General features: G+C 41.8%; 2 protein-coding genes across 8 annotated transcripts in view; both read left to right on the top strand.

Annotated features, from left to right (window-relative positions):
• The first annotated feature begins 33,390 nt into the window (after positions 1-33,390).
• On the top strand, positions 33,391-44,543 carry DPPA4 (developmental pluripotency associated 4). Of its 5 annotated transcripts, XM_044255039.1 has the most exons (9): positions 33,391-33,493; positions 35,395-35,548; positions 36,562-36,710; positions 36,797-36,847; positions 37,101-37,205; positions 37,333-37,413; positions 38,663-38,693; positions 39,302-39,497; positions 43,647-44,543. In XM_044255039.1, exons 1-9 carry the CDS (start codon positions 33,470-33,472, stop codon positions 43,675-43,677), a joined length of 822 nt encoding a protein of 273 aa, XP_044110974.1. In that variant the 5' UTR covers positions 33,391-33,469; the 3' UTR covers positions 43,678-44,543. The 5 variants fall into 5 exon arrangements, with proteins under 5 accessions (XP_044110974.1, XP_044110975.1, XP_044110972.1 ...); XM_044255040.1 differs by lacking the exon at positions 38,663-38,693; XM_044255037.1 differs by lacking the exon at positions 38,663-38,693 and having other exon boundaries at positions 37,101-37,413.
• A 24,301-nt stretch (positions 44,544-68,844) lies between these two features.
• DPPA2 (developmental pluripotency associated 2) overlaps positions 68,845-72,089 on the top strand; it is a 12,636-nt gene continuing 9,391 nt past the window's right edge. The window contains exons 1-2 of one of the 3 annotated variants that reach the window (XM_044251354.1): positions 68,845-68,954; positions 71,061-71,208. In XM_044251354.1, coding sequence (XP_044107289.1) covers positions 68,922-68,954; positions 71,061-71,208 — 181 coding nt within the window. In that variant the 5' untranslated portion in view covers positions 68,845-68,921. Of the gene's footprint in view, positions 68,955-70,285; positions 70,402-71,060; positions 71,209-72,089 lie in introns of those variants that run through there. The other 2 variants (XM_044251355.1, XM_044251353.1) reach the window with 2 other exon arrangements.

Here is a 72,089-nt window from a genome sequence, read left to right as displayed (position 1 = left end):
CCCAGGCTGTGGAGTCAGAGACAGGCGCAGTGCAACTGTGCCGTCAGTAAAACATCATCTATGCCACCCGTCAATAATCTGCATTGTTATGTGAAAAAGAGTGCAACAAATCTGTGTAAAAATAAAGAATAAATTATATATATATATATGCTATATATACACATATATGTACATACACACACACACATATATATATATGTTATATCTAGTAGTTTCCCTTTGGGAAGTGGAATTGTGAGGCTGAGAATAGGTGGAGGGAGAATTATTTTTGTTATATTCTCTTTCATATATTTCTCGTAACTACGTAATTCTTTTTCTTCAAGTTAATATTTTCATTTTGGATGTGATGTTGTATATAAACCACCAACATAAGGAGCTACAATTTTATGTTCATGTTCGTACTATTTTATGTTGCAATAAAATCATTTAAATCAATATTTACACTCAAGAAGTTATGTTTTTTCCTCCTTAAACAGATTCCTACATTACTCACTGGGCAAGGGGCGGGGGATGTGCAAGCATGTTGGGGGAGGGAAGCAGGCCTGCCAGAGCAGAGATGGCTCACAGGAGAAGGTCCCAGGAGGAAGAACACCAAGGCAGCCCTGAGCACAGCTGGTGCAGAACCAGCAGGCAGTAGGCAAGGCAGACCAGTTCCAGTTCCCGCCATGAGCCACAGTGACGAGTGCCGTCCTCTCTTTAAGAACAATGAAAAGCCTTCATTCTTTACACTGTATTAAGCATTTCAAGAATTTGTTTTTGCTGTAGACATTTACAGGCTAAAGGCTAAAACCACATTATTTTCGATATGGTATTTAACACAGTATTTGTCTCTCTCCAAATTCACCCAAAATATTAACATTTTATGATATTCAGGTAAACAAAAAAATGGTATTATTTGAAGAGAGTAAAAAATGTGACAAGTAGGAGCACCTGGGTGGCTCAGTCGTTAAGCGTCTGCTCAGTCGTTAAGCATCTGCCTTGGGGTGTGATCTCAGGGTCCTGGGATCAAGCCCCCCATCGGGCTCCCGGCTCATTGGGAGCCTGCTTCTCCCTCTCCCACTCCCCTTGCTTGTGTTTCCTCTCTCACTGTCAAATAAATAAAATCTAAAAAAAAAAAAAAAAGTGACAAGTTTATAGACTGATACGTAAACCTGCTCTGTCCACCACAGTAGCTAGGAGCCACATGGAGGGAGAGGGAACTTCAGTTGAGCTAGTCCCAGATGAGGTGTGTGGAAGCAGGATATGCACATCGAATTACAAAGAATAGCAAAATAGGTTATAAAATATCACATTAAAATGTTTACATAAAAAATACATGTTTACCTTGATTATACGTTGACATGATATTTCAGGGGATATACTGAAGTAAACAAAATTATTACTAAAACTTTTTAGGGGTGCCTGGGTGGCTCAGTGGGTTAAGCCTCTGCCTTCGGCTCACGTTACAATCTCAGTGTCCTGGGATCGAGCCCTGCATCAGGCTCTCTGCTCAGTGGGGAGCCTGCTTCCCTCTCTCTCTGCCTGCCTCTCTGCCTACTTGTGATCTCTCTGTCAAATAAATAAATAAAATCTTTAAAAAAAAAAAAAAGTTTTCTTCTGTTTCTTTTTACTTTTTTAATGTGGCTACTACAAAATTTAGTATAACATACATGGCTAGATAGCACTGATACACAATCTTAATGCTAAGAAAAAATGCATGATTGCTTTCAAAAATAGTAAAATTCATGGTATGTATCTGTCACTGTTCTAAGTGCTTTCACATGTGTTCATGCATTTAATCTTCATGAGACCCTGATGAGACAGATGCTAGTATTACCCCATTTTGCAGATGAGTAAAGTGAAGGTCAGATGATGCACTGAATATTTTTAGAAGGATACACAAGAAAGTGACAACAGTGGTGGTCCCCTGAGGAGGAACTGGAGATTGAAGTGTTGAAATAAATTTCTAGGCCCAAAATGGAGCCATTCCTGCCTGGGAGGTCATGTCAGCAAAATGACCCTTAGATAATGTGTGTGCAGGAGCAAATCCTCCTCTTGACCAGAAAATTGGTATAGCCAGAAAACCCATCTCCAAACACCAAGTCAGCGCTGGGCTCTCTTACTTACTTCCTTGTTCCTTATTCTTTATCCTATCAAAGCTTTCTCCCTTGGCCCATTTTGCAGTTCTCTGGACTCTTGGAAACAGAGAGTACCCAATTCATGAAGTGTTAAATAACATTTCTATCACCTAAACTGTCATCTCTTAATCATTTTAACAAAGGCCAGAAATAACAAGGAGTTTCGTTTTCATTGTTTATCTTTTTAATCTCAACACAGACTGAATCCCATTACAATCTATCATCTGTTGCTACTTCAATTTAAATATAAAAATACATAGTGACAATCCACAAAACCACAAACTCAAGTAAAATTAAGGATAATTGAATACTTAATTAATAATTGAGAGAAGATTGGCTAGAAATCAAGACAAAAACCACTGAAGAATTTGCACCTTCCAGTCTAATCACAGGTACGTCTTGGTGTTTATTACCCGTAATCTGCCTAAGGGACTTTCCAACTATTCCACTGGTCTAAGTGCTAAAGCTTTCACACCCAGAAGCCAGGCTCAGCGACCACTTCTAGGGATTACAGTTTCCAAGACAAACGGCCTGGTAAGAGCCAAAGCATCTTGCATCAGTTTATGAAGGCAGTCTTTCTTTTAACAAACTGGTTAATGTTCTTACTTAACATAAGTATGAATTCAGCTTCTCCAACGTATACTAATGCATTAAAATTTTCTGAAGAGCCCCTGGCTGGCTCCATCAGTAAAGCATGCAACGCTCTATTTCAAAGTTGTGAGCTCAAGCCCCACATGGGGTGGAAGCCCAGTTAAATGAAGCACAGGAGGGGCGCCTGGGTGGCTCAGTGGGTTAAGCCGCTGCCTTCGGCTCAGGTCATGATCTCAGGGTCCTGGGATCGAGTCCCGCACTGGGCTCTCTCCTCAGCGGGGAGCCTGCTTCCCTCTCTCTCTCTCTCTCTACCGGCCTCTCCATCTACTTGTGATTTCTCTCTGTCAAATAAATAAATAAAAATCTAAATTGAAAAAAAAAAAAAAATGAAGCACAGGAGTAAAAGAGGAAATCTTGATTGATAGGTAGATAGATCAATGCTTTTCCTCAAGACAAAGATGAGAAGCCACATGTGCGCCAAGGCCAAGCTCACATCCTGTTGGTTCAGCCACAGCGGTATACTCATCACCTCTACCAGAGAAACCCAGATCCCTTCAATCTCTTCAGTAACAAGTTGTATTTACTGAAAATTAATTTTTTCTTTTTCTATATATATATATATATATACCTGCCTGATCCTCCTCCCACTCATTTTCACTTTTTCTCTGTGTTTATCCCATTCTGTTAGGTTCTTTTCCAGGAGCTGGGGCTGTAGCAGTGGCCCGGAGAGACAGCGGCTTTTCTCTCATGGCCAATATTCTGGTGGAGGTAGACAGAAAAGTAGTAAGCCAACACAGCGGCAGACCCATCGCAAATGGCAATTGGAGCTTTGTGGAGGAGAGAGTTACACAGAAGGGAGGAGGCAAGGTGGCTTATTTAGACCGATAGATCTAGGAAGAGCTAAGGAACTGACAAGTGAGTTGAAAAGGGAAAAGGCCAGGAGGATATGGAAGAGGAAGTCTTCCAAGCGGAAGGCAGACCTATGGAAGCCATGAACGGAGGCTAGGTCTGGCATGTCTGAGGAGCAGTCCGAGTGACTGTTCCCTGGAGTAGGGTGAGCCAGTTCAGAGAGAGGTAAGCGAAATCCCCTGTCACATGGAAACATTTGAAAACCATTGTAATGAGTTCAGATTTTACTAGAAATTTAATAGGATTTCAAGATTTATATTTTAAAATGTTGGACACTCAAGTGTTGAGCACTGGTTTAACGGTAAGCATTGAAATCACTGTTCAGGGGCGCCTGGGTGGCTCAGTGGGTTAAAGCTTCTGCCCTCGGCTCAGGTCATGATCCCAGCGTCCTGGGATCAAGCCCCAAATCGGGCTCTCTGCTCAGCAGGGAGCCTCCTCCCTCCCCTCTCTGCCCACTTGTGATATCTCTCTCTCTCTCTCACTCTCTCTGTCAAATGAATAAATAAAATCTTTAAAAGAAAAGAAATCACTGTGCAGAAAATCAGCTGGTGTCCGAAATTAACATGAGAAGGCTGCTCAGGGTTCCCCTACTCCCACTCCCCTTCCACCCCCAGCAATGGTAACTTCTGGGAGCTGAGTTGAAAATGCAGGACCTCAGGCCCAGCTGGAGACTTACTCAACCAGAATCTGCATTTTAATAAGCTCCCCAGGTGACTGATGAGAACTTAAAAGTCTGAGAAGTGTTTCCTAAGGCAGGGAGTCTCAACCTTGACTATATTCTTTTTCTTCTTAAGATTTGTATGTATTTATTTGAGAGAGAGAGGGAATGAGTGATGGGGAGGGGCAGAGAAAGACAGAGAGCAAGAAGTCAACTCCCTGCTGAGCAAGGGGCCCAATGCAGGGCTTGATGCCAGGACCTCCGCTCAGATCTGGACATGACTTGATGTCAGCCACTTAACTGAATGAGCCACCTGGGCACCACAAACATAACTGTATTCTGCAGTCATCTGGGGATACCAATGCCTGGCGGCCCCGAGGTGGCTCCATTGGTTAAGCGTCTGCCTTCCATTCACATCATGATCCCAGCATCCTGGGATGTTTCCCTCTGCCTAGCTTTCTGCTTGACAGTGAGTCTATTTCTCCCTCTCCTCTGCCCCTCCCTTGCTTGTGATCACTCTCTTGCTCTCTCTCTGAAAAAAATAAATGAAATCATAAAAAAAAAAAAAAAATACTGATGCCTGCATCAGAGGCTGATGTATTTGGCCTGAGATGCAACCAGAGCAACAGGAATTTTGGAAGCTACTCCTCTTCCAAAGGTTGAAAACCACTACCCTAGAAGTCACAGTGGGTAACCAGCAGCTGTTTTTCATGCTCAGATTCCCCCTGTGCTGTTCTTATTTTTCCTGGCAGCAGTTCCCCAGGATGCCCCTTGTTTTCCTTTCTCTGATCACCAGCAAACGTTCTTCTCTCCCTGAGGATTTTCAGAACCGACCGCACTGAGAAAAGAAGCCTGGCTGTCCCTGAAAACAGACACGCTGGCTTTTAATGGTAAGGATTAACTGTTCTCTCTACTAGCCCACAGGCTGTCAAACAGAACAACACTGAACAAGTTACAAAACCCACAATGTTCTTACAAGTGATCCAGAGTCTAAAGTTCCCAATTCCTTTCAAAGGTAAGGCTTCCACCTGCCATCTCTTTCAGATCCTGGCACCTGAAATAAATGGCTCCCTTTGTCTTTTCCAAACCCTCAACCCTTGAGTTATATTGGCCTTCTCTTTTGAGAAATTTTGTCCATGTTTGTTGGGCAACGGTGTTGGCAAACCCAGCCAGAGTCTATGCTCTTCATTCATCCAGCCACCTCTGGATTCGTGGAATAGAGAAATTGGCTGGGAAAGCATTGGGGACTCACATGTTTGTTTTCTGAGTTAGTGACAGTGATAGATCAATCGGTAACAAAGATAGAGAAGTAACCCAAGCATTCACTGATAGATGATGGATAAAGAAGATACTACATTTATGTGTAATATATGTTATATAATAATTATATATAATATTATATATAACACATATATAATATATAACACATATACATATATAATAAATATATATAATGGAATGTATTGTATATGTTTATTATATATACACATGTAATGGAATAACATATAATGGAATATTACTAGTTTGAATCCCCAAATTAAACTCTTTATTTAAGAGAAAAGCTATGAAGACAGTGCTTATTCTCTTTAAGTTTTCTAAACTTTGAGCTTCAACAAGTAGTTACCACATTAAACCTAACAAGTGACAACTAGTCAGCAAAAGTATTGAATCCATCTGTTAAGGATCAGAGTAGAATACAAATAACTTCATGAAAATGTCAACTTTATTCAACACTAATCTAAAAATAGGAGATAGTCCAAGATGGTGGAGGAGTAGAAGACCTTAGTTTCATCTAGAATTAATTCTTTCTAGAATTCAGCTAGATAGCTATCAACTCGTTCTGAACACCTGTGAATTCAACCAGAGATCTAAGAAAATAGCTGCAACTCTACAAATAGAACAGCGACCACTTTCTGCAAAGTAGAAGGTGTAGAGAAATGAACCCCAGGTGATATATGGGAAGACAGACCTCAGGGGAAGGGAGCCTCTGTAAGCTGGCTACCAGCAAGTGATGGAGCAATGGAGCACAAAATCAGAACTTTTAGAAGTCTACTCCACTGCGACACCTAGGTGGCTCAGTCAGTTAAGCAGCTGCCTTCGGCTCAGGTCATGATCCCAGCATCCTGGATGTCCCACATCCGGCTCCTTGCTCTGCAGGGAGCCTGCTTCTCCCTCTGCCTCTCCCTGCCACTCTGCCTGCGTGTGCTCCCTCTCTCTCTGACAAATAAATAAAATCTTTTACAATTTAAAAAAAAAAAAAAAAGGGAAGAAGAAGTCTACTCTGCTGAGGGATGCCACTGCCTGAAAGGCACTCAGGTGATAAAATGATCTGTGGTTTCAGATCCCCGCGGTCACAGGAAGACCAGGGGTGCCTGAATGTGGCAGAGCTCCCAGGCATCAGAACAGGGAAGCCGGCTGCTATCAGGGAGCCCAGGAGAGGACTCTCAGCTTGCCATAAACCACAATCTGAGGAAAAGTCAGGTCACGACTCTTCAAGCAGGGACCCCACAAGTGACAGACCTGGGGAGACCCCTCTTTCCACTGGGAGGAGATGTAGGAGTGCACTGGGTTAAGAGACTCCAAATGGGGCCGTGCGCCTGAGACAGAAATGCTCGGTCACAGGCCAGGTGAGCACAGAGCCTGGTCAGAGACCAGGGAGACAGGAATGACTGACTGCTTTTCTCTGAGGGCTCACTGAAGGGGGGGGGGGCCCTGGAGCTCTTGGCTTCTGTGGGGCTGGAGACTGGGAGGCCACCATTTTCACTCTTTCTCTAAAGCTGCATGGAAAACCTTCAGGGAACAAAAGCTAGAGAAAGCAAATTCGAACAAATTACTTAGCCTGGCCCCAGGCAAGGGCAGTACAACAGTGCCCTGGCAAAAGACACCTGACCACCAGTGAAACAGGCCCCCTCCCCCAGAAGATCCAGCTAAGAACATCCAGCTAAGACCAAGTTTACGGATCACACAGAACTGCAAAACTCTAGTGCTAGGGAAAAATAAATATAGAATTCATGGCATTTATCCATGAGGCACTCCTAACGGTAGGAAACAAAGTGAGGGTTGCTGGAGGGGAGGTCAGTGGGGGAAGGGATAACTGGGTGATGGGCATTATGGAGGGCACGTGATGTGATGAGCACTGGATGTTATACATAACTAATAAATTATTGAACACTACATCTGAAACTAAGGATGTATTAAATGTTGGCTAATTGAATTTAAATTTAAAAAAATAATGTCTTTGAGAAGAGACTTTGGCATGTGTTCCTGTATAATTTGGAAAGCTCGTATCAAATACAAAGCACCATTTTTATTTAAAGACAAATTTATTTTTAAGGAGTTAGTCTTTTTTAAGTTATGTACTCAAAATAAAAAATGTATATTATCACTATGAATGCCTAAGGTATATCAGTAAAACATACAACTTTTTTAAAATTCATTTTTCCCACAATTCCTTATTCTCTCAATTTCTTCTTTCCCTTTTCAAATAATTTCTTATCAACTCTTTAAATCTTTTTTAATTTTTGTGTTTACACCTACATTCTACCCTTTCCTTGTATTTAACTTTATTTATATATATTTCTATTTTTCCCTCCTTACAATTTTGAGATGCAATTTATCCTAACAAACAGACCAAAATATACCTAGAATCTAGTGTATTGCTCTGTTCTCTTCACTTATCTGTGGTCATATTTTCTTCTTCTTCTTCTTTTTGTTAAAGACTTTTTTAAATTTACATCATTAGGGGTGCATGGGTGGCTCAGTCATCAAGTGTCTGCCTTTGGCTCAGGTCATGATCCTGGAGTCCTGAGATTGAGCCCCATGTCAGGCTCCCTGCTCAGCAGGAAGTCTGCTTCCCCCTCTCCCACCCTGCTTCAGTTCCCTCTCTTGCTATCTCTCTCCCTGTCAAATAAATAAATAAAATCTTAAAAAAAATTTTTTAATTAAAAAAAATAATTTTCATCTATACAATTACATTCTATTCTTTTGTAAGTTTTTCTTTCCTTACAATTGTGGGATATACTTTCCTCTAACAAACAGACCAAAATAAACTCAGGATATAATGTATTGCTCCGTTCCATTCACCTGTCAGTTTCTATTCCTTCTTTCTTGTTGTTATTGTTCTTTTTTTTTTTTTAAGATTTTATTTATTTATTTGTCAGCGAGAGAGAGAAGAGAGGGAGAGAGAGAGAGCATGAGCACAGGCAGACAGAGTGGCAGGCAGAGGCAGAGGGAGAGGCAGGTTCCCCGCTGAGCAAGGAGCTCCATGTGGGACTCGATCCCAGGACGCTGGGATCATGACCTGAATCGAAGGCAGGTGCGTAACGAACTGAGCCACCCAGGCATCCCTTGTTGTTATTGTTCTTTAATTTTCATTTTTACAATTACATCATATCTTTACAATGTATTTACTTTTGAACATATGTAACTTTTTCCTTCTTTACAATTTGGGGATCTAGTTTTCTAACAGACCAAAATACACACAGGATCTACTGTATTCCTCTATTCTGTTACCTCTCTAATTATATTCTCTCTTATGTTGTTGTTTAATTTTGTTTTGTTTTGTTTTTTGTTTCAGATCTCTTCTGATGTTTAATGTATATTTCTCCAGGGTCATTGCTGCCATTTTAGTATTTAGTTCTCTTGCTCATTTGTTCTTCTCTGGACAGAATGACAAAAATGGGAAAATTCACCTCAAAAAAAAAAAAAAAGAATAAGGGGCAGTACTGACTTCCAGGGACCTAATCAGTATGGACATAAATAAGATGTCAGAATAGAGTTCAGAATAATGATTATAAACTAGCTGAGCTAAAAAAAAAAAAAAAAAAAAAAAAAGCAAAGAAGACACTAGAGAATCCCTTTCTAGAGAAATGAAAGAACTAAAGTCTAATCAAATTAGAGTATTAATGAGTAAATAATAAATAATAAAAGAATACAGTAAATAACAAAAGAGTATTAATGAAATGCAATAAAAAATGGTTGGCTAGGAAAAATGGCTGTGAAGAGAGAAATTAGTGATATAGAAGAGAAACTGACAGAGAATAAAGAAGCTGAGGAAAAGGGAGATAACTACTGGATCATGAGGGAAGAATTCAAGAGATAAGTAATACCATAAAGTGAAACAATGTAAGAATAATTGGGATCCCAGAAGAAGAAGAAAGAGATGGGCAGAAGGTATATTGGAGCAAATTATAGCAGAGAACTTACCTATTCGAGGGAAGGAAGCAGGCATTTAAGTCTAGGAGGAACAGAGAATTCCCCTCAAAATCAACAGAAAGGGACACCTGGGTAGCTCAGTAGTTGAGCATCTGCTTCAGGCTCATGTCATGATCCCAGGGTTCTGGGATCAAGCCCCTCCCCGGGCTCCCTGCTCAGCAGGAGGCCTGCCTCTCCCTCTTCCACTCCTTCTGCTTGTGTTCCCTCTCTCACTGTGTCTCTCTCTGCCAAATAAATAAAATCTTCAAAAAAAAAATCAATAGAAATAGGTCAACACTTCAACATATAATAATGAAACTTGCAAATCACAGAGACAAAGAGAAACTCCTGAAACCTGCTCAGAAGAGTTCTGTAATCTATAAGCGTAGAAACATTAGATTGGCAGCAGACTATCTAGGGACACCTGGACAGCCAGATATATTCAGGGTGCTAAATGAGAGAAAAATATGCAACCAAAAATACTTTATCCAACAAGGATGTCATTCAAAATAGGAGAGATAAAAAGCTTCTAGAACAGGGGCACCTGGGTGGCTCAGTGGGTTAGGCCTCTGCCTTCGGCTCGGGTCATGATCTCAGGGCCCTGGGATCGAGCCCCATGTTGGGCTCCCCACTCGGTGGGGAGCCTGCTTCCCCCTCTCTCTTTCTCTGCCTGTCTCTCTGCCTACTTGTGATCTGTCTGTCAGATAAATAAATAAAATCTTTAAAAAATTTTTTATATTAAAAAAAAAATGCTTCCAGGACAAACAGAAACTAAAAGAACTTGTGATCCCTAAACCAGCCCTGCAAGAAATATTAAAGGGGACCCCTTAAGCAAAGAGAGATCCCAAAAGTAACATAGACCACAAAGGAACAGAGATAATATACAGAAACAGTTACCTTACAGGTAATAAAACAGCACTAAATTCGTATCTTTCAATACTTACTCTGAATGTAAATGAACTAAATGCCCACTCAAAGACAAAGGGTATCAGATTGGATAAGAAAGCAAGACCCATTGATATGCCATCTCAAGAGACTCATTTTAGACCCAAAGACACCTCCAGATTGAAAGTGAGGGGGTAGAAAACCACTTAATATGCTAATGGACATCAAAAAAAATGTTGGGGTGGCAATCTTTGTATTAGACAAATCAGATTTTCAACCAAAGACTATAATAAGAGATGAGAAAGGACACTATATCATAATTAAGGACTCCATCTAACAAGAAGACCTAACAGTTGTAAATATTTATGCTCCTAACATGGGAGCAGACAGTTATATAAGCCAAGTGATAAAAAAAATTAAAGAAACACATCAATAATAATAAAATAATAGCAAGGGACATTAATACCCCCCTCACTGAAATGGTAAGATCATTTAACCAGAAGATCAATAGGAAATAAGGGCTTTGAATTATACACTGGACCAGATGAATATATTCAGAACATTCCACCCTCAAGCAACAGATTACACATTCTTCTGGAATATACATGGAACATTCTCCAAAACAGGTTACATACTTGTTCCAAATCTTGTCTCAACCAGTACCAAGAGACTGGGATCATTCCCCCACATATTTTCGGGCCACAATGCTTTGAAACTGGAACTCAATTACAAGAGGAATTTTAGAAAGAGCTCAAATACATGTACACTAAAGAGCATCCTACTGAAGAATAAATGGGCCAACCAGGAAATTAAAGAAGAATTTAAAAAATTCAGGGAGACAAATGAAAATAAAAACCCAAATGTTCTAACCCTCTGGGATGCAACAAAAGTGGTCCTAAGAAGGAAGTATATAACACTACAAGCCTTTCTTGAGAAACAAGAAAATTTTCAAATACACAACCTAGGCTTATACCTAAAGGAGCTGGAGAAAGAACAGCAAAGAAAGCCTAAACCCAGGGGCGCCTGAGTTGCTCAGTGGTTCAAGCCTCTGCCTTCGGCTCAGGTCATGATCTCAGGGTCCTGGGATCAAGCCCCACATCGGGCTCTCTGCTCAGCAGGATGCCTGCTTCCCCCTCTCTCTCTGCCTGCCTCTCTCTCTTGTGATCTTTGTCTGTCAAATAAATAAATAAAACCTTAAAAAAAAAAAGACACCCTAAACCCAACAGTATTAGAGAAATAACAAGGATTAGATTAGAGCAGAAATCAATGAACTAGAAACCAAAAGAACAGTAGAACTGATCAACAAAACTAGAAGCTGGTTCTTTGAAAGAATTCGTAAGATCAATAAACCCCTGGCCAGACTTATCAAGAAGAAAAGAGAAAGGACCCAAATAAAATAAATAATGAATGAAAGAGGAGATCACAAGCAACACCAAAGAAATACAATAAACAATTATAAGAAAACATTATGACCAACTATATGCCAACAAATTAGGCAATCTGGTGGAAATGGATGTGTTCTCAGAAGAGTATAAACTACCAAAACTGAAACAGGAAAAAATAGAAAAACCTAAATAGACCCATAACCAGCAAGGAAATTGAAGCAGTACTCAAAAAACTCCCAACAAACAAGAGTCCAGGGCCACATGGCTTCTCAGGGGAATTCTACCAAACATTTAAAGAAGAATTAATACCTATTCTTCTGAAACAGTTTCAAAAAATAGCAATGGAAGGGAAATTTCCAAGTTCTTTCTATGGGGCCACCATTACCTTGATCCCCAAAACAGACAATGATCCCACCAAAAAGGAGAGTTACAGACCAATATTCCTGATGAACATGGATGCAAAAATTCACACCAACGTACTAGCCAATAGGATCCAATAGTACATTAAAAGGATTATTTACCACTATCAAATGGGATTTATTCCTGGGCTACAAGGGTGGTTCAACATCCACAAGTTAATCAACATGATACACTAAATTAATGAAAGAAAGGACAAGAACCGAATGATCCTCTCAATAGATGCAGAAAAAGCATTTGACAAAGTACAGCATCCTTTATTGATCAAACTCATCACAGTGTAAGGATAGAGGGAATATACCTCAATATCATAAATGCTATATATGAAAAACCCATAGCAAATATTATTCTCAGTGGGTAAAAACAGAGCTTTTCCCCTAAGGTCAGGAACACAGCAGGGATGTTCACTATCATCACTGCTGTCCAACAAAATACTAGAAGTCCAAGCCTCAGCAGACAACAAAAATTAGTAAAAGGCATCTGAATCCGCAAAGAAGTCAAACACTCACTCTTCGCAGAGGATATGCTATTCTATGTGGAAATCCCAAAAGATTCCACCCCAATATTGTTAGAACTCATGAAAGAATTCAGCAAAGTGGAAGGATATAAAATCAATGTTCAGGAATCAGTTGTATTTCTATACACTAACAATGAGACAGAAGACAGAGAAATTAAGGAGTCGATCCTATTTACAATTGCACCCAAATCATAAGATAACTAGAAATAAACCTAACCAAAGAGGCAAAGGACCTCTACTCAGAAAACTATAGAAAAATCATGAGAGAAATTGAGAAAGACCAAAAAAGAAAAAAAAAATGTAAAAACGTTCCATGTTCATGGAATAATAAATACTGTCAAAATGTCTATGCTACCTAGACCAATCTACACATTTAATGCAATCCCTATCAAAATACCATCAACTTCTTTCCTAGAACTGGAAGAAATAATCTTAAAATTTGTATGGAACCAGAAAAGACCCTGAATAGCCAAAGGATTTTGAAAAAGAAAACCCAAACTGGTAGCATCACAATCCCAGACTTCAGCTCAATATAAAGCTGTAATCATTAAGGCAGTACAGTACTGACACAAAAACAGACACACAGATCAAAGGAACAGAATGGAGAACCCAGAAATGGGTCCCCAATTCTATGGTCAACTAATTTTCAACAAAGCAGGAAAGAATGTCCAATGGAAAAAAGACAGTATCTTCAACAAACAGTGTGGGGAAAATTGGACAGCCACATGCAGAAGAATGAAACTAGACCATTTCCTTATACCACACACAAAAATAGACTCAAAATGTGTGAAAGACCTCAATGTAACATAGGAATCCATCATAATCCTAGAGGAGAAAACAGGCAGCAACCTCTGTGATCTCAGCCACAGCAATTTCTTGCTAGACACATCTCCAAAGGCAAAAATGAACTATTGGGACTTCATCAAGACAAAAAGCTTTTGCACAGCAAAGGAAACAGTAACAAAACCAAAAGACAACCAACAGAACAGAAGAGGATATTTGCAAATGACATATCAGACAAAGGGCTAGTATCCAATATCTATAAAGAACTCCTCAAACTCCATACCCAAAGAACAAATAATCCAATCAAGAAATGGGCAGAAGACATGAACAGACATTTCTCCAAAGAAGACATCCAAATGGCCAACAGACACATGAAAAAGTGCTCAATATCACTCAGCATCAGGAAAATACAAATCAGAAACACAGTGAGATAGCACCTCATACCAGTCAGAACTGCTAAAATAAACAAGTCAGGAAATAATAGATGTTGGCATGGAAGCAGAAAAAAGGGAACCCTCTCACACTGTTGGTGGGAATGCAAGCTGGTACAGCCACTCTGGAAAACAGTATGCAAGCTCCTTAAAAAGTTGAAAATAGAGCTACTACATGACCCAGCAATTGTACTACTAGGGATTTACCCCAATGATACTAATTTAGTGACCTGAAGGGGCATGTGCACCCCAATGTTTATAGCAGCAATGTCCACAATAGTCAAACTATGGAGAGAACCCAAATGTCCATCAACAGATGAATGTAAAAAGTAGATGTGTGTATATATACATAATGAAATACAACTCAGCCATCCAAAAAAGTGCCATTTGCAAGACATGGATGGAACTAGCCATTTGCAAGACATGGATGGAACTAGCAAAATAAATCAATCAGAGAAAGAGAAATATCATATGATCTCATTAATATATGGAATTTAAGAAACAAAACATAGGCTCATGGGGAAGAGAGGAAAGAAAATAAAAGAAGATGAAATCAGAGAAGGAGACAAACCATAAGAGACTTTTTAAAAAAGATTTTATTAATTTGTCAGAGAGAGCAAGCACAAGCAGGGGGTATGGCAGGCAGAGGGAGAAGTGGGCTCCCCGGTCAGCCAACACTGGACTTGACCCCAGGACCCTGAGATCATGACCTCAGCAGAAGGCAGATCCTTAACCTACTGAGCCACCCAGGCATCCCTCATAAGAGACTCTTAATTATAGGGAACAAACTCAGGACTGCTGGAAGGGAGAGGGTGGGGAGATGGGGTAACTGGGTGATGGACATTAAGGAGGGCAAGTATTGTAATGAGCCCTGGGTGTTATAAAATATCGAAGAATCACTGACCTCTACCTCTCAAACTAATACATTATGTTAATTAATTGAATTTAAAGTAAAAAGTAAAAAAAAAATCTAAAGATAATTATATTTAAGACTTATGTCCCTTATTTACCAATAAGTATTAGTATTTCTAACCAATACATCAAAGATATATATGAAATTATATATCAAAGATATATATGAGCTTATATATATATATATTTTAGAGAACTAAAAGATATATATGAAATATTTTAAATATTTTTGCAGTGCTGTCTTAGGAGGGGGCTTTAAAATGGGGAGAAGAGAATTGTTATAAGTTGTTTTACAATGCTGGCATTATATTCTGCCTACTTCCTAATGTTTAAACTATGGAAAAATATTACCCTCTTTGAGTCCATTTGGATAGTGTTCTTATGATGGCTTTGAGTCTAGGCCAAGAGTAATTGGAATTAATTCAGGAATGAAGCTCATTTATTCTGCAACATCTGGGCCTTGCTTGTTCTCCCAGTTACACGGCAATCACGGATACCACTCTAGGATACTTTGAATTTCATTCCCCTCCTAAGGACTAGTTTTTCTACTATTAGTACTGTCATCTTAAGCATATTTAATGCAATCAGTAACTTCGTTACAAATGCATTATATTTTCCATGCTTTGTCCCTGACCAAATTTATTCCTACCCTTGGGCCTTAGCACGAGCTCTATCCTCTGCCTACAATGATCTTGCCTCTTCTCTGGATGTAACCGGCTCCTTGTTTGATTCTTAGCTGATAAGCTCCCTCCTCAGCCCAAACTAATGCAGTTCCCTCAACATTCTCAATTACATGACCTATGTTCTTTTCCCCCAGCACAAGCGCTTGCCTGAAATGATTTGGTTTATTTCTTTGTCTCTCTTTCCCCTAAAATGAAGCTTCCTGTGCTTGGGGTCCCTGTCTGTCTACTTAATGGCTATATCCCTAGCACCTAGAACTGTAGATGGGATATCGTAAGTGCTCATTAACCACTGCTGACTGCCTTTCAGAAATATGTTGCTACCATCTCACCCAGCTTCAGGAACTGGAATAAAATATCATCTTGACCTTGGGGAGCCTGGGTGGCTCAGTGGGTTAAAGCCCCTGCCTTCGGTTCAGGTCATGATCCCAGGGTCCTGGGATCCAGCCCCACATCGGGCTCTCTGCTCAGCAGGAAGCCTGCTTCCTCCTCTCTCTCTGCCTGCCTCTCTTCCTACTTGTGATCTCTGCCTGTCAATAAATAAATCTTTAAAAAAATATTATCTTGACCCTTATTGATTTTTTAAAAAGATTTATATATTTATCTGAGAGAGAGGGAGAGAAAGAGACAGCTGAGTGGGAGGAGGGCCAGAGGGACAGAATCTTCAAGTAGACTCCCCACCGACTGCCAAGCCCTACACGGGGTTTGATCTCACCATTCATGAGATCACATGTGATCATGAGATCACAACCTGAGTCAATTAACCAACTGAGCCACCCAGGTACCCCCAAACATTACCTTTAATGCATCAGAAAGACAACAGAAATTTTAAAATATATTACTGCTTTTCTAAAGTCTAAAGCCTAAAGACTGGGAAATTACTATTCTTCAGTAATTAAAACAGCAAATCTTGGAGGTAGAACTGCAAACCTGAGGTTTTCTTCCCGTCTCCCCCCAAAGTCAGAGAATAACATAAAAAAAGATATTGGCTCTTTCATGCTATTTTAATTTCTGTCACTGTGACTAAAACTCAGATTGGATTCACTGTCTCAGAAAGATATCCCAGGCCATGGTGATACAAAACAGAGAGAAGAGGTCATGAAGATAAATCTTGGCATGAAAGGCAGCTTAATAATATTGATGACTCAAAGAACATTTTATAAGTAAGTTTATCTCAAAGAAAAGTTTTATTGTAGGCATGGATCTATAATCGGTTACCAATATAATTCTCTGCTTTGTTTCTGAAAAAAAAATTATATATGCTTTGCTTTGTAAGCACTGCTGATAATCTGATAAACCATAGCAATCTTGGGAGAAAGAAAATTTGCTGCTGTCTTCTATGTTCTAATCCACTGTCAGAGTTAATACCATATTAAGGTTTCTTATAAACTGCCTTCTTCCCACATTCTTGACTGCTTTAATTCCAGCTGTGGATTTCACATCTGTTTAAAGGAGGATTTTATTTTTAAACTCTATCTTTGTCTCTGGTTTTCCCTTATAACATGCCTTATTGGGGCACCTGGGTGGCTCAGTGGGTTAAAGCCTCTGCCTTCAGGTCGTGATCCCGGGGTTCTGGGATCGAGCCCTGCATCTGGCTCTCTGCTCTGCAGAGACCCTGCTTCCTTCTCTCTCTCTGCCTGCCTCTCTGCCTATTTGTGATCTCTGTCAGATAAATAAATAAAATCTTTTAAAAAAAATAACATGCCTTATTTTGGGAATGTTCTATTCCTGCAGAAAGATGAAGAGATCATTTGCTATTTGGACTTTGTTTCACTTGTTAGGTAATTAACTTCACTCTAGCATGCCAGATGTCATCCAGTTGGCAAAACACTGCTTTCTTATCCATCTGTGTGCTCATCTTTCCTTTTAATTCTCCAGCTATATTGTTCTCTTCCTCCTTGTATAACTAATATTATTGAAGTATTTCCCCCAAAATGTGCCACTTCTTAACTTTTACTGCCCTGTCATTAAAGAACTTGGAGTCATCTGGACTTGCCCCCCAGGACCCTCTGGATCTCCTCCCACAGCACTCGAAGCATCACAGTTACAATACTGACAATCCATCTGTAAGGATAAGACAGTTCTGGAGCTCACTAAGTCAATTTGGGATTATAGCTTACTTCTAAATTCAGCTAGGCTTTAACGGCTTTAGAAAAGATGTTTACCTTTTCCAAAGAATGCACATAGATTATTTATTGCAAACTAAGAATAAGTCACACTGCACTAGCATCAATGAATGAAGAAAAGATGTTTGTTTTAAAATCATTTTCTCAAGCCCCAAAACCCAATGGAAATATTTTCATGTCATTAACATGTGTCATATATTTAAAAAATCTTTTAAGCTTATACATTAACTATATAAGTAAAGCTCCTCACTTAAAAATGTAGACAACATCCTTAGTATTAGTTGATATCTCCTTTACAAATGGTCATCTGAGAGGAAAAGAAAGTAACTTCTGACTTATCAGAAGGATAGGAAAAAAAGATGGGCAGTGGGGGAGGGCACCAGGGTGGCTCAGTTAAGCAATCAACTATTGATTTCAGCTTAGGTCGTGAACTCGGGGTCACAGAATGGAGCCCTGAGTTGGATTCCATGCTCAGCAGGGAGGATGCTTGAGGATTCTCTCTCTTCCTTTCCCTCTGCTTCTACTCCCCACTCAGGTTCTCTTTCTCTCTCTCTCTCTCAAATAAATAAATCTTTAAAAATAAAAAGGATAGGGGGAAAGATCATTCATAAAATAATAACTAATGTTTATCAAGTGGTTACTACATATTAGGCCCTGTGTAAAGAGATTTACATTCATTATCTGTTTTAATCCTCATACAGACCCTAAAGTTGATACTATCATTACTGCCATTTAGCAGAAAACTAACCTATTAATTCCTTTGCCCAAGGTTACATGGTAAATAAGCAATGCAGGCAAGATTCTAAACAGAGAATCAGAGCAATGAAAATTTACTTCGGATTTTTAAAATTATCATATTTTAAGACTAAGAGAAGAAAGGCTAGATTCTCTTTCTACTAGGTTCTCTTTCTACTATTTTTTATGATCCTAATTTTTAATACATACCAAATAGCCAACACTGTAACACTATAACAACACTGTAACGCATTTTCATATACCCAGACACTATGTCAGATATGACAGAGGGAGAGAGATCACAAGCAGGCAGAGGCAGGCAGAGGGGAAGGGGGAAGCAGGCTCCTACTGAGCAGAGAACCGGAGGCCAGGCTCCATCCCAGGACCCTGAGATCATGACCTGAGCTTGTCATCAAGGAAGCCTGCTTCTCCCTCTGCTGGCCACTCCCCCCTGCTTGTGTGTTCTCTCTCTCTCTCTCTTTCTCTGACAAATTAATAAGTAAAATCTCTTTTTTTTTTAATAAATAAAATCTTTTAAAAAATAAAAGAAAAAAAAGAAACCTTTGGTGCTGGCTAATACTCAGACCATGCATTTCCTGGTCTTTGTATTTTTATCTTGGATTCAGGCTGTTCAAACCAGGATCTAAAGAAGGTCCACGAACACATCTGCTTATGTCTCTCTGAATCTAGAGGAGACTACTCCAACTTTTCCCCCTATCTTACTGGTTTCTCCCATAAAATATTCCATACTCTAGATGTGTCTGTTTTCTTCCTTGTGCCATCACTCAATTTGTTCCTTTCTCCCATAGTTTTGTAAATGGAAGGAAGCCCCAGAGCCTTGGTTAGATTCAGGTTTACTGTATTTGATAAGAATATTTAGAGTGTGGCATCATATCATGTTTCATGTTATATCATATCAAACACAATGCCTGTTTCTCTGTATTTGTGTTAAGATTAATCAGATTTGTGCAGTAACTATTGAATCCCTCCACTGTAAAGATCACCAAAGACTTTCACCTAATGGTTTCAACCACTGATGACTGTTGCCTGAATTATTACATCAGAAGTTGCAAATGGTAATTTCCTAATTCTATCATTCCTTCCATATTCATGATCTCTAACTCTGCCATAGACAACTTTCTGACACTTACTAGGGCAGCAACTTAATGTGACACGCTGTGCAAGAAAAGCTTGCTTCTTGCCATTAATTATGAAATTCAGAATACATGGGGCACCTGGGTGGCTCAGTGGGTTAAAGCTCAGCTCATGATCCCAGGGTCCTGGAATCGAGCCCCGCATCGGGCTCTCTGCTCAGCAGGGAGCCTGCTTCCTCCTGCCTCTCTGCCTACTTGTGATCTCTGTCTGTCAAATAAATAAACAAAATCTTAAAAATAAAATAAAATAAAATTCAGAATACAAAGTTGATGTCTTAGCAACTACCAATACTGTACAAAGAGTTGGAAGAGGTAAGGTTGGTGGAGACCAGAAGGGGGGTGTCTCTGTCTTTCCCTCTCATTAGTTCCAATATGAATTTACCATTCTCTGATAATAAATGTACATTCACATGATCAAGTTCAAGGGTTTCGGGTAGTCTACTGTTTGGCTAAATTAGTAGTTCTCAAAATGTGGTCCCTACACCAGCAGCATTAGTATTACCTGGAAATTGATTAAAAATACAAATATTCCAGCTCCACTCCAGACCTAGTAAATCAGACACTCTGTGGGTGAAATCCAGAAAGATGTGCTTCAACATGCCTCAAGGTGGTTCTGATACTAAGGTTTGAGAACCGCAGGGCTAAATCATATCTGAATTGACCATTCACTTATTATTTTTATTATAACCTTGGCTCACACCTCTCAACCTCACCTGCTTCACTTAGATGACAAACTTATTTTATATTTGTTTCCCAACGAGCCCATAGTTACATACTGGCTTTTATTTTATTTTGGCTTTGTTTGTTTTATTACTGTTCCCAATTTTAATAAGCACATCTCAGGATTTGGCAAACCTAATTTTAGTTCTTTTATTTTTCTTACATAATTTCTAAGTTAGTTAGGAACAGTGAAATATTCATAAGTATCATAAAAATAAGGATCCAATTTTCATGTAAGACATTGTAATGCATTTCTTTCTCAAACAAGAAGACAATAATAAGGGACAAGAAAGGTGGAAAGTGTTCATTTGGAACTGCTTGTTCAGCAGGGGCTTAAAAAATATTGTTTCCCAAAGCAAGGTCAATGCTTTAAAAAATAAATACATTTAAATCTGGTTTTTAACCAGTGTAGTATTTAAGATTATCATCAAATCCAAAGCAGATACTGAATTTGTATTAGAATCACAGAGAAAGATTTGTTTTAAATTACTAAATAGCACTGTTAGAACTTTGCTAAGTCTCATGAAAAATTATCAAAAACCCATTAAATTGATAACAAAAACAAATATAAACCTTACAGCAAGTCAAGTCCCAATGTTAATATTAAGACTGAAATATTCTCAGGGTGCCTGGGTGGCTCGGTTGTTAAGCGTCTGCCTTCGGCACAGGTCATGATTGCAGAGTCCTGGGATCTAGCCCCACATCAGGCTCCCTGCTCAGTGGAGAGCCTGCTTCTCCCTCTCCCTCTGCTGCTCCCTCCGCTGCTCCCCCTGCTTATGCTCAGGCGCTCTCTCTCTCTCTTGCTCTCTCTCTGTCTCTGTCAAATAAATAAATAAATAAAATCTTTAAAAAAAAAAAAACAAGACTGAAGTATTCTCCCCATGAAACAAGAGACTGTTTACAAAAAGAAGACTTTTAGGTAAGGCAGACTGTATTATGCATTCCTGTGAAATGAGGGGAAATCTTTCAAAGAGAATTAACACGATACAAGATGAACACAGGAACCACGTTGACTGAAAAGCAAGAAGGCTATCAGAGGCTCACTGGGCATGAGCCTCTGATACAACAGGAGCTGTCAGAAACAGCGCAGGCCTTGGAATGGGATCCTTTGTACTCTAGAACTTGTTCTTTGTATTCTATGTTCCATCATTTAGCCTAGTGCCTCATAAGTACTACCTCTTAGGTATAGATATCTGAGAATTAAGAAAAGGAAAAGGAAAACTTGATCAGGGTAATGTGGAGAAAGTAGAAAGGCACTAAAAATCAATGGACTTGCCTTTTCCACGGGAGACCTACACGTCCCCTGGGGCCACTGACACGTCTCTAGTGATCCCTGAGAAGTTCCAGCACACTTCACGAAGATATGCTCACGTGGTATGGAGGAAAGCAGACATCGATCTCACCAAGAGGGCAGGAGAACTGAGGATGAGGTGGGGCGTGTGATCACCGTTATGCACAATCCTCACCAGTGTAAGATCGTAGGCAAAAGGTTTTTAAATAGACAAAAGGACATGAAGGATGGAAAATACGGCCAAGTCCTGACCAATGGTCTGGATAACACACTTCATAAGATGGGAAGCAACTGAAGAAGATTCGGGCCCACAGAAGGCTGTGCCACTTCTGGAAATGTCATATCCAAGGCCATTAAACCAAAACCACAGGACACAGCGACTAAGAAGTGTCTAAGAAGAAATAAAATTTTATTCACAGATAGTTTAAACACGTAAAAATAAAGGAATAAATAAATGTGCTAACTTAGATGTCTGCTCTTCTAGACCCATCACCATGATACCCTCCCTCAACCTCACACTACACACCATCACCACCACCTGCCAATCAAAGACCTGATGTGTCCCATATACCCAACATCAATATGGCCCCCTTGGAGGAGCAATTTGAGACAATGTCAGGACTCCCTTGGCCAGGCTTAGCCTTGACAACAATGAGGTCTAAAATGGTCCGTAGAGCATTTGTTCATCCAAGTGTCACTCATTACTTAGACAATATTTTTGTTAGGTCCTTACCCTAATGGCTGACAAGATGAAGTTCAGTAAGAAATAGCCCATTTTTTTAATCTTTTTTTTTTTATTAATTAATCTCTACCCCCAATGTAGGACTTGAACTCACAACCATGAGATCAAGAGTTGCATGCTCTATCAACTTAGCCAGCCAGGTACCCCAGAAAGGGTCCCTTTAGTCAAGGAACTCTCAATATAGCAAATCATTATACTATAAAAAGAATTGTGCAAAATCTGCAAATATTAAGGACGGAGGAATTAACTGAGATAAAGCAATTTATCAAATAATTAACTAGGACATTTTATCAGGCTGATCGTATTTTGGATCTCTAAATGGACTCTAGGATTTGCAATTCCAGGTTCTTTAACAAAGAAAGATGTATTGTGGTTCGCTATCTAAGCTGTCTCCAAAATGCTGGCCAGTGCCTGACAGACACTTGATTATATACCCTTGGAGTCATTTTCTGCCTGGTTGGGTCATGGCAAGAAATAATATCTATCAAGTTGCTAGGGGCTGCAATCCCTTAAATCCGTGACACACTACCTCTATTCCACATGTTCTCTTTATTTCAAGTATAGTGTTAATACCACCATCTTTCAGTACCCAAATTTAAATCTCAGTTTTATAATGAACTTCAGCTCCCCATATCTATTAAGTTATCATGAGATTCTACCTATACAACGCTTCATATAGCCTTCCTTGCCTTCCCAGTCCCACCAAGAACCACCTCATTCTTGTCTTCATGGTCCCTAGGAGGCAGTCCCAAAAAAGCCCCTCGCCAGAGTAATTTTCCTAATGCATATCTCCCACCTTGCCTCTCTCAGGAACACAACTGTTCTCATCATTAAATTCTCATCAGTGCTGACCCTTAATTCAATGTTTGTTGGAACCGACCCTTGGCTCCTGCTAATGAACTTTCCAAGGTGAGCAGGATTTAGTATTCTTAGTATCTGCTTCACTGTACTACCAAGAATGTTTATGTCCACTAGCTGGAGTTTCCTTCTCCTTCGGGCAGTTTTTTTTTTTTTTTTTTTAATTTAACTTCATTTTGTTTTATATTTTATTTTAAGTAGGTGCCACACACAATGTGGGGCTTGAACTCATGACCCTGAGATTAAGAGTCTCCTGTTCAAATGACTAAGCCACCCAGGCACTCCTCCTTTGGACAGCTGTAAATAAATTCTAGCACTGACATAGTATTTTTCTCCACCCTACTGTTTGGTTTATAACAGGGCATGACTACACTGCCTGCCTCTCTTCATTTCCACCACTTATGAACCAAGTTATAATTTCGAAGACTTTATTGCAGTCTTTATTTGAAGACTATAATTTTGAAGACTCTCACATTTACTGCATTTCAGGTTGGTTACTTCCTAATGGTATAAAGGGCCACCATCTTGTCAGAAAATTGCCTGAGTCACATAAAATGAATTATCACACCCGTGTATTCTTACAGGCTTTAAAAAAAGATAAAAGGCCTATATTCCATAAGGCTTTCTTAAGACCTTTTAGCAAAGTCCTATTTAGGTCACTATTTGTGGAATTCATTTTGTCTAGTAGAACCGTTGTTCTGTATGGGATGATCAACCTGTGTAAACAACTTAATCATTACATTTGGTATTGCAGACTCATATATGGGCCAATTTCCTGGAGTCCTAATGTCACCTACACCTCCATAGGACAGAAAACCCTATATAACCAGTCACTCCTCACAATCACGATGCAGCTCTTTGTGCCTATGGGGCTTTAATGAAAACACCCTTTTGAGAGCACCTGGGTGGCTCAGTGGGTTAAGCCTCTGCCTTCCACTCAGGTCATGATCTCAGGGTCCTGGGATGGAGCCCTACTGCTCCCTGCTCAGCGGGGAGCCTGCTTCCCCCTCTCTCTCTGTCTGCCTCTCTACTAGTAATAGCTCTGTGTCAAATAAATAAATATAATCTTTTAAAAAAGAAACACCCTTTTGCACCCTAAACATCTCAAGCATTCTTTCTTGACTGTTGGGCTGTAAGATCTCACCCAGATCACCATGACTTCCTCCTTGGGTTCAAATGATGTGCGAGAGTGGCTCACAGAACTCAAAAACACATTTTACTTACTAGGTCACTGGTATTATAAAAGGATGTAATGCAATAGCCAGATGGAAAAGATGCAGAGCAGGGGATGTGGAAAGGGCGTGGGGCCTCCAGGGTTCCCAGTAGGCCACTCTCCATGCACTCACCAACCCAGCTCTGTGCATCCCCATCCTTTGGGTTTTTATGGAGGCCTCCCTACCTAGTCATGGTTGATTAAATCTTTAGCCACTGGTGATGGATTCAACCTCCATCTCCCCTCCTTCCCCAGAATTAAGGGGGTGGGACTGAAAGGTCCAACCCTCTAATCACTGGGTTGCCTATTTTGGCAACAACCCCCCTCCTTAGGCACTTTGCAAAAGCCACTCATTAACATAACAATACACCTTTACTGCCCTCATCACTCAGGAAATTCAAGGGTTTTTTAGGAGCCCTATACCATGAGCCAGGATGGGGATCAAATAAGTAGTTCTAATTAAGAGTCACAGTATCGTAATAAAGAAGGACTAAAATCCTTCGATTTTTGTGACTCCATTAAAAGAAAAGGACAACATGAGTTTACAGAAAACGTATAATCGAAGAAAATGTTTTCCTCTAGCAAAGTTGCATGACTGATATATTTTTCTTTTAATCATTATAATGCAGCCCTGGCTATATGGATAGAAGCATCTATATGTATCTGGATCACTTTAAGTGTCTAAATATGAGGCTATCTGAGAATGTGAAGCCTGGACCTCTTGGTTCCCTTTATGGTAAGACCTGGCCTTTCTTTTTTCTTTAGTAGTTTCAAGTTTTTTTTTTAAGTCCCAGTTAGTTAACATATAGTGTAAATCCGTTTCAGAGGAATTCAGTGATTCACCACTTACGTGTAGTGCCCAGTACTCATCACAAGTGACCTCCTTAGTCCCCATCCCCCATTTAACCCAATCTCTGGCGCACCAAGACCTGGTCTTTTTTTTTATCATGGAAATTTTAAATACCTTAGGAAAATTTTTACTGTTTAACTTTTACTTATATTTTTTTTGTGTGAATGACTCAAAAAATGTTCTTACGCGGTGTTTTGTTTTTTAAAGCTTTTATTTATTTGGGGGAGAGAGAAAGAACGAGAACATGAGAGGAGAGAGGTCAGGGGGAGAAGCGGACACCTTGCCGAGTAGAGAGCCTGATGTGGGTCTCAATCCCAGGACTCCAGGATCATGACCTGAGCTGAAGGCAGTCCCTTAACCAACTGAGCCACCCAGGCACCCTCTTCTCCTGTGTCTTTAGAGATGTAGAGGCTCATGGGGCACCTGGGTGTCTCTATCGGTTAAGGGGCTTCCTTCAGATCAGGTAGATCAGGTAGATGTATTGGGCTCCCTGCTCAGCAGTTAGTCTGTTTCTCCTTCTCCCTCTGGCCCTCTGTCAGCTTGTGCTTGAGAGCTCTCTCACTCTCACTCCCAAAATAAATAAAATAAAATATTAAAAAAAAAGTAGAGGTTCACTATTTGCCTTCCCTTATATGAGTAGTCAAAAATGCATGTGCCTAGGGGCACCTGGGTGGCTCAGTGGGTTAAAGCCTCTGCCTTTGGCTTGGATCATGATTCCAGAGTCCTGGGATTTAGCCCCACATCGGGCTCTCTGCTGGGCAGGGAGCTTGGTTCCTCCTCTCTCTCTCTCTCTCTCTGCCTCTCTGCCTACTTGTGATCTCTGTCAGATAAATAAATAAAATCTTAAAAAAAAAAATGCAGGTGCCTATAAATAGGTATTATGAGAACATTTTAAAGCCAATCCAAAAATATAATGTCAAAACCTTCCAAAAGAAAGCACTATAAAGAGGATCCGCAGCAACATATTTCTGTAATTTTCATCATTATATAGAATACAGTAATGTAATTCAGAGCTCTAGGTTTGAATAATTTCCATGAATACTACTGAGCGCCCCCTACACAACTTCTGCTTCAGTAGAGTGGAGCTCTCTGATGCATTCTTCAAGGGTTAGCACCATGACTGAATTCATTCGGGGGATGCAGAGTATGTTCTGTCTCCATCTTCATCTCTGTATTTTTTCATCAAAATTCAACTGGGGCCCCAGGATGCAGGAACTTCTGGCTCCAGGGTCCCAAATAGACCGGGTGTGACCACTCACTGCTGATAAAATCCAAAGGCAGAAAGCTGAGTGGTGACGAAACAAGAAAGGAATTTCAAAGGCCAACAACTGGGAAGACGGTGGACTTACATCGCAGGGACGGTCCCCACAGTGCTACAAATAGATCTAAGTTTATATAAGGAAAATGCAGGACAAAGGTTGGTGAGTCCATGCAGCTGGGCAGCAAATGTCAGGCCAACCACAGTCTTGGGGCTCGGGGCAGGCCTTACTGTTTGAGAGGGTAGTTTCACGTCCCATCATGGGAAGCTCCACCTGCCAGGTCTTTGCCTGAGTTAAGAGAGAAGCTGGAAAGAACTTAATTAAGAAGTAAAGACTGAGGCCAAAAGGGATGTAGCTGAACTCCTTGTTCAAAAACTTTAGACCAGCTCAGAAAGATGTCCATCCATCCCTTATTATGTTTTTCTCCAACGATAGCAAATGCTTCAAAGCCACAAAGGCAGGTGGTCCACTGATGTTTTTGCAACTCAGGGTTCATGTCTGAGGGGTAGAAAGAGAGAGACCTGTGTTCAAAATCAATACACATTGAATTCTAGAGCTGTTTTAACTCAGTATCATGTTTAAGAAGGGAAACACTCAGGAATAAGAAAATTGCACAGTTGTAATTTTCAACCATAACACAGCATCAGCTACATTCTGCCTTCCTTTGATACTCAGTTGAAAGGCAGGTCTGTATGAATATAAAGTGCTATTATCTATCTTCTCTTTGAGGCTGCATTTAGTAATCATTCTCATTTAAGTTACTCTTACTGTCCTATGCATGGTTATGCTTCTAGCTCAGGAGGAAAGCGATTCTTATCATAAAAGCCACCCTATTTCTGAGTCGGGTAAAATTTAAAGCCACAAGAAACTGCATTATATTTGACAAGAGTTAAGCCTTCTGAGCAAAAATGCATACAAGCTGCAAAATTAAATTAAGCTTGCTTTTATAAACTCTCACTCCTAAGTTCCTTGGGATGGTTAACTACGTAAAAAAGCCTCCTGTACTTCGGCTTTCGATTCCCAGTTATCGGGACATGAGAGCCAAAAGGACTCCCGGAGGCATCACTCACTTCATGCCCATGTGCCCTGGAGGTAGACCACACACCTTACACAGAGGCCTTGTGTGCAGGCTGGCTTGAAGTCTGATAAACATGTCCTGTTCGGTATTTTTTAAGTAGGCTCCACATCCAGTGTGAGGCTTGACTCACCACCCCAAGATCCAAAGTCACAAGATCCATCGACTGAGCCAGGCAGGTGCCCCCATGCCCTGTTCTCTAAAGTGAAAGTCATGGAAAAGTAGATATATAACTCAGTGACACTGTGTTGCCTCACATTTCTGGAACTCAATCTACTGGGAGGTAATTAAGGACCAGAATCACTTTTCCTCACTAGTGCTTGACAGAGGATGGAAGAAGGAATGGAGACAGTTTTATAAGTAAAGAAACCAGATGGGTGGGATGCCTGGATGGCTCAGTCGGTTAAACATCTGCCTTTGGCTCAAGCTGTGATCCCAGAGTCTTGGGATCAAGTCCCACGTGGGTTTCTTGCTCAATGGGGAGCCTGCTTTTCCCTCTGCCTTCCACTCTGCCTGCTTGTGCTGTCTCTGACAAATAAATAAATAAAATCTTTAAAAAAAAGAAAAAGAAAGAAACCCCTGTTTTTCTCCCCATATTTCAGCTCTACCATCTACCCCCAACTTTTCCCTTTTTTAACGCAAATTATTATTTATTTTTTAAAGTTTTATATATTTAAGCAATCTCTACACCCAATGCAGTGCTTGAATCCGCCACCCTGAGATTAAGAATTGTATGCTCTTCTGACTGAACCAGCCAGGTGCCGGTATCCCAGATTACTAACTAACCTGACAGCCCACATTACTCTCCAAATCTACTTCTAAATTACTCATCTGTTTCTTTCTTTCTTTTTAAGATTATTCAAATGAGAGAGAGAGAGAGTGCATACACACAGGCTGAGCAGGGAAAGGGGCAGAGAAGAGGGAGAAGCAGACTCCTTCCTCCTGAGTGCGGAGCCCCATATGGGCTCCACCCCAGGACCCCGAGATCATGACCTAAGCCTAAATCAGATGCTTAAATGACTCATCTGTTTCTTTAATAAAAAATAACTCCATAAAGGATACCGACTTCCAACCATAGGGGACACTTAAAAGGTAGAGTATAATAAATTAGCTGAGTGGAGTTTTAGAGTACTTATTACAATACCAGATATAGAGAAAGAGGTATTCTTATACTCTGTTATAAACTGGTAGAAGTCATTCTGAGTATGAACGGAACCATAAAAATACTGAGTAAGACCAGCTTTTGACCCAGCACGTCTAGAAATACAGATTTAAACCTGTACCCCAATCAGCCCCCACGGTCATCTCCCACCAAAGCTCTCCATCCCTCCAATAAGAAATGGTGGGGGTGTTATGTGATACAATCCTGTTTTGTCTTCTGTAAATGCAGATTAATGACTCTGGAAGAAAATTCACTGCCCCCAGGTAAACAACTAAAGGCCTCATTAACTCAGCTCATTTTATTCAATTAAAAACTTTTTTGGAAGATAAAATACACGCAGAAACAAAAAAGAAAACCTGGCAGGAATCCACCACATCTCTCACAACCTTAGTCAGTCTCCAACAGTCTGCTAATAGAAACATCTGTGAACATAAAGGAACCTTCCTTTACTGTGGAACGGGAAAGCCCTGAGGGGGAGCACTGGAGCTTGTACCACTCACCGTGGCCCATACAACCAGCCCTTAGAAAGAAGAGAAGAATGATTTTGAGGAGGCACTTTTTATTTTTATTATTATTATTATTATTATTATTTTGAGGAGGGCACTTTTTACATAGGAATTTATCTCATGCTTTTAAGAAAAGGAAAATCCGGGGCACCTGGGTGGCTCAGTGGGTTGAAGCCTCTGCCTTCCGCTTGGGTCGTAATCTCAGGGTCCGGGGATCGAGCCCCGCATGGGGCTCTGCGCTCTGTGGAGAGCCTGCTTCCTCCTCTCTCTTTGCCTGCCTGTCTGCTTACTTGTGATTTCTGTCTGTCAAATAAATAAATAAAATCTTGAAAAAAAAAAAAAAAGGAAGATCAAAGAGAAATAAAGAAAGAAAAGGAAGACCCCTCCTTGCCCCAGCAATAACACGCTAAGCCCCGCCCGCCACAGCCGGCGAGACACCCCAACCTCAAACTGTTCTTCTCCCATCAACGTTTGTTCAAAACCACCGTCCCCCACTTCTTCCATAAAGCTAATAAAGGCAGACCTTCCCTTTGCCTCTCTGGATTTGCCTAGGGTTCACCAAAGCTAGCTTATCCTGGACTGCATTCCTCTGCTACTCCCTAATAAGCTTTTTTTTTTTAAACGTAGATAAAATTACCATTTGCTCTGTTCAACACATCCAGCATTGATTCAACATGTGCTGCGTTAGACACTTTATGCAGGAGACATGTGAGAACCTATTTAGTGATCCCTGCAGCCCTCTGAGGAAGAGCTAGCTTTTCCGCGGCTTCCATCTTACAGGGGAGGAAAGAGAGAGACTTTCAGGGGTTAGACCATTCGCCCAAGGTCACAGAGCTGAGTAAAAGGCGACTGCAGTTTCCTGGCAGCCCGGCTCTGGGGTCTGCGCTCTTACCCACAGCTCATTACCAGGCCAGGGGCCCGTCTCCCAAGCCCAGAGCTGCTATGGCGGCTTCCCAACTCACCTTCTGGTGTCTTCGCAGACCCCTCGCCAACTGTTTTTCCTCATTATGGTTGAAAGAACTTCACAAAATGGTCGTCAGAGTCCGCCCACCCAACCCCCACCTTGGAACTTGTCAGCTGCTTTCCATTGCTCTTTGCCTAAAGATGAGAAGGTCAACCTCTCCAGACACAGCTAACGTCTTCCTCCTCCCGCTCCGAGCTCCAGCTCACAGCCCTGATTTGTTCCTGAAAGGAGTTAGCTGACCCCCCCTCTCCTCCTATTAAGTTAATGCAGTTCTTCTGGTCCTTCAAATCTGACCCTTACCTGACTTCCTTGATGAGACCAAAACCCCTATTGCAGCCCACCAACTGTAAGCTTTTCTGCCTTTTAGGTGTCGTAATTGAGTAGTTTTCACAATATGTATAAATAAATGTAATGCATTTTAAAATCCTGTAAGAGATTATTTTTATTAGTTAGTGATAATGAGTTACTTAATGTTTGTCCTTCCTACCAGGCTGAAAACCCTTGAGGGCAGGGTCCTTGTCTGCTTTTGTCCATCGCTGTATCTCCTGTACCAAGCACATAGTCGCTGTCCATTTATCAAACACTTTTGTTCAATAAATGAGATTCAATCATGAATATTTTTCAACTAAGGAATAGAGCTCTATGCATTGACAAACATTTTAAAAAGCAGCAGTTTTTTCTTTTGACTACTAACCATTCATAAAAAATTTTACACATAAACGTATTTCTCTAAAGAAACAAATAAACTTACATATATTCCTATTTCGCATTTGAGAAGTCAAAGCACAAACATTGTATTTGTTCAAGATTGCTTATAAATTTATAAGCATATTCATTTATAATATTTGTAATAAATTTATTTCCACAGCTCCAAGCCCATCAAAAGTATTTGGCTTTTTGTTTCATTTGAGAACTCAGTATTATTACTTTCAATTATGCTCAAATATTTTTAAAATTAAAATGTGATATATATATATATGACACAGCTTACCAGTTGTTTCTTTTTTTTTAATCGTTGGTGCAATTCTTTCAGAAATTATTTTCCTCAAAATCATGGTAGGTCTAAGAATTCCTAAATCATAATCTCAATATGTACTCCATCTCTTTTTTTTAAAAGATTTTATTTATTTATTTGACAGACAGAGATCACAGGTAGGCAGAGAGAGAGGGGGAAGCAGGCTCCCTGCTGATCAGAGAGCCTGATTGTAGTGAGTGTGAACCTTTAATTAATAAATGCAATACAAAAACTAATAAAATGGAGTAGGCCTCCCCTACTCTAACTAAACGTAAAAAACAAGCTTAGCCCAAATGTGAAAAACAAGCATGGCAGGTACGCCTAGACCAATGTGTGTGTAGTGATAAGACTAATGTGTGTGCAGTATCATTAACGTAGAGCAATAAGTTGTAAATATTTTGACCAGTGAAATGATGTTGCAAAAATGTTGCAAAAACATGTTTACCTGTGTGTGTGTTTGTGGAGTGTAAGCATATGAAAAAACAAGTGATGTAATATGTTTATGAAGGAGACTTAGCACAGTATATAAAGAGGCATCGGGTTGGACTGAGGTGAAGCGAGTTCCCTGTCGGGAGAACATCATCGCCGGTGCTACCGACGCCCCGACAGCTTCGTTGCCGACCACTCGCTGGTTCCCAGTCTCAACTTCTGCGGTGACCTCGCTGTCTAGATTGTGAGGTGACGTCTCCTTCTCCGTGGCAACATCAACGGACTGGCGTGCCTCGATGGCGGTGCGAACCTCGTCCCAATAAAGATCAAGTGAGTTACATCGCATACGTCTCTCTCTCTCTCTCTTTGTGTTGCGACCCCTTGGCGGGATGCAGGGGTTTTGCTCGCATCACTGATGCAGTGCTTGATCCTAGGACCCTGAGATCATGACCTGAGCTGAAGGCAGAGACTTAACCCGCTGAGCCACCCAGGCGCCCTATATTCCATCTCTTAATACAGAAATTATAAGTTGTACCTTGCCCAGGATGTCTCATCTTCTGGGTTTGGACTTAATTTAGAATTTAGCATGTTACCTCCAATTACACTAGGAATAGAAAGATGATTCAATCAAACACTTTGTATATATAAATCTTAACTAGAAAGCATTTACTGTTTCTTGCCTATGAGCCAGGGTAAAATACTTACAAGTCAAAATCTCCATGTGACCTCCCAGACGATTCTAAATACTTGCTTTTCTCTTTGGGGCTTGTTCAGTCCTCATCTACACTTCCTTCTCCACTCCCCGGTCCCATTTACTTACATCGTGTGTCCGTGTATTACTCTCCTGGGAGGATAGTATCACCTCCATTCTGGGTAGGGCTCATCTCTTCTTCATCATTTTGAGGCAGGCAGTGAGATGTAGGGAAACAAACAAAGGCAGATAGTAGAGCTTTGTAACCAGACCGAGGAAGGTTTGAATCCCACAATTGCTGGCTCTTATCGTAGAATTTTTCTTCCCTTCCCATTTCTGATTCCCCCCAAGTTTGACAGGGAGGAGCCATCTGAGCTGGAGGTATTTTCAGACTAATTTTAAAGAGAGAGTCTTGACCTTGTTTGAGAGTTGGTAGGTCAGCGGCTTGAGGGGTAGGATAAGGCTCACGGGACCTGATTTCTGGTTCTCTTACTGCATCATCCAGCAAGTTACCGATATAATGTTGTCCGTACTTTCAGCATCCACAAAATGGAGGACAGTAAAATACTGGCTATGGAACTTTTAAACCTAAAGTCTGGAACAAAACAAAAACTCAATAGACTTTACAAACTACTCTTACTCTTTGTTGGCAGATAGAAAGGGGTGTAAGTGTAACCTGGGAAGGTGGAGCTGCGATTGGCTGAGGATCTTGCTGAAGAAATAAAATTACGTGGGACAAGATTAACGTTTTGCTTCCTTCAAACCACCAGTCCGGCGCTGGAATTCTTTTGTTTCCACAAGTTGCCTCATTAAATCCCTTCGAACATCCCGTGGAGAAGTCTCTGGGAACTTTTGCTTCTCCCTTGGATTATTTCGGAAGGAGCTTCCGACTGTTGGACGTCTCCTGAACCACACGGTAGGGGATTCTGTTAAAAAGCTCACAGAAGTGGTAGGAAAGGTATTACTAATTAATTAATACCAGAGACACCTCATGAATAAAAGAGTCCACATAATTAGTATTCACAAATTGTGAGGGAGGGAAGATGGGGAGGAGAAAAAGAAGAGCGCCCTTGGGTGACAGGAAGTGGGAGGAGACTTTTAAAAGACTTTTCAAAAAGGGAGGAGACTTTTAAAATCTTGGACCCGGGGCCATTTAAGCAGCTAGAATTTTCTTTTTGTCAACCTCGACCTCTCTTTGGATATGGAGAAAGCAAAAGGCAAAAAGGTAAATACAATTTTAGTGGTTTTGTTTCTGTCTGTCTTTGAGAGCCTCGTCCTGTTTCTCCTTCCCGCTTGAGCACACTTGATCCTTGTTTTGAGGAGAAAAGAATGTGCCTTGATTTCCTCTTAAGAAAAAAACAAAACAAAACAGTAAAGTCCTAAATAACCATCGCAGCCTGATAATATTGGGGCAAGGATACTGTATATAAGAAACAGGGCTTCCTATTTTGGTTTTGAAAAGATGCTTTATCCTGTGTTAAAGAAGATTCTGCTTTCAGGCCTGGAGGGGCGTGGTGACAGGAGAAGAAGGGAGGTGAGGGGAAAACGTCAGGAAGAGGTGAAGGAACTGAAGTTGGTGGGGAGAACTAGATGCTGTAATTTGTCCTCAACAGACACCGGTCCTAAACCAGTAATGGTAGGTCTGAGCCTGTCTTTTCCAAGGGTCACTGGGGCTATAATCCAAAGTCAGACATACTGACAAGCACCACAGGCAAAAATTAAAGGTAGAGAAGCTTTGGGGTGCCTGGGTGGCTCAGCAGGTTAAGCGTCCAATTCTTGATTTCAGTTCACTGCTTGATTTCATGGTCAGGAGTTCAAGCCCCACAATGCCTTCCAGGCTGGGTGTGAACCTTACTTAAAAAAAAAAAAAAAGGTAGGGAGGATTTGAGACCTTTCAGTGGAACCGAACCCCGGTGCTAAGGGAACCCGAACACTCTCAACCAGCATTCTTGCCCAATTTTAAGACTTAAGACCTTAGGCTCCAAAGTGAGTAGTTTGTGTTAAGGCTATGCAAATGTAAAATTTGTATACGAATGCAAAGCTGCTATAGTGATGTAAAATGCCATACAAGTGTTAATTTGTCCTGTGCTCCCGCCTTGAGGACACTGGAAAGGATTTCCAGGTAGGGATTTTGTGTTCCTCAGAAATGCCTGCCTGTGTGTCTTTGGTGAGGTAGCTTCTGCATCTGAAAAACAGAGTTGGATATTGCTACTAGGTTGCTGTGGGGAGTTAATAAAAGAAAATAAAAAATACGTCAAGATCTTATGTAAGAGGTTTCTCTATCAGATAACTGTATCCTCAACTGTTCTCTTGCTTCTGGTGTTCAATTAAAAAATGTTTGAGGGCCCAGGAGGAGAGAGAAATTCTGCCCCTAGGCAGCTTACCGTCAAAGGGGGGGGTAAGGAGCACTGATCAAATCCCACAAGCAAATGTAAAACTGACTGATAAGGGGGAGGCAGAGAGGCAACTTGCAGATGTGAACTGGTCTGAGGAGATTAGGAGGGGCAGCCAGGTGAAGGAATACTGGAAATGAGATTCTGAAGGAGAAGTAAGATTTAAGAAAGTGAGTACAAGGCTGGTGTGGAGTGAGTGAAATCTCTTCAGGCCAAGGTAACTAGTCTGGAAAGGAATTCTATGACCAGCCCTTGGGGCCATGGAGAGGCTGGTCCGCTGAATTAAAGACATTTGTATATCTTCATACTAAACACAAGGAACCGCCGCAGGAGTATATATAGAATCCCTCTGGCAGTATTAGGGGAAAACTTTGGAAGAGATCAGGACGGAAGGAATGGGGGAAGAAAATCTTCAGGTAAGAGAATAATGGATATGGCAGGTGATCTAGGTAAGGACTCCTGCACCCCCTAGCCAAAGAACCTAGTTTCTTCTACTTCTGTAGTTTGTATCTATATTTTGTCTTTTTCATACTTTCGTCTTGGCTTCGCATTTCCCCATCTACCCCATCTTAGAAGTCAGCCTGGGGTTGAGATGATTTCCCAGAGGAGAATCTGCACTGCCAGTGATGTGTCTAATGACTATCCTGGTGCCGTGGATTGAGTTACCTCGAGGCAGGTAGTGTGTGTGGTGGGGCGGGCACCCTCGGGAAGATGGCTCCTCTGTCCCCGGCAGAACTCCACGAAGTCGGGGGAGCACTCTCTGGCTGGCCTATCCGAACCAGCATCAGAAGAAGCCAGAGAGAAGCAGAAGGCTTCCGGTGAACCAAAGTTGCAAAAAACCTCCGCCAGCGGGACCAAACGGAAAAGATCCATGAAAGAAGACAAAGGTAAGAAGTCTACAAGCCCTCAAATCTCCTTTCTTTGGGTTAAGAAGATTGAGGAATTTTCTGAAGGAATAGAAAAAGTAGGGGGGAAAAAAGGGGTCCTGTATTCTGAAAACCCTCCACTTCGGCGTTCAGCTTGCTTCGCCCGCGCCTGAAGCCTTCGTTCAGCCACCTCTGTTAAAACTCGGGCGTCTTCAGGTTTCCAAACTCTGACAGTTTATTTGTTCTGTTCATCATTTTGACTTCACTCGCTGCTTAGTGTTAAGGGATCTCAGAGTACAGTGGTTTGGGGACAGCCTGCTATAAATTTGAAATCCCATCTTTAATAAAACTCCACCTTCTTTTTCTAAGAATGGAGGATAATACTTAGCCAGGTCAAATGGATTGGGCTGCAGGCTCCATTGTAGTGTATAGGGAATAATTGGGTAAAAATGTCTACAGGATACCTGACTAGTAATGCGCACTCGGTAAAGCCTCATAACTGTTAGTGTCATTATAGTTGTCTGTTCTGGAGTGTGTTCTAGAAGTCTTCCCTGGACAGTGAGTGTGTGTGAGGAAGCGGTGTGCGGTGAGACCCGAGCACTGCCCAGAGTGGGGAGGGCTGATGTAATTCTGAGAAGGGGGGTTGTGTGTAGCATCGCCTAGTGGTTTGCTTTGTTCCTTGGTGAGAGGACCAGGCCCCACTGAGGATGACGATGTTGGGTTTAAAATTACTCTCATTCCCCTGGATTGGAAGGAAGATCTCTAGTACAGCCTCGTTGAAGTCTGGTTGTAAGTGCTCACAAGGGAGCAAGTATGGAAGTTTCAGGAAGTAAAAACTGGAGATTCAGAAGTGGTAAGTCCGTCCCAGGTTTGAGGTTGTGTCTTTTGGAAGTTCTGGGGTCTTTGTCAAGTCATTGAATCTGCAATGGGGATGGGGTTGGGAGAACTTTAAAGTTGTACTTTGACATTTAAAAGGCTATCCCAAAGTGAATTATTGCTAATTTCATCCCGTTTTCCTCCTGCATCTTGTTCAGAAAAGAAGGAAGAAGGCAGTGGAAAAGTAAGACTTCGGAAGAAAATCCCAGTTCCTCCATTACCTTCGAAATTGCCGCCCGCCAACATGCTTCACCGAGACGTCCTGCGGGCCTGGTGCCAGCAACTCAAGCTGAGCACCAAAGGCCAGGTGACTGCCCAGGGTCGGAGGCAGTGCTCCTGGGGGGAGGGGTAGGATCCCTACTTGATTGTTTACTCCTTTTTCTCTTGTCTTAGAAACTGGACGTATATAAGAGAATCTGCGAATATGCTTACCCTGATCAACAGGTAAGTGATTCGTAGGGATTTGACACAGTGGAAGCTTTAGTCTTCATTCTAATTACCTAATTGAGCATCAAAAAGTCCGTGGAGGGATTACTTGAGCCTCTCCTTCCCTCTGAAGAGCACACCCACCCACCCACCCACACCGACCACCCCCTTCCACCCCCAACACCAGCCACTTCACACCAAAATTGGGCAAAATCATTAAAATTGGACTGCACTTCTGACAGCACCTTAACCTTGCAAACCCTGTTTGTAGAAGAATATTCCTGTCACCGCAGAGGAGGCCAAGATTCTCTCAGAGTCACAAAGAAGATCAAAGATGGAGCAGGGGGAAATGTCTCTGGAAGGTTTCGGAAAAAGGGTATCTTCAGAAGGGACCTACCCTCCTGAGGTGGCTGCTCCCCCGGAGGGTGGGGCACCCACCCCTATGGGGTCTGGTGCTCTCCTGGAGGGAGTCGATACCGTTGTTGTGACAACTTCGGCCCCAGATGCTGTGTTTGCCTCCTGGTCCAGAATTGCAGGCAGGGCTGGCAAGATGGAGACCGTGGAATCGCCACAGGAGGCCCACGGTAAGCCCAGGCTTGAGATTTCATTCTGGTCCTGTTGAAGGAAAAAAATGCTATTGATGTTAACCTCCAGTCAGTTTTAGGGTATATCAAAATCACCTGAAGGGTTGGTGATTCCTGGGCCCTACCCACAGAGTTTCTGATTCAGAACTGAGGTAGGGCCTGGGAATTTTCTTTTCTAATAATTTTTCAGCCAGTGCTGATGATGCGAGTCTGGGGACCGCACTTTGAAAACCGCTGCTGCAAATTATTGATGTCATCAGAAGGGAATGGCAATCTGTTTGGCTTTCTTTCCCCTTCTTGAAGGAATTCAAAGAGCACGCTCTAAAATCAGCTGCCTGAGCTTAAGCCTGGGATCTTCTAAAGTCTGTTAAGTGAGTGACATTACCAAGATGTTTAATACAGTTCCCAGTTTTCTCACCATAAAATAGGTTAATAGTTACACCTCCCTCATAATGTTGTAAGAATTACAGGATATAAAATTAAGAGAATCCATAAGCTGGTTAGCATAGTACAATGCCTTTTTGAAACCCCAAAACCATTTCATGCAGACCCTCCCAGACCATTCCGGTTTAGTCTTTCTATTAAAGGAAACCAGAGTATGTTATCCCAAATTATACCTGTCCTAAATTGTTTTAAAATGTATAATAAAAATTGTTTCGAGCTGATGGCAATTAAAGAGCAGTCAACCCAGAAAAGTCCCTTCTTACTGCCTGTAGGCAGCTTATAAATTCTCTTTTTGCTGGAGACGGTCCACTGAGAGGTGGCACCAGAGATACCTTATTTATTAAGTTATTTCCCCATAGATTGACCTGCCCACTCTCTGCCGCCCCCAGGATCCTAAAACTGCTTCCCTTTTTCCTGTTGTTTGTCTACAAATTCCTCTTTCTTTGTAAAAAACGAGGATTCTGAGCCCCCATTTTGAGTTTGTTTTCGTTGGTGGTTTCTTCAAGAGATGTGTGCCATATGCATTAAGAAACTGATTTTCTCGGGGGACCTGGGTGGCTCAATTGTTAAGCATCTGCCTTCAGTTTGGGTTATAATCCCAGGGTCCTGGGATTGAGCCCTGCATCAGACTGCTGCTCAGTGGGAAGCCTGATTCTCCCTCTCCCATCCCCCCTGCTCCTGTTCCCTCTCCGGCTATCTCTCTCTCTGTCAAATAAATTTAAAAATCTTTAAAAAAAAAAAAAAAAAAAAGGAAGGAAGGAAGGAAGAAGGAAACTGATTTTTTTTTGTTGATCTTTTTGTGAAGGAGTCCTGCTCCAGACCTAGGATGGGCAGAGGTAAAGTTTTGCCTCTTTGTACTATCATTTATCCACTTGGAGCTATACCACTTCAAGCTACACTTTTTCCATCTAAAAGTTTGTGGGGTGTGTGTGTGTGTGTGTGTGTGTGTGTAAGGTTTTATGTATTTATTTGACAGAGAGAGTTCAAGTAGAGGAGCAGGCAGAGGGAGAGGCACCCAGGCACCTCTCCTTTTTAAAGTTTTAATAAAAACTGTTTTGTATGGTTTTCTAAAAGGGCACCGGACAGGGATGCCTGGGTGGCTCAGTTGGTTAAGCGGCTGCCTTCAGCTCAGGGCGTGATCCCAGCGTCCTGGGATTGAGTCCCACATTCGGCTGCTTGCTCTGCAGGGGGCCTGCTTCTCTCTCTGCCTGCCACTCTGCTGGTTTTCACTCCCTCGCTCACTCTCCCTCTCTCTGACAAATAAATAAATAAAATCCTTTTAAAAAGGGGGGTTGCGCAGGACAGAGTAAGTTAAGCTAGGATTCCAGGGCTTATATCTTGGAGCCAGCACTTAAGAAAAGAAAAGTAGAAACAAAGACCATCAGAAGAACGTCAGAATTTTTGTCATGCTGTCTTCATTTTTCCCTCCCTTTTCCTTCTCCAGGTGTCAGGTGGTGTGTGGTCCATGGAAAAAGTCTTCCTGCAGACACAGAAGGTTGGGTTCACCTGCAATTCCATGCAGGACAAGCCTGGGTGCCTGAAAAACGGGGAAGAGTATGTGCCCTGTTTTTGCTACCAGCCTGCAATTTTCCACCCCCACACTTGGAGGACAATATGCTGTGCCCCAGATGTGTTCGGAGGTAAGTGCCTGGTGCTTTTCTACAAACGAAAACTGGACACCTGGTATTCAGTTAGGGGAGAGAGGAGATGCATGTTAATTTTAAATAGATCCGTATTTCTTGCACGAGCTGTCAGTAAAGAGTTCCAAGAAAGTAATTACTGAGTTAAGTGTATTCCTAAGAAAAAGCATTTATAGTCAGGGCTTACTGCTTCTGCCTAGAGACCCACCCATAATTGTGGAGAAATAGTATTGATTAAATACTGTATTACAGGTATATGCATGTCACAGAAGTAATGACTAGCAAAACAACAGCAACAAAACCCCCTAAGTAGACTCCAGTCTAATGGGGATATTGCTCTGTAAACATAGCACATGATGACTAGTATCAAAGAAGAGGTTTCTTAACTTGAAGGAAGAATTGCCTACATGGAAAGAAGAAGAAAGCTCATTTGTTAATAGAGCAACCAATGCCAAGGCTGAGAGAATTGAGGACAAAGTAGAAATTTTTAATATTTTAGTGTGACACCTATGGTTAAAAAAAAAACACAAGGGACGCCTGGGTGGCTCAGTTGGTTGAGCGGCTGCCTTTGGCTCAGGTCATGATCCCAGGGTCCTGGGATGGAGTCCCGCATCGGGATCCTTGCTCGGCAGGGAGCCTGCTTCTCCCTCCGCCTCTGCCTGCCTCTCTGCCTGCCTGTGCTCTCTCTCTCTCTCTCTCCTTCTCTGACAAATAAATAAATAAAATCTTTAAAAAAAAACAACAACAACAACAACAACACAAAAAACTGCTTTCTCCTTATAAAGTGGGCATAATAATGCCTATCTGAAGTATTGTGAAGATTAGATGAGTTGGGGCACCTGGGTGGCTCAGTGGGTTAAGCCGCTGCCTTCGTCTCAGGTCATGATCTCAGATTCCTGGGATCGAGTCCCACATCGGGCTCTGTGCTCAGCAGGGAGCCTGCTTCCTCCTCTCTCTCTCTGCCTGCCTCTCTGCCTACTTGTAATCTCTGTCAAATAAATAAATAAAATATTAAAAAAAAAAAAGATTAGATGAGTTAATAAATGTAAAGTTCTTTTTTTTTTTTTTTTAATTTATCTGACAGAGATCACAAGTAGGCAGAGAGGCAGGCAGAGAGAGAGGAGGAAGCAGGCTCTTCACGGAGCAGAGAGCCAGATGCGGGGCTCGGTCCCAGGACCCCGGGATCACGACTTAAGCTGAAGGCAGAGGCTTTAACCCACTGAGCCACCCAGGTGCCCCAATAAATGTAAATTTCTTAGCACTGTGTCTGATGTGGGAAAGCATTAAAAAAAAAAAAAAGTGGGTATTAATTATTCCAGCAAGTGGGATTCCTTTCAGTGAAGTCATAAAGATGGAAATACACAGTATATGCAAAAAAAACAGTTTTGGCTCTAATCGAGCACTATAGACTTGAAGTAATATCATTAGTTTAGGGTCTGATTATAGTCAGCTTTGAAGGTTTAGAATTTACCCAGTAGCCCGTGGTGCTCTTTCAAATGATGCCTTTAGTTATGTGATCAATGAAATACCTCCATAATCACCAAAGAGCCTCCTCTAGAAGTACAATTGTGAAGAGAAACAAAAGTTTTTTTTTTTTTTTTTTTCTCTGTAATTTAAATTCTAAGCCAATTAAAATCAACAGTGACTGGCTGGTGCAGAATAGATGGGAGTGGGGGGGTGAGAAGGGACCCGATAAATTTGTTGTTCTCTGTAAACTAGACTAGCTAATTCTTTTAAGATTTCTGATTCTGAATAGGATGGGAAATATTTTTATTAAAAGAAGCCACTACTATTGACAAACGGGTGAGGTGGGGTGAGGTAAAGCGGGGTGAGAACTGTTCTGTTTCGAAGCTGCAGCAACAGCATTGGCTCAAGGAAGGGGACAGTCCTCCACCGAAGTCCCTTTTCTAGCAGCAACCATTTCCATAATTTTACCCATGCCACTTCACTTCACTTTCTGAGCCTCAGTTTCCACATGACTGATAAAAGGAGCCACGTTGACAGGGAGGTGTACAAAAGTCATCAAAGTATGAAAATTTAAGCAGTCACCAAGAAGTTTGTATGCCTGTAAAGAAATTTTATTTAAGATTTTTTATTTATCTATTTGACACACAGAAAGAGCACAAGAGCACACTGAGGCAGAGCGGCAGGCAGAGGGAGAGGGGAAGCAGCCTCCTCGCTGAGCAGGGAGCAGGGTCTCATGACCTCTGAGGAGGAAGGCAGCCACCTAACTCACTAAGCCACCCAGGTACCCCTGTAAAGAAATTTTTAATTCCATGGGACGCCTGGGTGGCTCAGTTGGTTAAGCAGCTGCCTTCGGCTCAGGTCATGATCCCGGCGTCCTGGGATCGAGTCCCGCATCGGGCTCCTTGCTCGGCAGGGAGCCTGCTTCTCCCTCTGCCTCTGCCTGCCTCTCTGTCTGCCTGTGCTCCCTCTCTCTCCCTCTCTCTCTCTCTGACAAATAAATAAATAAATAAATAAATAAATAAATCTTTAAAAAAAAAAGAAATTTTTAATTCCAAAAGCTATTGTATTTAGGGATTTTGTTTGTTTGTTTTCATTGTATTTACTTTTATAGAGAATCTACTGAGGAGAAAAAAGTACAGTTTTTTTTTCCCCCAAAATATACACATTTCATTGGTCATAGTATAGGACTATAATACAGTGGAAATATAAACAACAAAAATCACTTTATTTTTTAAAATTTATTTTTATTGAAGTTCAGTTACCATACAGTGTGTTAATTGGTTTCAGAGGTGGAGGTCCATGATTTATCAGTCTTCTGTAATACCCAGTACTCATTGCATTATGTGCCCTCCTTAATGCCCATCACCCAGTTTTAAAGAAAAGGATATATATGCAAAATTTTGTAGTTTCAAAGATTAGAGTGTAGGGGCACCTGGGTGGCTCAGTGGGTTAAGCCTCTGCCTTTGGCTCAGGTCATGATCTCAGGGTCCTGGGACTGATCCCCACATAGGGCTCTCTGCTCAGCGGGGAGCCTGCTTCCCCATCCCCCTTTGCCTGCCTCTCTGCCTACTTGTGATCTCTCTCTCTGTGTTACATAAAGATACAAAATCTTAAAAAAAAAAAAAGAGTGAAGGACATGGAATCTGATAAGGCAGCTCTTTATTGGGTGATGGGCCATTGAAGGGTTGGAAGCAAGAAAGTGCACTGAGGCTTACATTGTAGAAGAGGGAAGAGAGTGATATCTGTTAGAAAAATGTGGGAAAGTTGTTTTTAATAGGTTTTACAGGCCTAGCATCTTCTAAAGGTGCCAAAATAGAATCTGGCTTTAGGTAATATAAATGAAGCAGAGGAAGGTAGAAATGATACACTCGCTTGGATAATGGGATATTCAGAGCAGTGAAGGATACAGGTGCCTTTTTGAGGCTTGAATACGTGGAGCAGACAAGTAGGAGGGGTGACTAGAGGTGTTTTCCAAAAGCACAAATGGAGAGTTGCATCAAAAGGATACTCAAAGGAGATTTCCATTTGTGCTGTATTGAAAAGGGTGTGCTTCTGGGCTGGGTTTGGTGCAGCCCAGAGATCCCTCTCCCCAGCCCTCAGTTGTGCTGGAACCATCCCCCCTTGGCCTACAGGGGCCCCATCCTTAGGGTCAAGGTTACTGAACATCCTAGGTCTTGGACAGTTGACAGAGGTAGAAGCCTGAAGTAGGTGGAACCCTCGGGTTAGACTCCCCCCTCCCCCGGCCAGGAGTGGCAGCCCCTGGGCCCCAGTTACTGTCTCTCACAGGGCAAAGTATGTGAGTGTGCACTTGTGTCTCCCCCTTCTGGCTGTCCTACTTCTTGCGAAGAATTGTTGCTGCCAAGCAAGTTGAATAAAATTGAGGTCACTCTGGAGAGTCCTTTAATGACCTACCAAGGCCACTAGGCAATTGGTAAAAAAAAAAAAATCCATTGGGGGGCTTTTCCTGCCCATGGGCTGCATAGGATAGGAGCATATTACAGAGACATAACGGGCCTAATAGTCACTCCTTGATGACTTGGTTGCATGCTCCCCCCCCCCCACTATCCTCAAGTTCAGGAACAGTTCACCAGTGGCATTCTTGGCTGTTTTTAAGGGTGTGACTTAATGTTTCTTCTTGGATCTTATCTTTTTAAAAAGGAACATACTTTGTTTGCTTTGTAGGAATAAGGTGTTAATGAAAAGCCTCCAGTGAGCTCGCAGTACCAGGAAAAGGGGTACAGCGGTGATTATGATTACTGGTAGAAAGGGAACTACAAGCAACTCCGCAGTGCCACTGATGAGGGAACTGCAGGCTGCTCCACACCCTCCATCTTCCTGCTTTCAGGGCCCACGGGCTGGTCCACTGCAGATGTTACCCTCCGACCCCTAGACCCCTACCAGGGCCTGCACTGTCGTGGGTTGGGATACAAGGGCTCTTAATGCTTTACATTGGAAAAGCATTTCAAAATTACTATTTATTCTACTAAATAAGATGAAAAAGTCATTCTTCTACCAAACGTTGACCCTTCTGAAATAGAAGCAACCTTAAGAGTTCTTTTGAGGTGGGAGACTGAGCCTCGCCTTGCCTCGCCTCCCCTAGCGGAAGGGGTGGGGTGGGAAGCGCACCTGTACAGCTTCTAAGCTGGATTTCTCTTCTCGCGAGAGCCTAACTCCCCCCGCCCCCGCCTGCCCCAGGCTGCTCAGGTTCATGGCTTCAAACTGTAGAGTGTTTCAAACCTAAGGGAAAGTTTTATTCTTTCCCACTCCCCAAAACATACTTTTAATATAACAAAACGTTTTTTGATGTTTTCTTAATAACCTGAGACCTCTGTGGTATGTCTCAGGAATAAAAACACAGAACACTTCGCTGATACTATTTCCCCTTGTAACTGTTATGTATGTTTCTAGTGGTTAAAAGTAATTTAAGGATATTTCTGACTCAAAAATTCATAATGTATTGGATTTCATATGTGTATGTAAAACCTATTGTATATAGGAGATCATATGCATTCTGGGCAAATTATTAATATTCTTAACTCAGGAGTAAGCCAAAAATCATGATTTTTTTTAAACCATTCAAATGAGGTAGGATTGATACTTTTTAAAAACTGTACATTTACTGTATACACTTTGATGAGTTTGATTTATTTAAAATTTTTACGTTCTCCTGAATTTAGAGTCCGTGGTTCTTAGAAAAGATTTTTGTTCGTTTGTTTGTTTGTTTCCCACTTGTGGCTTTGTGGCAGTTTCCAGCATTGTTTTATTGTTGTGGATTTTTGGATTATGAGATTCCCCCGCCCCTCAAATGCACTAGAAGGAGTAGTAGAGTTGGAAAGTTTGTGTAACTATCATGATAATGGACAGATTCCGGCAAGAATCCTCAGTGTTAAAAACTAGAGAGGAATGTTTTTTGATGAGCAAGATATTTCCATGCTCTTGGCAATGTCTCTACACTGATTACTCATTAATGGTCAGAATTTTTCAGTGTAAATAAATGATAAACACATTTTATTGCTTCTTACTGTATACGCACTATGAATTTTAACTTTGTTTCCTTTTTAAACTTTTTCCTTATTTTTTTTTTAAAAGATTTTATTTATTTGTCAGAGAGAGACAGAGCGTGCACACGCATAAGCAGGCAGAGTGGCAGCAGAGGAGGAGAGAGAAGCATGTTCCTGCAGAGCAAGGACCCCGATGTGGGACTCGATCCCAGGACCCTGGGATCATGGCCTGAGCCAAAGGCAGCTGCTTAACCGACTGAGCCACCCAGGTGTCCCATACTTTTTCCTTATTTTCAGTGGAATGCCCAAGTTTGTATTCTTTTGTCTTCCCAGTCTGCTTGTGGCTTTCCCTTCCTCACACACAAAAGTGAACTTCACTATCTCTATAAAATTAGTTGTATGTCCACCACAAAGATAATTATCTACCACTTTTTCCTGCCCCTAGCAAGGTTAAATTTCTAAAGTCATATTTATTCCCCAGCACTTCACTAATTCCCACAAGCCTCCTCCCAAATTTCCTATAGTTTTCAGCTACCCTAGTCTACCTTTCCTGTACTGTCTCCCTACCAAGCTTCCCAAATATTACAAGGAAAAAAAGACAACTTGGAGCTCAATACTCCATGCCTCAGATGAATTCTGTGGCAAAGGAAAGGGAACTTGCCCTATGATCTAGATGTTTAGGAGGAGCGGAGGGGAGAGAAAATGTCCAGTTTCCCACCTGGAAACTGAAGTCACAGTTGCGCAGAGCTGTCTGTCCAGAAGCACATGTGTGGTGTGAGTAAGGTATATGATGCCACAGGAATGGTGATAGGAGACGTCTGGAGCCAGCCCTCCGAATTTCTCCTGGCTCCAAAGGGACCTATAAGCTCCCAAGAATTGGGGTTGAAGTCCTCGAGCTTTGGAGTCAGGTTCTGCCCAGACATGGCTGGCTAAGGCAAATGGATCTACGTGAAGAAAGCCTGTGAACTCCCTGCCAGAAAGCAAAATTGAAAATCACTGTATCTCCAAGGACCCAGCCCTAAGGGGTAGATGGGGAAATTTTTAAAATGCTAACTCACTGAATTGGTACTAATTTATCTGAAAGTGCCTCGAGTAAGTCTACATTTTGCAACATAGGGCTTGTAGAAAAAATGGGTCATGTCCACTTTGACCGAGTATTCAGGCTTATCACCAGGGATGACACAAATAAGTGTGTTTTCTGATGGGATATACCATTGATGATATTCTTGCCAAAAATTTAATATGAATCTACTCAGCGAAGCAGGTAGTCTTGATCATACCTATTGTCATTAGCATAAAGTGAGCTGACCTTGTTTTGAGTGGCAGTTACTAAGGCTTATCCATATGTAAAAATCCACAGAACTACATGCTTAAATATGTGTACATATGTATCTCTTTCTTTTTAAGATTTTATTTATTTGAGGGAGCTAGAGAAAGCATGAATGGGCGGTGGTCATAGGAAAAGGGAGGAACAGACTCCCAGCTGGGTAGGGACTTTGATATGGGGCTGGATCTCAGGACTCCAGGATATGACCTGAACGAAAGGCAGACACCCAACAGAATGAGCCACCCAGGCGCCCCAGCTATATATAATTTTAAATTTTTTTTTAAGATTTTGAGAGCAGAAGCAGGGGGAGCAGCAGGCAGAGGGAGAGAGAGAGTCAGACTTCCCTGCTGAGCAGAGAGCCTGTTGTGGGGCTCTATCCCAGGACCCCAGAATCATGACCTGAGCCAAAGGCAGCTGCTTAACCAACTGTGCCACCCAGGTGCCCCTATATATCGTTTTTAAAAACTGCCCTGGTTTGAGTAAGTTACAGTTCTGCTACATGTGGAATACTGGGAAATTTAGAATATAGAATGAAGATTAGATGTTAACTACAGCGGTGTTAAAGTTTTGGTTGTGATAACAGAATTTGTATTTGACAATTGGTTAATGAGGAACGATACACAGGTGTTCCTGTTTTATATCCGATTTTAAGATTTTATTTATTTATTTGACAGAGTCACAGCTAGAGAGGGAACACAAGCAGGAGGAGTGGGAGAGAAGCAGGCTTTCCGCCAAGCAGGGAGCCTGACATGGGACTCAATCTCAGGACCCTGGGGACGCTTAATGACTGAGCCACCCAGGTGCTCTTATATCTGGAATTTTTAAATAAGATTTAAAAATACTCAGATTCATATATGAAAAGATCCTTTAGAAATACAAGTCAAATCATGACACTTCTCTGCTTAAAAGCCTCCCATGGGTCCTGTTTCATTCCGAGTTAAAACCAAAGTCCTTGTTATGACCTCCAAAACTTAACCTAAGTATCTCCTGCCCCATGCCTTTCACCTTCAACCTCACCTCCAGAACCCTGCCTTTGTTTCTGACCTTGGCACTGGCTGGAATTACCTTTCCCCAGAAGCTGGTATGTATGGTAAAGCTTTTACATCACTTGGTCAAAAAAGCATACTCCGAACCCTTCTTTAAAATCACAGACTGGGGGCGCCTGGGTGGCTCAGTGGGTTAAGCCTCTGCCTTCAGCTCAGGTCATGATCTCAGGGTCCTGGGATCGAGCCCCACATCGGGCTCTCTGCTCGGCAGGAAGCCTGCTTCCCCCTCTCTCTCTCTGCCTACTTGTGATCTCTATCAAATAAATAAATAAAAATCTTAAAAAAAAAAAATCACAGACTGATGGGGCGCCTGGGTCGCTCAGTGGTTAAAGCTTCTGTCTTTGGCTCAGGTCATGATCTCAGGGTCCTGGATCGAGCCCTACATCGGGCTCTCTGCTCAGCGGGGAGTCTGCTTCCTCCTGTCTTTCTGCATGCCTCTCTGCCTACTTGTGATCTCTGCCTGTCAAATGAATAAATAAAATAAATAAATAAAATCACAGACTGGGGGCATCGGGGTGGCTCATTTGGTTAAGTGTCTATCTTCAGCTCAGGTCATGGCTCCAGGATCCTGGGATTGAGTCCCACATCGGGCCCCTTGCTCAGCTGGGAGCCCGCTTCTCCCTCTCCCTCTGCCTGCTGCTCCTCCTGCTTGTGCTCTCTCTCTCCCAAAGAAGTAAATCTTAAAAAAAATCAAATCAAATCCCAAGCTGTTTTTCAACTCCTATCAGCACCATTTGTCCACCTCACCATGCTCTAGTTCTCAATTTATCTGTAACATTTGTCTCCCCTAACATAATATGTAATTTGTTATTGTCTCCTACTAATAGTGTAAAGGGGTTTCTGTCAGTTTTGTGCACTTAGGTATCACAACTTGGTTGTGCTCATGGTTGGTGCTCAATAAATGTTCAGTGAATGATAAATGGAAAGGTTTGATGTGAACCATAAAAGGAAATGGACTGCAGGTTACTTAGGAATCAATATAAAAAAAATTGGTCTCTGTTCTCTAATGTATTACCATGTACTCACTGTCTAATTTTACTCAGTGTTCTCTGGAACAATAATTTGAGTCCCCTCTTGGAAAGAAAAATGTTCTCTGTTGTGTTTAGCACCCAGAATTCTGTTTTCTATTTCCATTATGTCATTACCTCTAAAGAACTATTTTAGAAGGTTTCTAGCAAATTCTAAACTTAGTTGGAAATAGTCTTTTATTCCAAAACCCCATCTTCCTGTTTTAGAATGTTAAGTCCAACAGTATTAAAAACAGCAGTAATCACCCAATATTTCAATCACTATTACCTGAAGGATAAGAACATTATTAAAATTGCAATATGTTTTGAAGGATAAGAAAGGAGAAAGAACTTCATTCCTGGGAGGAAATAGGGAGTAGGGGAAGGGTTAGAAAAATGACATAATCAGGCCCAGAAGACACTTTTCATTAGAAGAATTAACTTCAGTTATCTTGTTTCTGGCTAGGGCAGAGCTACATTGGAAGTCTTGGGAGGAAGTAAATTATCCCAAAAGTGTTATGAATCTTTTCTGAGTCCATTACTTAAGGGAAAAAGTTTTGAGTTGACATCAAATTGAAGGGCAAATAAGCATTAAATTGAAAATGAGAAGAAAGGAATTCCAGCCAGTGGGGAGGGCCTGTGAGGATCCTGAGGTGAGTAGCAAAGAAACTGGATGGTCACTGTGTTGGGAGTTCAGAGCTGGGGACATAAGTATCCATTGAAACTGGAAAGGAATGGAGGCCCAGGTAACATAAGACCCTTGTTTTGTCTTTATCCTAAAAAACATGAGCCTCAGGATCCCTGGTTGGCTCGGTCAGTGGAATATGTGGCTCTTGATCCTGGGGTTGTGAGTTTGAGCCTCACGCTGGCTATAGAGATTACTTAAAAATAAAATCTTAAAAAGAGAGAAAAAAAAAAACACACTAAAAGACCCAAGAGCCTTTAGAAGTTCAAGGGGCTAGGACGAAATGTCATATTTGCATTTTTGAAAAGATTATTTTCCTCTAATGTAGAGAAAGGACCAGTTGCAGAGGAGACCAGTTAATCTTTTTAGCAAGAGATTTGGGCAGCTTTGACTCAGCTGGTAGTGATAGACGGAGGTAAATTTGACAGAACTCATTTTTTGACTGGATATTGAGAGTAGGCTAATGCAGAAAGAAGAGAAAAGTGATTCTAAAACTGGTGTCTATGAACAAATTACCACATTCTTTATGCATTATTTAAATTCCGTTCCTCCATCATCTCTTGTATTAGAAACCATTTGGAAAACAAGACTACTAGAGGACAATCCACATTATCTTAAGTAAGACGACACTCTATCCAGCCTTACCAAAGGGTGGGAGTGGTAGGAACTGACTAGAAGAAGGTCACAAACAACTTTTCCTTGATGATAGATTTTCTGTCTTGAGTAAAGAAACAACTATTGTTTTTCGAACTTACTAAACTATACACTTAGGATCTATACATTTCACTATAAATTCAACCTGAACTTATTCAAACATTTTTGTTTATTGGGATGCCTGGGTAACTCAGTTAAGAAAATGCTCATCATCATTAGCCCTCAGGGAGATTCAAATTAAAACCACATTGAGATATCACCTTACACCAGTTAGAACGGCCAAAATTAACAAAACAGGAAACAACGTGTTGGAGAGGATGTGGAGAAAGGGGAACCCTCTTACACTGTTGGTGGCAATGCAAGCTGGTGCAGCCTCTTTGGAGAACAGTGTGGAGATTCCTCAAGAAATTAAAAATAGAGCTTCCCTATGACCCTGCAATTGCACTCCTGTGTCGCCCTCGGCCCGCAAGAACGACAACCAGCCTGGCATGGTGTTAATGCTTCGTCTCTTTATTTCGACAACTTTCTTAGCTTATATGTGTCAGGGTGACCAATAAGGGGCCAAACAATGGGGAGAGCCAATGAGAGTCCTGTTATTATACTGATTAAATTTGAAACAGCCAATGACTATGTCCTCCTTCAGGTGGGCTTCACCAGAAAGTTCGGTGTTTACTTGCAGCATATTTTGCTGGCAGTGAGCCAAGCGCCATCTTGTAATGGCGGGGACTTTCCCGGCCGGAGGCGGTCCCCGACATCTCCCCCTTTTTTGTTTTATGGCGGAGATCGTGCCTGTCTTAGGTTGTCAGTAGCAGAAAACATCCTTACCCGTCATCAGACACAAGATATCGATGATCTCTGTCCTGTCTTAGGTTGGTATGTTTCTCTACTGATCTTACCCGTCTTTGACTACCGATCTAGCATGCTTAGCCACATCTGGGGAGATGTCCCAGCCTCTATGGACATAAGGGCTTGTACTATAGCTCGGCTCTGCTCTCGCTGCTGTGTTCTCCATTGGCGAACTTTTCTGAATAGAAGCAGAATGCCAATAAGAAGGAGGACAAGAAGACCAATTGTGCCAGCCCATTGTTTGGTAAACTGGAACATATTGCTGAATGTTTGAAATAGCTCTGGGAGGGAAGTTGGTTGCACACACGTACTCGTGTGAAATTTTGAAAATCGTCAGAAAATCGTCAGACTAAGCACCCTGCAAATACTGGGAGAGCTGTCGGGAGACATTCTGTAAGTTACTCATATTAGCATAGGCTATGGGAGTTACACAAATTGCCGGGAAGGGTGCTATACATCCCAGTCCCAATAGGGCCCCCAATATGTCCACTTGTTCTTGAACCAAATCCACTCTCTGGTTGACTATTTAGGATTCCTGCTTGCAGATGTGCATTGATCTGAGTCTGTGTTCGAAGGGCAGCTGCCGATCCTTCTGCAAGGGTGTTCACAGCTTCCGCAGTGGGTCTAGTTGCAGCAAGCGAGACTGCTGCTGCCGTGGCAGCTGCTGTAGATATAGCCAATGCTGTCACAATGGCAGCTGTGATACCAAAGTCTCTCTTCTTTCTGGATAGCACCACCGGTAACTTGTCATCTGGAATGAAAACTGGGATAGGAGTAGGGATACGCATAATCACAGCCAGCTTGAAGGCCGTGACATTCCAGCACTGGGAAAGATAGCAATTAAATAATATTATTGGGACAAGACACATTAACTGTTGTCTCAAAGGTACCAGAGTCATTTTGTTTATAAGAACAGTTGAGGAATTTGCCACCATTTAACATGGACACTGCTGAGATATAAGTACATGCTCCTAACAAGTTACAGACCTGCCATGCATCAAAGGGAGAGGAGGGAATATGAGAAAAGAATTAGTCACTGGTAAAGGATATAGCCATGCTTTAACCACTGCTCACAGCTCTCTGGCTTGAGTCTGCCGTAGGAGGTGTAGCATCCCCAGAGTTATCATCAGCATCTTCAGCATCATGACTGGTGTTCGGAGGCAAGGCTGCACGCACCAGCCGCTCTGGGATCCAAATTGGAGCCTCTTTTTCCTGTGGAAAAACACATACAGACCCCCTACTCCATACTAACACTGGATCTGGTCCATTCCACTTTCCTGTGAGGATGTCCTTCCAAAGTACTAAAGGCTTAGGGGGAGCAGCAGCAGCACTTGCATGTCTGTCTGCAGCTGATTTACCTGTTTTATCCAACGTTAAAAAATTCAAAATAAAGAGAATGGTGTTGAGCTTATCTTTAGGGGACCTGAAGGTGTCCCCTATTCCCCCTTTTTGTTTATAAAGCGCATTTTTTATTGTAAGATGCGCGCGCTCCACAATACTCTGTCCTTGTGGGTTATAGGGTATTCCATGTATCAAGTGAATGTCAAGTTGTTGTAGGAAGGCTTTAAAGGGTTGTGAGGTGTAGGCTGGACCATTATCTGTCTTTAACTGGCGTGGCTTTCCCCATGCCGCGAAAGCCTGTAGGCAATGGGCGATAACATCTCTGGATTTTTCCCCCGTATGCACTGAGGCAAAAATTATTCCAGAGCAGGTATCTACAGAGACATGAACATATCTTAACTTTCCAAATTCTGAAACATGTGTAACATCCATTTGCCATATATGATTAGGTAACAGACCCTTAGGATTAACCCCCAAAGACGGTGTAGGTAGTAAAGTCACGCAGTTTCTGCAGGAGACTACTATGTCCCTTGCCTGTGCTTTTGTTATGTTAAATTTGAGGCGAAGAGTTAAAGCATTCACATGGAACAGCCTATGATAATGTCTCGCCTGTTGCACCGGGTCCTCAATGGCAAAGACAAATTCTCCTCTGGTTAAGGAGTCTGCTAACCGATTACCTTGTGTCAGGGGGCCTGGTAAGGTTGTATGAGCTCTTATGTGGCCAACATAAAATGGAACCTTCCTGTCCCAAACTAATGTTTGGATTTCTTGTAATGCCTTAGAGATAGTAGACCTGGCATTAATAGAACCCACATTTTCAATGATAGAGACAGCTTGCACCACATATCTACTATCTGATAAAAGGTTGAAGGGTTCTTGATGAAACATTTGAAATGCTTTTATCACTGTGAGCAGCTCGGTTTCCTGGGGAGAGGAGCTTTGAAATAGGAAAGTCCAACTCTCTTCTTTGGTAACTATAGCTCCTACTCCTTGTAAACCTTGAGTGATAGCTGCAGCCATAACCTGCCCTTGAATAACACTGTCATTGATATCCCTGCAAACTTTAATATATGTACTCAAGTCTTTGCTTTTCCAAGGTCTGATGGCTTCTTTACACCACTTATTAGCTTGCTCATAAGCCAACTGTTTTATCAATGGCATGGCTGCCTCTACCTCCCCAAATATTCGACCAGCTGTTTGCATCAGCCTTGCTACAAAATCAGCATATGCCTCATTTGGTCCTTGTATTACCTTAGACAGCTGACCCTGTAAATCCCCACTGCCTTGAATGGTTTTCCATGCTTTAGTGGCCGCCGCAGCTATTTGCAGATACACTGCAGGGTTGTATTGTATTTGGGCCTGCTTTCCCATGTACGGTCCCATTCCCATTAACATTTCTAGGTCCCACTGAGGATTTCCAGCCGCTGCATTACGGCGGGCAGTGTCCTGTGAGTATTCTTGCCAGGCTGTTTTCCATACTAGATATTGCCCTCCTGACAAGGTTGCGCGGGCTAGATTGCCCCAGTCTTCAGGGACTAAGTTCATTCCCGCTATGGTCTCCAACAAAGATACTGTAAAGGCTGCCTGAGGGCCATACTGCATGACTGCTTCCTTTAATTGCTTAACTAGTTTAAAATCAAGAGGCTGATGATACCGCTGGTTGTTTTGGTCCTCTAAAACTGGAAAGGCAGAGGTCAGGTCATGATCTTTCCAGCTCGAAGCCTTGCCACTACCGCATGTGGTGCAGCAGCTACAAGCTCCTTGGCACGCCATAGGATTATACGGCGGAGGGGCACTAGGCGTTGCTGGAGTCGACAGTTTCAACTGTTCAAACTTGGAGTACATTTTACGGTCTAACTTTTCCCCTGACATTTCTTCTTCCTCTTCACTAGAACTACCCCCCTCTGAGGCAGAAGACCACTCTTTAGATACTTCGGATCCCATTATGAACACAAAGACAACAGACGCAGACGTTAAAGACACTAACCAACTCATTGACTTTTTACACGCATATACTTCAGTCGGCCTTTACTCCCCGCTTTACCGCGGAAGAAAATCCCGGCTCTACGGCCGCCCGCTTCTTATTGCGGTCTTGTACAAGATTCCCACCACTTTAATTGTGGTTCCGTCACCGCTTACCTGCGGTTTTTCTCCTTGCAAGGTTTACTTACTCGTTAACTATTCCCGGGTCTCGGCACCATTTGTCGCCCTCGGCCCGCAAGAACGACAACCAGCCTGGCATGGTGTTAATGCTTCGTCTCTTTATTTCGACAACTTTCTTAGCTTATATGTGTCAGGGTGACCAATAAGGGGCCAAACAATGGGGAGAGCCAATGAGAGTCCTGTTATTATACTGATTAAATTTGAAACAGCCAATGACTATGTCCTCCTTCAGGTGGGCTTCACCAGAAAGTTCGGTGTTTACTTGCAGCATATTTTGCTGGCAGTGAGCCAAGCGCCATCTTGTAATGGCGGGGACTTTCCCGGCCGGAGGCGGTCCCCGACACTCCTGGGTATTTACCCCAAAGACACAGATGTCGTGAAAAGAAGGGCCATCTGTACCCCAATGTTTATAGCAGCAATGGCCACAGTCGCCAAACTATGGAAAGAACCAAGATGCCCTTCAACGGATGAATGGATAAGGAAGATGTGGTCCATATACACTATGGAGTATTATGCCTCCATCAGAAAGGATGAATACCCAACTTTTGTAGCAACATGGACGGGACTGGAAGAGATTATGCTGAGTAAAATAAGTCAAGCAGAGAGAGTCAATTATCATATGGTTTCATTTACTTGTGGAGCATAACAAATAGCATGGAGGACAAGGGGCATTAGAGAGGAGTAGGGAATTTGGGTAAATTGGAAGGGGAGGTGAACCATGAGAGACTATGGACACTGAAAAACAATCTGAGGGGTTTGAAGTGGCGGGGGGGGGGGGTGGGAGGTTGGGGTACCAGGTGGTGGGTATTATAGAGGGCACGGCTTGCATGGAGCACTGGGTGTGGTGAAAAAATAATAATGTTTTTCTGAAAATAAATAAATTGGGAAAAAAAAAAAAAAAGAATCTGCCTTTGGCTCAGATGATGATCCCAGCATCCTGGTATGGAGTCCTGCGTGGGGATTCCTGCTCAGCAGGGAGCCCGCTTCTCCCTCTGCCTGCTGTTCAAGTGGTGGGGAGGGACAGAAGGAGAAGGAGAAGCAGGCTCCCCCACTGAGCAAGGATATGGGATCCTCAGGATCCCTGAGATCATGACCTGAGCCAAAGACAGATGCTTAACTGACTGAGCCACCCAGGTGGCCCAATTCTACCTGAATTTAAAAAAAAAAAGTTTACTTTGGAGATCAAAAAGGAAACTGTCTGTCATATGACTGACTCTACTCCTAAGATTCTGTATAGAGACCTCAGGGACATGATAGATGACAAAGAGGAGGATCCCAATACAACAGTGAGATTTGTAACACTGAGGAGGGTTATAAAGGACATTCACAGAGACTGGATGAGAGTTTCTCAGTATTCCAGAACACGTGAAGCTCTTAACGCTGGAAAACAAAGGTCAGAACTTTCTAGGTTCTGCTCTTTCCTCAAAGCCCTGCTTAAATCTTACTTATTTGATAACCTCCTTTGATATGTTCCAACTCTTAAAACTACCCTTTTTTACTCATACTGGATTTGAAATCACTACATTTCTTGTTAAGAACACAAGAACCCCAAACTTTTCGGGTAATTAAAGTTCAACTTCCCATCATTTAAAAAAAATTTTTTTTGGTGGGTGGCAAAGCAAAGTTTATTGGTGATAGTACTAAGCTCCCAAAGAGGAAGGGGACCAAAGAGGGTTGTGCTCAACTTCCCATCCTTGAAGCTCAATTTACAAATTTTTTGAATGAAGATAACAAATCACTCTGCTAGATTCAAAAAAATCATGCATGTAAAAAAAAAAAAAATTGTGCATGTAAAACAATCACAGTGTTAGGCAAGTGATAGATATTCAGCCAAGAGTAATTGCTGTAATTCCTATTATGTTTTGTCTTTATCTTTGTTTCCTGAACTGAGGTGATCTGTAATTACCAGACACTTATTAGCCATTTCAATAGCTGTGTGGCTTTGGGGATTTATTTAATCTCTTTAGCCTTCTCAGGTTTATTGAAGCATAATTTACATACTGTGAAATTCATCCTTTTTAATGTATAGTCTTACAAGTTTTGGCAAATGCATGTAGTCTTGTAACTACCAACACAAGATATAGAGCTTTAATCACTCCAGAAAATTCCTTCCATTCTCTTGGTAGTCAATTAACCCCTCCCAGCTCCTGAAAACTAATGATCTATTTTCTGTTCTTTCAATTTTGTTTTTTTCCGGGATGTCTTGTAAATAGAATGAATCTGGGTTCTTCAGTACAGTACATTTGAGATTGACTCATGTTTTTGTGTGGATCATTAGTTTGTTCCTTCTTACGATGAATAGTAGTATTCCATTGTATAGATGTACCATAGTTTGTTTATCCACTCACCAGTTGAAGGATATATGGTTATTTCTAGGTTTGGCGATTACAAATGAAGTCCACTATTAACTTTCCTCTGTAGTTTGTACGTGAACACTCAGATTTCACTCATTTGGGTAAATACCCAAGCAGGGAGCTTAGTCATAACCTAAATGTATGGTTAGCTTTGTAAAAAAACTCCAGGGTGGGGTACCCTCTTGGGTGCTCAGTTGATTAAGCATCTGCCTTCTGTTCAGGTCATGATCCCAGAGTCCTGGGATCTAGCCCCGCATTGGGCTACCTGCTTAGCCTGCTTCTAGCTCTCCCTCTGCCCCTCACTGTGCTTTCTCTCTCTTGCTCACGCTCTTGCAAATAAATAAAATGTAATCTTTAAAATAAGAAAGAAAGAAACCTCCAAGAGTGCCTGGGTGGCTTGATTGGTTGGGCGGTTGGGTGTCCAGCTCTTGATTTGGCTCAGATCATGATCTCAGGGCCTTGAAATTGAGCTCTGAAATGGACTCCAGGCAAATCAAGGAGTGTGTTGGAGATTCTCTTCCCCTCTACCCATGCCCACTCCCACCCCCACCCCCAATTCCTTAAAATAGATAAATAAATCTTTAAAATACTAAATAAAACAGCCACAGTTTTCCAAAATGGTTGTGAGTTTTCCAAAATGGTTGTGACATACTGTATTCTCACCAGAAATGTATGCTATCCAGTTGCCTTCTTTCCTCGTTGACACTTGATATGATCAATGTTTTAAATTTTAGCCATTGTAAGAGGTGAATAATGGTATTTTATTGATCTTATTGTGGTATTAATTTACCCTCCATATAACCTCTCAGTGGAGTGGTTGTTAAAATACTTTGCGCCCTTTTTATTGAATCACTTGTTTTCTTATTAATCAGGTTGAGGAATTGATTATACATAAATTGAGAATCAGTCTGTCACCTTTCACAACAAAAATCTAATAAGGACTTTTTTTCCCTACAGGGATTTTTGATGGGTTTTCTGGGCCATTGAATAATGGCAAGAGTGGCCTATTGTAGGCCCAAAAGAATGGAAGAATGCTAGGAAAATGATATTTGGCATTGTGTTTTAATGTGTCAGGGATATTTGTTTTTCTTACATTTTGATATGTTCCTCTGTAAGAAAATACCTAGACTTGGGGCACCTGGCTGGCTCAGTCAGCAGAGCATGTGACTCTTGATCTCAAGTTTGTGAGTTCAAGCCCCATGTCAGGTGTAGAGCCCACTTTAAAAAGAAAAGATCTAGACTTAAGTAGAATGTAGCAGTGTTTTAGGAGTTTTGCTAAGTGGAAGAAGGCAGTGAAGGAATGCAGCTGGGTTCTGTGAAGTCTGGTGGATGTTGTGAAATGAAGGCAATTGTCGACTGAGTACTCCTGTGCTAAATTCTAAGCCTCATTGCCTTAGACAGTTAGTATAACACGGTTGAAATCTGGTGCAATGCCCTGACCTGTGGGTAGAGGCCACGAAAATAAAAAAGATGGCAGATATGTATGTTGGTTAAAGTCTTAATGACCTGCAAAGATTAAGGGGGTAAGGATAAGGTGAGACCTAGGTTTGACTACTGGCTGTACTATTTTAGTTGCTAGCTGATTTTGAGTATCTGTTGCCTAAATGACAAAAATAGTAATATTTATCTCAAAGGATTGTAAATTTTTAATGAGAAATTATATGTAATACATTTCATAAATTGTGGTCTATGCAAGCGTGATGTATGATTATTTCATTAAAATCTTTCTTAGCTTCTGTTCTTTAATATCAAGTTGCCTCAAATAGAATACTTCCCTGGCTGACCAGTGTGCCTCCCATGGATGGGCTATCTTGGGATACTTTATGTAGCTGGTGCCAAAAAAGAACTTGAGTATGGATAGTAGACTTGATAAATTGGGAATTTGTACTGCTCAGAACAGAGATAGAAATGTGAGTCCTTTTATTAACTTAGACTGTTTATACATGCATATTTTTTAAAAAATCACTTGTTGGGAAGGCAATAATTGTGTAAAGTCATAGTTTTTAAAAAAATATTTTATTTATTCATTAGAGAGAGAGAGTATAGCAGGGGGAGCAGCAGGCAGAGGGAGAGGGAGAAGCAGGCTTCTCACTGAGCAGGGAGGCCAATGTGGGGCTCAGTCCCAGGACCCTGGGATCATGACCTGAGCTGAAGACAGGTGCTTCACTGACCAAGCCACCCAGGAGCCTGAAGTCATAATACTTCTAATGAATTATTTTGACTAATTTTTTTTAAGATTTTATTTATTTATTTGACACAGAGCAAGAGATCACAAGTAGGCAGAGAGGCAGGTGGGGGGAAGCAGGCTCCCCGCTGAGCAGAGAGCCCTATGTGGGGTTCAATCCCAGAACCCCGAGATCATGACCTGAGCCAAAGGCAGAGGCTTAACCCACTGAGCCACCCAGGCTCCCCCATTTTGTCTAATTGAGTATAAAGCAAGGCCAGAGAAAGCAGAAGTATGGAGAGGGGGAGGACATTATTCTTGGTCTCAACTCCCATACATTATTCTCTCCACGGTCCACCCTGCTTCCACCTGTTTTTGAACTATGGAGATAAATAACATTCATTTTTTTTTTTAAATGGAGTAGCACATTTTTGGACACTGATCACAATACCAGATCGCAAAATATATTCACCTATGCTGTAGTAGTCCAGAAATTGTCATATTCAAGGAAAGGCTTGATATTGGCCAGTTCAGCAATGCCTCAGCACAGACCCAACAGAGGGAGGAAGACTCAAGGGATCACAAACTGTTGACATGGCTAAAAGGATTGTGATAAATAACCCAGCCAAAAAGGCTGCATGATTATTATGTTTATGGAAGAGATTAGGATCAAGAACCATATAGCAGTAATCTTCACTACTGTTATACCACTTCCCAGTCCCAGACCCAAAAAGTCTCTGGTAAGATTGATGATAATAGTGCTTGGGGGGCCTGGTTGGCTTAGTCAGTAGAGCATGCAACTTTTACTCTTGGGGTTGTTAGTTTGAGCCCCGTGTAGGGTGTAGCTATTACTTAAAAGTAAAATCTTACCAAAAAAAAAAAAAAGTTAGTACTGATCAGAAAGAGGGAAGTAGCTCAAGTTTAAGCTTCAAATAGCAAGAAAGTGATGGATTAAGCCACTTACTGTTTAACAGTCCATAGTTTGGAAAATAGTTTCCCATAAGGCATCTCTCCATTTGCCATAGCTCACTTTTTACTGGCAAATGTCAACATTTTTCCTAAAATGTAGTGTAATTATAATTTCAGAGGAAAATATAAAGTGTCGATGTGCTCAGCAGAGGAGTGCTTTCTTCAAGACATTCAGGCAAAGCAAGTATCCCATTATAATGTGGTGATCACGCAAAGTACCTTTCAGCTCTGTACTGCTGGGAGAATAACTGGTTAGTGGCCCCAACTTTAGCTTCACCACCATGGAGTTCATGCCTCTGCTAAAACTCCTATCTGCTATTCCCAGCCACTAAGTGTAGCAGGAACTCTAAGGCAGTGTCAGTGTTGGGGCTTAGACTTGGGGACTCCTTGTCAGCCTTGCAAAAGCTTTCTTGCAACTGCACTAGTTCAAGACTCTTCTCCAAGACTGCCTTCTCTCTCCTTCACAGAAGTCAACTTCCTCATGCTCTGACAGCTCTCCTAGCCTCCTGGATCCTTTCTCCTTTTCCCTCATTGTTCTTTCCTACATGTTCTCTTGCATACCTAATCTTATCTTGGCATTTGCTTCTTGGAGGACATGAACAAAAACATACAGTGCTAGGAGCAGTTGAGAAAATTGGTAAGATGGGTTGTTGGAACTGGCTCATTCATCTACTGGTGAACATAAAAGGACCAATTCTGAATGCTGTGTAAGAGACGGTTAGTCCCTCACACACAGAGGTAGTTCAACTGCTGGAGATTTTAGTGGAGGTGGCCTGGAAAAAATGATCTGGTAGAGAAGAATGCCCTTACAAATGCAATAATTCAACCATTTGGAAAATATAGATGTTAAGGGGTCTACAAATATGGTGGAGTTGGCTGGTTACTGGTAAGTTGTATTATTGCTTATCAATGGGATAATGAAGAACTGAGGGCCTATAACAAGCATTGAAAGACTAAGCGTGAGATGTAAAAGCCAAAGAAGTTCTTGTAGTTAAAGAGGTCCATATCTCATATTGTCAGAAGAATATAGTTGAGCAGCAAACAGAAGCTCTAACAGCTAAAATTGCAGGACTAAGGAGACTTACTATTTTAGCAAAGGCAGGTCTGTTCTGCTAAAGTCAGCAACCTGGTTGGGAAAATCTTCGACCCTGACACATTGGGTGGTAACAGTGAAATGAATACCTCTGAGAGTGCCAACTCTGCAGAACCCCAGGAATTCTCAGAACTTGTGGAAGTGGTCCGTGGCTCCCTAGTAAGCAGTAGCACCACCTCTGTGCTGAAGAATGATGCACAGATATCCTTCCCTTCAAAGATCACAGGTTAGCAGATGCCCCCTGCCACCTCAAAAATTCCTCCAAACTCTGCTCCCAGCTACAAGGCCAATAACTCAGAGCTAAATTCTAGCATAACCCAGTTAAGGAAGTGATGGGTCTAGCAAGGGAGGGAAGAGAATATACACCAAAGGATCTGCAGACATTAGCCAGCATGTATCAGCAGAAGTTATAAGACTAAATCTTGGATTAGATTTTGAGAGCAATCGATCCAAAGGACTGGAACACAGCACTACTTAAGCAAGAATTCATTGTCATGGGGGATACTTTCTTCTTGCACAGGATTTAACCTCCTAGTAAGGATCTTAGAAGATGGGACAGATTCATTACTAGGATGATTCTTAGAGGTCCGGAGACAGTGACAACCATCAGTGAGCAAAGTATGAAAGCCCTCGTAGAAGGTAGAGGGAATAAAGAGGAATATAGATGTGTAGGGATGGATAGGTTATGTGAGGCCAGACACCCACCAGAGGCTGGAAGGGCACAGAGGACCTAGCATTCATCAAGACATAAGAAACAGGACCATAATATCGGTGGTCCTCTGCAGAAACAGGTGATAGTAGGTGAGGCAGCCAAGATCTGGGCTTGCTTATGTCATTCTGGGAATGGTGGGCTCTGAAACAAATAAACTAGATGACGTCACTTAACCAGCAGAAATCAGGAGGCCACAGTAACCAGAAGGGTTGGAGGGCAGCTCAAGGGACTTGACTCTTAGGCCGCTTGGAGAGATGGTTAACCAAGCCTGGCATCCTTGGGGCAAAGGAGGTGGGCAGCCCACAGGATGCTGCTGCTTTTCCTTCCTCTCCTTCTCCTCCTTCATTTATTTTCTTCTTCTTCTTCTTTAATGTGGAAGTAAATAATCACTCATATTTTAAATTTTTCCCAGTTTTATTGAGCTATAATTGACATACAACATTCTATAAGTTTAGAGTACACAGTATATTAATTTGATATATGTATACATTATTTAAAAAATGCTTAACATCTACAATCAAAAGCCAAGAATAGAGGAGTCAAAAGCTGAGGGCAATAACCTAGTAAAAAGTCACCATGTTTTGCTCAGCTCCCAGACCTGAACTGATTTTCAAATCCAGAACCTACTAGGTGAGGACATGGCTTATTTCCTGGAACAAAGGACCCTGTACCATTGTGACAAGTATTTCTTAAAACGATTCCCCAGTTCCCCCCCCCCAAAGGGATCTACGGCCATTTAACCATGTTACACTGGAAAAGAGACATGAGAGGAGTGCTTGGGTGGCTCAGTTGTTAAGTGTTAGCTTTTGGCTCAGGTCATGATCCCAGGGTCCTTAGATCAAACCCTGCATCAGACTCTGCTGGAGGAAGCCTGCTTCTCCCTCTTCCACTCCCCCCACTTGTGTTCCCTCTCTTGCTGTGTCTCTCTCTGTCAAGTAAATAGACAAAAATCTTACGGGGTGCCTGGGTGGCTCAGTGGGTTAAAGCCTCTGCCTTTGGCTCGGGTCATGATCCTGGGGTCCTGGGATCGAGCCCCGCGTTGGGCTCTCTACTCCGCAGGGAGCCTGCTTCCTCCACTCTCTCCCTCCCTGCCTCTCTACTGGTGGTCTCTGTCTGTTAGATGAATAAATGAAATCTTTAAAAAAAAAATCTTAAAAAAAAAGACATTTTGAGAATTTGAGAATTATTGGGCACAGGATCTAAATCAGTATTGATACTCAAATTATCATCATGACCCCCTACCTTTGTTAGATGGGAGGTTTAAAGGAGGCAGGTAACAACTGGAGTCCTAGTTAATGACTAGACCAAGGAGACTCACTGGTTTTATGAACACACCCAAGGATCATTTCCCCAGGTCTCTGAATGTATGATTGGAACTGATACACTTGAGAGTTGAAGTAACCTCCACACTGGGTACTTGGATTATGAGGTAAGAGCTATCATAGTGGGAAGACCAGTTAAAAACTTCTGAAACTGCTTTCTATCACACTGTGATATGCATAAATCCCAAATTCTCTAGTTATGAAACTCATCTTGATGTAGCATATGTAGGGGCCCAGGGCAAGCTGCCCGAAAATGTACCCCAATGGCATATTGGTTATTTTAGATTGAAGGTACGTGGGAAACAACGAGTGTAGGGACAGTCAGACACTCCTCTGTCCCCATGAAAGCAGGGAGCAGATTTCCTATATGGGAAATACTCTCCCTTTACTAAGTAAAAAGACATCCTTATCACCAAACATGGAAAACTGTACATATAAACCTTACTACTTTTTTACTAATCTTCTACTTCAGTCCAAATTCCAATTAGAGGGACGCCTGGGTGGCTCAGTTGGTTCGGCTCGGGTCGTGATCTCGGCGTCCTGGGATCGAGTCCCACATCGGGCTCCTTGCTCGGCAGGGAGCCTGCTTCTCCCTCTGCCTCTGCCTGCCTCTCTGTCTGCCTGTGCTCGCTCTCTCTCCCTCTCTCTCTGACAAATAAATAAATAAAAAATCTTAAAAAAAAAAAAATCAAATTCCAATTAGAACTCCTTACTAATCAAAGGTCGCAAACACTTATTTTCTTTATCCTGTCAATTCCTCATAAACTTATTGTCCCTTTTCTAAAATGTATAAAAACTGTCTACGTTAGTCATTTATTTGGGTCTCAATTTTAAGATTGGGCCTCTGTGTGCACATAATAAAATTTTGTTTTTTTTTCTCCTATTAACCTATCTCACTGAAATTTAATTCTTAGTCCACCTAGAAGATGTTGAAGGGTGGAAGAAGAATTTCTGCCTCATCTATACATACAATCAATATTTTATAGCATCAAGAATGGGTTGGCCAGGGATGCTTGAGTGGCACAGTCGGTTAAGCGTCAGACTCTTGGTTTCAGCTCAGGTTGTGATTTCCCGTTGTGGGATCAAGCCCCTCATCGGGCTTCATGCTCCATGCTCTATGTTATGTACTCAGTGAGGAGTTTACTTGAGTTTCTCTTTCCCCTCTCCCTCTGCCCATCCCCTCTGCGTACACAAACGCTCACTCTGTCTCTAAAATAAATTAATCTTTTTTTTAGGAAATTTATTTATTGGGGCATCTGGGTGGCTCAGTGGGTTAAAGCCTCTGCCTTCAGCTCAGGTCATGATCTCAGGGTCCTGGGATGGAGCCCCATATCCGGCTCTCTGCTCAATAGGGAGCCTGCTTCCCCCTGTCTTTCTCTGCCTACTTGTGATCTCTGTCTGTCAAATAAATAAATAAAAATCTTTAAAAAAATTTTATTTATTTATCTATCTATTTATTTATTTATTTGACACAGAGAGAGGGCACAAGAAGGCAGAGTAGCAGGTATACGGAGAGGGAGAAGCAGGCTTCCGGCTGAGTGAAAAGCCAGATGTGGGGCTAGATCCCAGGACCCTGGGAACATACCCTGAGCCAAAGGCAGTTGTTTAACCAACTGAACCACCCAGGTACTCCATAAATAAATAAATCTTAAAAAAAAAAAAAAAAAAAAGAATGGATTGGCTGGGTGATGATATGACCAATTAGAGATTTCAATATCTAATTAGTGTTTAGACAAGAAAAAGGGCAGTGGCAGTAAGTTGCAAGGGACACAAAATCCAGCAAGAACTGTATGTGACTGACTCCATAAGACTTTGGTGATTTGGGGGCGCCTGGGTGGCTCAGTGGGTTAAAGCCTCTGCCTTCGACTCAGGTCCTGGAATCGAGCCCCACATCCAGGCTCTCTGCTCAGCAGGGAGCCTGCCCCCCCCCACCGCCTGCCTCTCTGCCTACTTGTGATTTCTGTCTGTCAAATAAATAAATAAAATCTTTAAAAAAAATAGACTTTGGTGATTTGGAGTTTAGGGAGAATTGTTATGTTTCTGCCCTTAAATCACTGGGTGTGATAATACATCTCGAAAGAGAAAAAATTCAGTTGACCCTTGAACAGCACAAGGGTTGGGGGCACTGCTCCCTAAACTATCAAAAATACACGTATAAGTTTTTGATTCTTCCCAAACTTTACTACAAATAGCCTTACTGATGACATAAACAGCCAACAAACACACAGTTTGTGTGTTATGTGTTTTATGTACTATATTCTTACAATACCGGAAACTAAGGAAAAGAAAATGTTATTCAGAAAATCATAAGGAAAGGGGCTGCCTGAGTGGCTTAGTAGCTTGAGCATCTGCTTCTTGATTCAGCTCAGGTCTTGATCTCAGGGTCGTAAGTTCAAGCCCCACATTGGGTTCCAGGATGGCTATGGAGCCTTTACTTTAAAAAGACAGAAAGAAAAAAAGGAAAGAAGAAAGGAAGGAAGGAAGGAATCGTCTTTCAGTGCAATTTTCATTTTCTTAGTCATAACACTGAAGAACTCAATAGCTATCCCTTCCACCTGCTAGTGACACCAAACCATACTTTCCAAACCGTTTCTCTGAAACTTAGGGTTCTGTGGGGTGCCTTATGGGTTTTTATTATCTGATCAGGTCTGCCTCACTTTTTTTTTTTTTTTTAGATATGACAATCTAATTGGCTTTATTAAGAGAGTAGCTTCACATTTATCTGCTATATATGGGTGCTTCATAAACGTTTACTCTTGTAGAGTTGTTCTCTGATTTAAAAAAAGAATTTGAGGGCGCCTGAGTGGCTCAGTGGGTTAAGCCGCTGCCTTTGGCTCAGGTCATGATCTCGGGGTCCTGGGATCGAGTCCCGCATCGGGCTCTCTGCTCAGCAGAGAGCCTGCTTCCTCCTCCTTCTCTCTCTGCCTGCCTCTCTGCCTACTTGTGATCTCTCTCTGTCAAATAAATAAATAAAATCTTTAAAAAAAAAAAAAAGAATTTGAAAAGCACTTATTTAAGAAGCATATACCTTTATAAATATTTGACTTAGAATATAGTAAGTAAAATATATCTGAAATAGGTAATACATTTCTACTTAAGAACTATTGTCTGTTATTGGAATGTTAGAACATAAGTGTTCATAAACGATTTTTTGCACATAATTAAGAGCTTTCTTTGAGCCAGGCACTATGCGAAGCATCAAGAGAAAAGAAGATGAGTGTGAGAACTTCAGAGGGTCACAATATGGTAGGACAGAGTCACATCAGTCTGCAATCAGTGTCTACACCGTATCCTTCAGGATGCACATGAAGAGGGGCTTCACTCAAAAGGGAATCACATGGGATGAGGAGGAAGGTGGAAGCTAATGCAGTCTGTATAGCTAGCACAGATTGAGCCTCTATTCTGAGCCAGACACAGAGCAAGGCCATGGCTCTCTGGAACCTGCTGGCTAATTGGGAAGACGAAATTAAACAAGTAAAATCTCATCTATATCCAGAATAACACATTCAAAGGTACTCTATGAAAGGAAAGAGTGAGAAAATAACAGGAGCAAAATTTTAAGGGTGACTCCATGATATTGGCATTGAAGCTTAAAGAACCCGATAGAGGTGCTAATGATCCCTTCAATGGCAATCATATTACAATATGGAAATGTATCAAAGTAAATGTGGTACACTTTAAATTTACACAGTGTTATGTGTCAAAAACACTTCAATGAAAAAAAAAGAGCTAAAGAATGAGAAGCCAGATGAATGAAGAGAGAGGAAAAAGTGTTTAAAAAAAAAAGGGGGGGGGGCGCCTGGGTGGCTCAGTGGGTTAGGCTGCTGCCTTCGGCTCGGTTCATGATCTCAGGGTCCTGGGATCGAATTCCGCATCGGGATCTCTGCTCAGCAGGGGGCCTGCTTCCCTTCCCCTCTCTCTGCCTGCCTCTCTGCCTTCTGTGATCTCTCTCTGTCAAATAAATAAATAAAATCTTAAAAAAAAAAAAAAGCCATCCCCAAATCTCTTCAAACCAATTTACAATAAATACAGAGGTTAGAAAAATAAGCTATAGGCTAAATGGAGCAACAAATGAAATTAACGAAATCCAGGCAGGAGACGACGGGAAATTCACACAATTCTTTAAACAATAGCAAGAACGGTAACAAAAAAATTCTAAGAAAAATAAAAGATGGAAGGAGAATTTACAGACTGGTATTTCTTTCAAAATAACTCAGTGGAGAGGGGACTACTGGTAGTTTTAATGAAATCAGATTGGCTGGATGTTAACAGTTGTTGAAACTGGATGATGGATACATGAGGTTCATGATATTGTCTGCTTTTGCATGTGTTTGAACTTCCCCATAATATAACATTTTCAAAGAGGAGGGAGGAAAATGCAAGAAAATAGATAAAATAATTGTATCGTAATAAATGTTATGAGAAAGAAAAATATGGTAATTAAATGCTTTTTCACACTGGAAGTCCTGCCTAGCCTGACACAGGTATCAGTTCAGGCTACCAGGTTGGCTACCTCCTAAACCAGCCAGAAAAAACCCACCAGGTGGGGTCACACCCAGGTGGGTGTAGACCATACTCTCTTTGCTGAATCTCCACGGGCTGATTTAGTTTCCATCCTGGAGGGGAGGAGCCAGGATTCCAACCATTATCTGCCTAATCCAAATGCATTTGGTCACACCCTGATCTAGTCAGGGTTTCTAGACTTTAGGTGCAAAAAGAATTACCCTAAGGGCTTGTTGAATTCTGAGTCCTGCCCTCAGGGATCCAATTCTGGAGGACTGGAGTCAAGTTTTAAAATTCATCTTTCTTTCTTTCTTGTTCTCTTTCTTTCTTTTCGAAGAAAGACAGAGATCACGAGTGGACAGGGTAGCAGGCAGAGAGAGAGGGGTGGGGGAAGCAGGCTCCCTGCCGAACAGAGAGCCAGATCCAGGGCTCTATCCCACAATGCTGAGATCATGACCTGAGCTGAAGGCAGAGGCTTAACCCACTGAGCCACCCAGGAGCCCCTACAATTTATTTTTCCAACCAGTTCTTCAGTAAACTGAAGCTGAGCGCTTGCTGATGGCATGCTGAAAGTAGTATATATTAAATTAAACTCATCTGGGCATCCTGGGTCCTGAGACGTGGGACCAGACCGAGGGACCAGACCATTTTCCTAGGGACAGAGAAAGCCCACAGTGAGACCAATGGATGCTAGTGCTGCCATACTCTAAAGGAAAATATTTATTAGACATGGCTCCTTTGAGTGACCTCTAAAAACATCTGTGACTTCTCTAGCCTCATCTTTCCAGCAGTTTCCAAGTGCTTGCAGCTCTGTATTCATTAGTCCACCATTTGCCTTATGGTTTTGGCTTTTGCAGCTCCTCTCCTGAACAGCCAAACCCTTCTCTTAAGCCCGCTCACCAGTAAGGCAGATTTAATATTTATGTTTAGAACTGAATCCAAGAATTTAAATCTAATCTCCCAGTGAATGACACACCCATGAGCATAAATCAGCTATGAAATACCGCTGATTTTTTTTTTTTTATCCCCTCCATAGTAACATCATTCAATCCATTGCCAATATTGTTCTGGAAATGTTTAAAATTTTTTTTAAAGATTTTTTTTTTTTTTTTGACAGAGAGGGAACACAAGCAGGGGGAGTGGGAGAGGGAGAAGCAGGATTCCTGCTGAGAAGCTTGATGGGGGGCTCTGTCCCAGGTCCCTGGGATCATGACCTGAGCGGAGCGCGGACGCTTAATGACTGAGCCACCCAGACACCCCTAAAAATATTATTTTTATTCATTTGCAACGTGTTACCAAGAATTCATCACTTTCGGTTTTCTCCCAAGTCTCACCTTAAAGAAATAAAGACAAAAAAATCTTTTGTTATTATTATTATTAAGTAAACTCTTAAGTTCAATGTGGGCTCAAACTCACAGACTGGGAAATGAAGAGTCTTATGCTCTAGCCACAGGGCCAGCCAGGCACCCCTAAATATCTTTATTTTAAAATGTATTAAAATGTAATCGGAGTGATAATAATTACCCAGCATCTCGACTGTCATATAGTGGACAAGACCTGGTGTAAAACCGATGACATTGTCACACCGGCAGATGCTGTGGGAGGGGAAGAAGAGGAGGAAGGAAAACAGCTCTTCTGGGAAACAGGAAGTAGACAGAGACATTTGCTTATAAAAGGAGAAATCAGGCTGGAAGCCCTCAGGTGAAAAGAAGTGAAGGGCAGATGTCCCGAGGTAGATAGCTTTTGCCTTCCTCTGAACGTTCGCTGAAAATGGCGTGCTCAGCTTACGAGAACAATGAGCAGGTAAGTTTAGTTCCAACCGAATCGATTTTCCCCATAGATTCCCCATAGATGTTTCAAAGTCTTTCCAGAGTTTGCTTATGTTTCCTTCTTGCCCCAAATCTTGGCGTCTGTTTGGGTCTAAGAAATCTCCGGTCTTGAAGTCTCTCCTTTTTACAAGTGGATTACTACTTTTCTTGCATGGAGTGTGGCTCTGAGAAAATTTGGTTGAGAGTGAAAAGGAGAAAGTAAAGATTGCCATTCCTAGGCCGAAGTAAGAGATCAGTTCTGTAGAAAGACTTAGCTGAGCAAGAGAAAAACGTAAAGAAGTAGAAAGCGGCACTAAAAAAGAAAGTGAGAAAAGGTAATGTGGGTAAGGTCAGAAAGTAAAGTGACCAGTTTGTTTTCTTTACTCTGGGACTGTCTCCTACTCGCAGATACTAAGTATGTGATGATGGTCGAGTCCTACCACTGCCCTGAGCCCCCACTTACCTCTAGAGTGGAGTAATAGTCCCCCGATAATTTTGTATAAATGTGTGCAGGAGTACTTTGAAAGAATGTTACACAGGGGCGCCTGGCTCAGTCCGTCAGTGGAGCCTGTGTCCCTCGATCTTGGGGTTCTAAGTTCGAGCCCCATGCTGGGTGTAGAGATGACTTAAAAATCAAATCTTAAAAAAAAAAAAGAAAAAAGAAAAAGTTGTACATAATGCAGGCTCAGAGTCTGAGAAGTGGGAAGCCATTTCGGGAGGGAAGTGGGAAGGGCATGGCCCCATCGGATCTTTCCTGAGAAGAAAGTATGGCGATAGGGCTGGAATGGAGTTTATTTACCTTCGGATTTGGGAGGAACCTTAAGTATAGTATACTCTGACGTGGTTCATTTAATTTTTGAGACTCAGTTACCTAATTTGTAAAATAGGAAAATGGATAAATTGCCATGAAGGTGCTATGAAGGTTAAATGAGCGAACTGCAGAAAGCATCTAGCACAGTACGTGTGTGCTATACAAAACCAGGAGGTGTTGGTTCCTTCCTACCTACCTATTCTGTCTTTCTTTTGTTAGCTCATTAGAAGAGCTTTGACTGCCCACTTGGTGCTGGGCACTGCATGTGCTGCTGTGAATGCAACAGAGTAAAATATACATTCACTCCCCTCTGGTCCTGGAGGTGAAATAAGGCCAGTAGGACAGGAGCTCAGAATGCTCAGGGGTCTTGAGCTGAGTGACAGGTAGAGGTCAGACTCCAGAAGTTAGTAGGTCGCACAAGGGAGTTTTGTCTTTAACTTGAATAGCAATGAGAAGTCATTGAAGCGTTTTTTATTTCGTTTTGTTTTGTTTTTTTTTAAAGCAGGAGAGCAGTCTGAAGAAGGAATGGTTTCAGAATGGAGTTTGGAATGATAGGAAATTGTTTCTACCAATGAGAGTTGATGAGAGCTGGGATTGGGAATCATGGGAAATTATGATAGAAGGTGGGAAGGTAGGAACACATTCCATACAGATTTAGCAGATAAAATGCAAGTATTTGTTTCAGCTGAGGGAGAGGAAGGCCTTGAGGGAGGTGGTTTCCCCAAACTTGAGACATATCCTTTCATGGACATCCACCTGTAAATCTACTTTTGTCCATTTCCTTATTGTTTCTCTACCATTTTTTATTTTTTAAAAATTTTATTTATTTATTTGAGAGAAAGAGAGCGCGAGTGCAAGCGAGGGAGAAGCAGAGGGAGAGGGAGAAGCCAGCTCTGCTGAGTGGGGAGCCTGACACACAGCTCAGTCCCAGGACCCTGGGATCATAACAGGGCTGAAGGCAGACACTTAACTGACTGAGCCACCCAGGCACCCGTCTTACCATTTTTAAAAATTTAAATTATTAAAATGATCTCTGCACCCAATGTGTGACTCAAACTCACAACCTCCAGACCAAGAGTCGCACACCCCATGGACTGAGCTAGCCAGGAAACCCTGTTTTTCTTACTTAATAAAGAGTCTGCTCATCAACATTAAATTCAAGGGATCGCTGTTGAGTCTTCTCTCCAGCCACCTATTGGTTTCTGAGTTTCTTATTAATTGTGCTTTGAATGTAAGCAGTTTAGTTGTATGGCATCAAATGAGAATCCTTGATTGATCTTCCCTTTCCAGAATTTTTCTGAGGAGGCAGTAGAGGAAGAAAGTGTGATTCTCACATTGGTTCCAGTGAATGAGGAGCCTAATGAAGAACATCAAATGGAACAAAGTGTTTCTTCAACTTCAGAAATCAGCCTTATGATGCCTGGGTCAAGTGATAAAGGTATGAAGTCGTGGATTGCTCAGTTTGCTGCTTCCCCAGCTCTGGGAAGCTCAGGAAAATGATTTCTTTCTCTCGCTCTCTTTTTTTTTTTTAAGATTTTATTTATTTATTTGACAGACAGAGATCACAAATAGGCAGAGAAACAGACTGAAACAGAGAGAGAGGAAGAAGTAGGCTCCCTGCCGAGCAGAGAGCATGATGTGGGGCTCGATCCTAGGACCTGAGATCATGAGCTGAGCTGAAGGCAGAGGCTTAACCCACTGAGCCACACAGGTGCTCCTGATTACTCTTTCTTATCCTTTAACTGTACAACACCGATCTTAAATCTCACCTTGATTACCTAGGTATGAGAGTTCTCAAACTCCCACCCTTTTCAATTGCTGGGCACCATGCCTTGCTTTTAAGACACAAAAAAAGGGGCGTGTGGAGTACTTTGAACAGAGCGTGGTTCTTACAGTAAAGGAAAGGAATTCATGATTCCCAACCCATGAAGCTCAATCTTGTCTTTGTTTTGGTTGACACATATTTTATACACCTTTTGTAAAGAGAAATGATTTTTTCCAGCTTTGAAATATAATCCACTGGTAACCCTGTGTAATCTTAAGGTGTACAGTGTGATGATTGATACACATTTACATTGCCAAATGATTACCCAAATAAGGTTAAGTAGCATATCCAGGGTGCCTGGGTGGTTCAGTCAGTGAAGCATCTGCTTTTGGTTCAGGTCATGATCCCAGGATCCTGGGATCGAGTCCCATATTGGGCTCCCTGCTCAACAGGAAGCACCTGCTTCTCCCCCCGCCCCTTGCCCTGCTTGTGTTCCTTCTCTTGCTGTGTCTCTCTCTGTCAAATAAATAAATAAAAATCTTTAAAATGAATGA

This window comes from Neovison vison, chromosome 6 (assembly GCF_020171115.1).
Source record: "Neovison vison isolate M4711 chromosome 6, ASM_NN_V1, whole genome shotgun sequence".
NCBI lineage: Eukaryota > Metazoa > Chordata > Mammalia > Carnivora > Mustelidae > Neogale > Neogale vison.
This window is presented reverse-complemented; position numbering and strand designations above follow the sequence as displayed.

Bases quoted from the DNA above. Each gene is read 5' to 3' on its own strand.
- DPPA4 (XM_044255037.1), top strand. From the start codon at position 33,470: ATGGAGAAAGCAAAAGGCAAAAAG. The intron at 35,549-36,561 runs GTAAGAAGTCTA...CATCTTGTTCAG, and splicing joins ATCCATGAAAGAAGACAAAG to AAAAGAAGGAAGAAGGCAGT. The intron at 39,498-43,646 runs GTAAGTGCCTGG...TTTGCTTTGTAG, and splicing joins TGCCCCAGATGTGTTCGGAG to GAATAAGGTGTTAATGAAAA.